Source organism: Dipodomys spectabilis, unplaced genomic scaffold (genome assembly GCF_019054845.1).
Source record: "Dipodomys spectabilis isolate Male_0828 unplaced genomic scaffold, ASM1905484v1 ptg000443l, whole genome shotgun sequence".
Lineage (NCBI taxonomy): Eukaryota > Metazoa > Chordata > Mammalia > Rodentia > Heteromyidae > Dipodomys > Dipodomys spectabilis.
In genome coordinates this window covers 597,718-669,806 of record NW_024871120.1, presented here as the reverse complement: position 1 = coordinate 669,806, position 72,089 = coordinate 597,718, and positions in this window count along the sequence as shown.

Genomic DNA, 72,089 nt, shown 5'->3' with positions numbered 1-72,089 from the left:
TCTCTTGTCCTTAGCTTTCTTTGGTATGTATAGCCTGGACATATAATCTGACGTAGAAGAATTATTCTTTGTTCAATTTGGAGGCCTAGCATAAAGGCCCTCCTCCCTGGGCAAGAAGTTAGACTGGAGGACCCCTGACACTCGCTGTGGTTTCTCTCTCACAGCTCACTGAGGAACTTAAGAGTTTGAGAAAGTGACTGCTAATTAAGAATCTCTTACTAATTATTGGTAGAATTTGAAAACATATTTTGGTAATAAATAGACCAGAAAAAAATGTTAAGTTTGCTATTTTTTATCACTACATTTCTTTTTGTCTAAGTATAAAAGCCAGACTTATCCTAACGGCCTAGAATAAACAAAATGGCTTATAGAGCTCAGATGATTTCTTTCCACAGAAGATGACAAAAGCAGAAGAAACTGTAACAAGTCCACAAATGACACAAGGAAGAGAGAATGTGATGTCTCCTTAAATTTAAGATTGAATACTCAATGCGAACCCTCGGGACTGATGACAGCTTAAGAACCTAACATTTCCTGTGTCGTTTCATCATAGGAAGCAGTCACCAGTCTCTCATCACACCATAGGTGCCATGGTGACATGACCTTGGCCGTGTCCTGAGAGGGCCCAGCAGGGCTCTGTCATGGTCACCGGAGAGTCATAAAAGAAGGTGGTAACAAAGCCCGAGTCAGGATTTTGTCAGATCTAGATGATTTGTAACAGGCACTACTGACTTCTGGCTAAGAATGTGGATATATTATTGGGCTCCTGCACACAAATTTATCACGTGTTAGTTTGCACCATTTCCTTATGAAATCCAACAAAAGGTCATTAATGCCCTCTGGACATATTCTCATCAATATTTAGTAGGTAAAAAGCTATATAAAATGAAGTTCATCATGAGGAAAAAACCCAGATGAAAACCAAATTTCAGGAGCATTTACAAACATGTTTTTCTGCACATATCTAATGTGACAAAATATTAAAAATTAATGAAGCTTGGAAAGTTAGATTGATTTCTTTTTTTTTTACTACGGTTGCAACTTTCTTTTACATTTCAATTACTTAACAAAAAGAAGGTAAGCCAAGCACCACCAGTGGCTCACATCTGTATCTCTAGCTATTTCGAAATCTGAGATCTGAGGAAAGTGAACTGAAGCTAGACCAGGTAGGAAAAACCTGTGAAACTTTGATCTTCACTTAACCATTCAAAATGAAGAAGTGGAAGTTTGGTTCAAGTCGTAGACGGTTACCCTTGAGTAAAAAAGCTAAAGGTCAGCTCCCTGAGTTCAAGCCCCAGTATTCAAACACACATACACACACACACACACACACACACACACACACACACACACACACACACACAACCCATCCTATCTCAAAACAACCAGTGAACAGGAAAAAGAAACAAGATGATATTTTTTTATTTTCTTTCATTTTTATTTTTAGAATTTATTTCTCGTTGAGAAGCTAAAGGGGTTCTAGAAAAGGAGGGACAAAGGTTGAACATGTGCAACAGTGGTATTCAATTGGTACTATATTTAAAATGACCTGTGCAACTTGTTCGTGGGGAAGGACTGGAAAACTGGAAGAGATGAAGGGAAAGGGTGACATTGTCCAAAAAGAAATGCACTCAGGGAAGTAGAGCTGTGGTTCAATATGAGTGCAATTCTTCAGCAAAAGAGCTCAGAGACAGTGTCCAGGCACTGGGTTCAAGCCTCATTACTGAGTAAAATAAAAACAAAGACAAAAGAAATGTAGTCATTACCACACAAATGTAACTAACTCCTCTACAGCACAACAACAATTAATAGTAATAATAATAATAACAATAAAAAAAGAAGGAGGAGGAGAAGGAGGAGGAGGAGGAGGAGGAGGAGGACGAGGAGGACGAGGAGGACGAGGAGGACGAGGAGGACGAAGAGGACGAGGAAGTTAATAAAACCAAACCAGTGAGAGAGAAAAATTAAGAGAGCAAGGGAAGGAGTGACATTTCAAAAAAGAAATGTATCCTGACCTGACTTATATGACTGTAACCTCTGTGTAACTCACCTTGATAATAATAATACAAAAGAAAAAACAGAAATATAGTGCTGGAGGCATAACCCAAATGGAAGATCAGACTAATATGTATGTGATACCAAGTTCAAACCCCATCATCAATTTCTCCTTCAAAAAATGGCTCTTCTCATCACTTGTGCTTTCCCTAGCTTATGAAACGGGGTGCAAACAGTTAAAGAGAGAGAAAGGTAATCTGTCAGGAACAGAACTGTACTTGCAATGAACAGTACTTGCTAGAACACATGTTGACTAGAACACATGATGACTCTATGTTTTCTGAAATAAACAGACCTAGTTGGGCTTGAAAACAGGCTCCACTGTATACTAGCTGGGGACTCAAAATTAACTAAACTCTCTGGATCTCAAATTCTTCACAGGTAAAGTGAGCATAACAATACTTATCTCACGGGAGTATGAGATCTGGGTGTCATCAAACATGGAGCGGGTTTTATTTTAGGTGTGTGTTCAACACTCAAACACTGCTGGAAGGAGTATAAACTGGCATGATGTTTACTATATTACTTAACAGTAATACAACAACTACTACAGACTCACTCCTGTAATCTTACTTACAAAAGGTTCTAAGTCTGGACAGGAAATTGGAGCAGACTCATCTCCAATGAGCTCTAAAAAAACTTGAGGTGGAGTTTGGTTCAAGTGGTAGAGTGATAGACTTGAGCATAAACCTCAGGAACAGTGCCCAGACAATTAGTTCAAGCCCTAGGACAAACACAAGCACACACACACACACACACACACACACACACACACTAAAATTTGTATGTTCCTATCATCCCACTTAATAATACTTTCCCTCTTCCAAGTTCACCAGTTGTTGTTTTTTTGTTTTAAAAGGGACTTGCTGTGTAGCTCAGGCTGCTATTAAGCATACAATCCTCCTGGGTGCTGAGATTACAGGCATGCCTACCATAATTGGCTTCACTCAGTATCTTTATTTATTATATTTTCTGCAAGAAATTCATTCATACTTATGAAGATATATGGCTTAAAGCTGTTCACAGTAATATTCTACTGGACAAAATATAAATAATATAGCTGGACATGGTACTATGCAACAACATAGTAATGCCAGCCAATACTCAGGAGAATAAGGAGTTGAGGAAAGCTTGGTCTACACTGCAGAACCTGGTCTCCAAATGAAAGAAATTCTATAAATATTAATCTACTATGAAGCACACAATATGTTAAATTTATGTAATGGAACAAATAGATCATTGTTAATGGAAATAAAATCCTGGCAGAAATTATAAATACATACATATGTATATATATTTAAATTTGGAGAAATAAAATTTCAAGTGGTATTATCTGCATCTTTCAGTCTACTTGTCACCTACCTATTTACCAACACATTGATTTCTGTTTAGTCTTCACAAAACACTGTTCTCTCACATTAGTACAAAAAATTGCAAAACAAAAAGTACAAAAATACATTATCATAAATACAAATGTAGTTTAATCCCTACCATAAGAATTTGGGGAAAACTTGCATTCAGTTAATGGCATTGAATACTGCTCAAGAAGGGGAGTCTAGTAGAATGTTGACTGTGTGTGTGTGTGTGTGTTCCATGAGTAAATAATAGAGTTAGAAGTCGACCTATCATTCTTGCTTAGTCTTTTTGCTCAAAGCTGATACTCTACCACTTGAGCCACATCTCCACTTCTCGATTTTGGTTTCTTTTTTTTTTTTTGGGTCCGGTTGTGGGGCCTGAACTCAGGGCCTGGGCGCTGTCCCTCAGCTCTTAAGCTCAAGGCTAACGCTCTACCACTTGAGCCACAGTGCCACTTCTGGTTTTTTTCTTTTTGCTTATGTGGTGCTGAGGAATCGAACCCAGGGCCTCAGGCATTCAAGGCAAGCGCTCTATCACTGAGCCACCTTCCCAGCCCCTCGATTTTGGTTTCTTAATTGGAGAAATATCTCAGATTTTTCTGCATGGGATGATTTAAACCTGAATCCTCACTTTTTGACCTCTAAAGTAGCTAGGTTTTAAAACATGAGCCACTGGTGGATAGCAACTTCATTAACATTTTTGCATGTTTGAATGAACTTTAAAGTAAAACATATATGTTACTTTTGAGAATGGCAGGAAATAGTAATAAATGTTTAACAGAATTTAAAACGTACAAAGCTGAGAATGGCAAGTAGCTGAGAATAGAATGGAATAAATCAAAATTTCCTATAACAGTTTTCAGTCTGTGCACAGAAATGATTGCACTGTTGGAGGCCAAGGCCATCAGATAGCTGAGTTCCAGCTGGCTGCTATGCTCATGAGGCCAGCTAGTGCTATTCATAAGAATGTGATGTTGTTGGATGGCAAAGATCAGCTTCAAGTTCGGAACCTGGAATGTTTCTATTAATCTAGAAGGGGAAATATACCAGGACCCAATGACTGGGAATGTGGTTAGTGGTAGAATGCTGGCCTAGCATGCATGATGCACTTGATTTGATTCCTCAGTATGATGTAAGCAGAAAAACTGGAAGTGGTGCTGTGGCTCAATTGGTAGTGTACTAGCCTAGAGCAAGAGAAGTTTAGGGAGAGTGCCCAGGCCCTGATTTCAAGCCCCCAGTGCTGGCAAAATTAAAAACAAAAACAAAAACAAACCAACCAAGCGCAAAATGCTGTTTGTTGAAATAAATATGTTGAATAATTCTTTATACTCACTAGAAAATTGTGCTGTTGGGCATTCATAATGAACTTTGTTATGAAAAATTTAAGTAAATTAATGAAATATTATCTGGCATTGGACAGGACATTGTGAGATCTAAAAATGATTGCTGCCTATGGTTACTTGACATAACAACATTAGAGACACACTTGCCAGATTGTGATTTTTTTTTAAGTATACAATTGTGGGATTTTTTCTTTTTCAAAATAACTTTACTGCCGGGTGCCAGTGGCTCACACCTGTAATCCTAGCTACTAAGGAGGCTGAGAATTGAGGTTCTCTGTTCAAAGCCAGCCCGGGCAGGAAAGTCTGTGAGACCCGTATCTCCAACTAAAGGTTCAGAAAATGTGAAGTGGCACTGTTGCTCAAGTAGTAGAGTGGTAGCCTTGAGCTGCAGAGCTGATGGACAGTGCCCAGACCCAGAGTTCAAGCCCTACAGCCGTCAAAAAATAATAGTAGTAATAATATTAATTTTATTGTTACTATTAAGGTTTTATATATAAAGGCTACCACTTCATAAGTTTGTTTCTTTGATAAAAGAAACGCATATCCATCTTAATTGCTAACAGTTGCTATATATTTATTCAAATACACACATACACACATACAAACACGTGTAGTATAAAGACCCAGTCAGTCTGCAAGGAAATATTTTAATAGGAATTCCATAAAATATTGTCTGCTGAGATCTGACTTGAATTTATAGTAATGTCTAGTTGCTTCCACCCATGGACAAGTCATCATCATTGGTGAAGGTGTTACCATTGGAATTTAGAATGCCCCAGAAAGACCTGTGTTAAAGAAAAATGATTTACCATTTCCTGAGAATACCTGAATATTTCCTCTGGAGATTAAGTTCTTCAGAGTGAAACCCATGAGAACATAGACTCTCATCTTCTTTCTTCTTTTATCTTTAATCATTCTAAATCAAAAACTTTTCTCTTTGACATACTCTCCACCTTCACATTGTCTTGTCACAGGCCACCAAAGCAATGAAACCAACTGAACATACCCTGAAACCTTCGAACTTGTAAATCTGAGTAAGCTGCTTAATAAATGGACAATATCACTTATTATGGTAGGTTATAAAGCTTACACAGAAGTCTAGTCTTTCTAACAATGAAGAATATATTAAAATGTGCTTCATTATAAAATATCTAACTCCATATTGTATTTTGTGTTTTTGTTTTTGTTAGTCCTAGGGCTTAAACTCAGGACCTGGATGGTGCTTTTGTGTTCTAGGCCAGAACTCGACATACAATCTGAACTGAACTCCATTTCCCCTGGTGGTTAGTTGGAGATGAGAATCTAATGAAGTTTCCTACTCAGGCTGGCTTTGAACTGTGATCTTCGGATCTCAATCTCTTAACTAGCTAAGATTACATCCTTGAACTACCAGTGCCTAACCATGTTGCATATTTTGTGTAATTCCAATTTCCAGCATTGTGTAGATGCTCTTACTACAATATATAAAAATGTAACCCTGTTTCCATTGTATTTGATGATGGTATAATTTGTCTGTGTGTGGGGGGAAAGGGAACAAACAAATTGTTTAAATAGGGATACAGATGGACCTATTGCAACAATGAGATGTACAAGATGTTATGTAGAAAAACGAACTTTACAACTTTGGCACGGGAGTGGGGAGCAGGGTAGGGGAGATAGGTAGGGATAGTAAGGGGAAACAAAGGAGGAGGCAACAATGTTTGATAAGAAATATACTCATTACCTTGCCCATGTAATTGTAACCCCTCTTTATGGTATTTTCACAGAAAAAAACTTAAAACATAATAAGGATATTTGTAAAGTTTATAATAAAGAAAGGATGTTCAGCCTTTACAAAATGTATGCAAAATCTATGCTAAACTATTGATATTTACTGTACCTTTCCTGCAATCAGTTTGATATAGTTTAATATTTGTCATGCCAAGTTTCTCTATATTCTACTGGAGATTTACTTTTTCATGTATGTATGTATATGTATATGTATATATCTATCTATCTATCTACTTATCTATCTATATCTATATATTCTGTATAGATTCTATATTCTCTCTCTCTAGATATATTCCAATGTGGATAATTAGACTTGAAACTTTGCTTTGTTATTCTGTTCGGAAGCTGAAACTGGTCAGCTCATTCTGTGACAATATCTGTGCTCATTCTCATCATTCCTTTATTTACCACACAATCTGCCTTCTAAAATCAGCTTCATTTCCTAGGTAAGGTTACCAATCAGTCCAACCAATATTCACCCAGAGGCTTTTAATAAAGCAAGCTTTAAGGAAGGAAGATAGCATGAAGTGACAACTACAGAATTTCTACAGAGACATGACATTGTTCACATTTCTGCCTTCCTTCTCTTCTCATACTTCAGAAAGCATTGACTAACCCTGTAAATATACTGCATTTATAACTTAAGGATCAGTGGTTTTTTCCAACCTGAAACCTTCTTTTCCATGATTTTTAACATAAACTTTTAGGACTTTTTTTCATTGTGATAGGATTCCATTGAAAACGAAGCCAAGTATATCAAGAAAGCCAGTGTTTTCAACTCAGAGTACTAAACAAAAGAGGGAGAAAATGGTTAGCTACATATGTTAAGCACAAATAGAGGCAATATCAAGATATTTTGAAATTGTATATTTTTACTGGATAAAGTGGCTCAAACCTGTAATATTATCTGCTTGGAAAACATAGATTAGAGAATTCCAGTTCCAGGCAAGCCCAGACAAAAAAAGAAGCTTCAGAAATTCTAACCATTTGCTGGGTGCAATGTGTTTTGCTTGTTCAAGCAGGCCCAGGCATAGTGATACTACCTCAAAATAAGCAATCAAATTACATTCTGCAGTTATGGCAGTAGTAGAGATGCTGTTTCACAAGTATAAAGTTTTGGGTTCAATCTTCCAGTACTGCTAGGCATTTAAGTGTGTGACAGGGCAAGAATTTGGCATGTCTAAGGTCAAGATTTCACACTCTTTTTACAAGCTCTAATAAAACCTTTACCTCTTTTGGTATTTTAAAAAAAATATACCATAACTTCCATTCCCAAACCAAATAATTTCCTATCAGAGCTTTTCTCCTATCCGTTAACTAATATGTTATGTGTTGGATACTGTCCCACTGAAATCACACTAAAGATAAAAAATCCATTGCCTTAGAAAGTGACTGCATTTGGAAACAGAATCTCAAAGGTAGCATTTAAGTTGAAGTCTCCTCCAAGAGAAGCAGAAGGCCTTGAATATTCCAAGGAAAGAGGACTCCGAAGAAGCCAACTCTGATCTTGGAGTTTTAGTTCCACCAACTCAGAGGCAATGTATTTACAGTGTTAATGCTACCTAATCTGTGGTAGTGTATTATTACAATTAATAACAAATGTGGAATCTATAAGACATGAAAAGTCATTGACTCTTGGGGTCCATGACTCATCTCTACAATGCTAGTTATTAAGAAGGATGAGACATGGGGGATAATGCTTTTCAGGCTAGTTGGAAAATTCATGAGTTACTATCCAATTAACTATAAAAATTTCTGGGCTGGAGACATGGTTCAAATGGTAGACTGATTATTGTTAACAAACAAACTGAGAACATGAGGTATGTTCAAGCCCAAATTGGGAGAAAGAAAAAGTCCTTAGAATACTATGAGAAACAGAGCTATGAATAGGAAAGCAGAAACAAAAGAAATAAACATTGATACAGACAGACCTTCCCAATGTCAAATATGGCACAAACTCTAATATTTAGGGTTTTCCTTCCTATACAGTAGAAATAAATGGTAGTTTGATTTGACAAAACTAAAGTGTAAAACTGTATGCAATAAACAATCACATTACTTTTATGTTTCCATAATTTAAATTTCCGACAAATTTATAGAATAGTGTAGCTTTGGAAAATCAATAAATGTTGCATTTTCATATAGGATTACATATCCTTTCAAGTGTTGTCTAAAACTGATCTACACTGAAACAATTGCCATTGTACCTTTCTCAAGATTCCAAATGTTTATATTTTCTGCTGACCTTCCACAAAATCATACCCCAAACATAACTTTTTAGTTTGTTCATGCAATCATAGAACCATAAACATATGGCACAAAATGTTAATTACCTTTATCTGCTGTCATTAATGTAGTATAACTAATACAATTAAGTATATACCTTGAGAGAAATAAGATTGTTCCTTCTAAATACAGATTTGCAAGCGTACATGCGCGCGCGTGCGCGTACACACACACATACATACACACATATTTACCACTCTGACTCAGGTTAGGTTCCTGACATTGAGTATCAGACAATGATCTAATAATCAAACTTTCCTGCCCAGATATAAAATACATTCATAATTCCACACATACAAAAATACCAGATCATTCAAAATAATGAGAATATTTAAAAGAACCATCCAGCTCTTGAGCCATTTACTCCCTGATTTCATTCATTCATGATGATACATTTTTCATATAATAATTAAAAATCTTTTAGAGTCTCTGATTAGCAGACAAAAATATGTTGTCATATAATACAAAATGTAGGTAAAATTACTTGTCCCTAGGTAATCTTTAATATATCTTATCAAAGACTTCTGTTTCCTTCTTGCAGAGTCTGTTTCCAGCATTTTGCCATCATGTCTAATATTAAATTAAAAAGGACATGCCATATTCCTCAGTTCATTTTTCCTAAAGGTTACACTATGGAGTTGAATCTGATTTGTTTGCGTATTCTAAATTAAATATTCTCAACAACTTGAATTATTGTTGATGTTACTCCTAAGCCATTTGAAACATCAAAAAGAACTGGAAATTCACTTGGCAATGATTTGTGACTGGCAGTAATGGTTGTGGGGGGATGAATTATCTAGAGTGCCTTAAAAATGGTACTGTTCTTTAAAGGGCTGATCGTTTAGTAACCTTTTTTTTTTTTTTAATTGTAAAGATACTATACAGAGGGTTACAGTTACATGAGTGAGGTAATGCGTACACTTCCTCTTAAACATTGTTACCCCCTCCATTGTTTTCCCCCTACCATCCCCTCCCTCCCTCCCTTCCCCGAGGTTCTTTTTTTTTTTTTTTTTGATTGTGATTAAATGATTACATAATTTCCGGAATTTCACAATATTGTGGAATAATGATGCTCATTTAAAGTCACAAGTTCATTCTAACTTTCCTGGAGCAAATTGTCTATCACAGTCTGTAATATATAACGGTGGTCACATGTTATCTACCATGCTGTGATCAGCAGCATGGGGATATTTAGTAGTGGTTCAACCAGATGAGTGGGAGTTCTTTGTTTCTTAAGTCCTGTTAGTTTTGTCATATCACCTAACATTTTGGATTTAGCATCCACTTATCAGGGAGACCATGTACCGTTTGTCTCTTCGTTCTTGGCTAACCTCGCTCAACATGATTCCTTCTAGCTCCATCCATTTCCCTGCAAATGCCAGTATTTTGTCATTTCTAATGGCTGCATAATATTCCATTGTGTATAGATACCACAATTTTTGGATCCATTCATCTGTGGTGGGGCACCTAGGTTGTTTCCATATCCTAGCTATTGCGAACAGTGCTGCAATAAACATGGAGGTGCACGTGTCCTTGTATATTGGTTCCTGTTGTTCAGGGTAGATGCCTAGAAGTGGTATGACTGGGTCGTAAGGGAGGTCAATCTTTAGCTTTCTAAGGACCCTCCAGACTGCTTTCCAAAGTGGTTGTATAAGTGTACATTCCCACCAGCAGTGTAATAGGGTTCCTCTTTCTCCACATCCCCTCCAGCATTTGTCGTTGGCTGATTTGTGGATGTGGGACATTCTGACTGGGGTAAGGTGGTATCTCAGGGTTGTCTTTATTTGCATTTCCTTCACCACCAGGGATGATGAACATTTCCTCATGTGTTTCTTTGCCATTTTTATTTCTTCATTTGAGAAGTCCCTCTTTAGTTCCCTTGCCCATTTAGTAATTGGTTTGTTAGGTTTGGGAGGGATTAGTTTCTTGAGCTCCCTGTATATACAGGATGTTAACCCCTTGTCTGATATATTGCTGGTTAATATTTTTTCCCAATTCATTGGTTGTCTTTCTAGCTTAGTTGCGATAGATTTAGCTGTGCAGAAGCTTTTTATTTTAAGGTAGTCCCATTTGAAGAGTCTCTCTCCAACTTGTTGTGACCCTGGGACTCTGTTCAGGAAGTTCCTTCCTGTGCCTATTAGTTCAAGTGTCTCTCCTACTCTGTCCTGCAGTAGTTTCAGAGATTCAGGTTTAATGTTAAGGTCTTTAATCCATTTTGAGTTGATGTTGGTGCATGGTGATAGGCTGGGTACACTTTTAGTTTTCTGCATGTGGCTGCCCAGTTTTCCCAGCACCAGCGGTTGAAGAGGCTGTGTTTCTTCCATTGTACGTCTTTGGCTCCTTTGTCGAATATCAGCTGGCTGTAGGCCTGTGGATTTATTTCTGGATCTTCCATTCTGTTCCATTGGTCTTCGGGTCTGTTTTTGTGCCAGTACCATGCTGTCTTTGTTATTATAGCTCTGTAGTAGAGTTTGAAGTTCGGCATGGATAGCCCTCCCATATTGTCTTTATCCCCTAGAATTGTTTTGGCTATTCTAGGTCTTTGGTTCCATATGAATTTTTGGACTGTTTTCTGTATTTTAGTGATGTACGTCATTGGGATTTTAATAGGAATTGCATTGAATTTGTATATTAGTTTTGGAAGTATTACCATCTTTACTATATTAAGTCGGCCTATCCAGGAGCATGGAAGGTCTCTCCATTTCCTAGTGTCTTCTGCAATTTCTTTCTTTAACATTTTATAGTTCTCATTAAATAGTTCTTTTACATCTTTGGTTAGGTTAATTCCTAAATATTTTATTTTTTGTGAGGTTATTGTGAATAGGGTTGCTCCCTTTATTTCCCTCTCTTCCTGTACATTATCAGTGTATAGGAAGGCAACTGATTTTTGTGGGTTTATTTTGTATCCTGCTATTTTGCCGAAGTGATTTATGATTTCTAAGAGTTTGGGGATGGAGTTTTTGGGATCGTGGAGCTATAGTATCATGTCGTTTGCAAAAAGGGATAGTTTAACTTCTTCTTTCCCTATGCGGATCCCTTTAATGTCTTTTTCTTGCCTTACTGCCCTGGCTAAGGGTTCTAGGACTATATTGAAGAGAAGTGGAGACAGTGGGCATCCTTGCTTTGTTCCTGATTTTAGGAGAATTGGTTGTAGCTTTTCCCCATTAAGTATAATAAATGGCTTTTATTGTTTTTAGAAATGTTCCTTCTATTCCTATTTTCTCCAGAGCTTTTAGCATGAATGAATGTTGAATTTTATCAAAGGCCTTTTCTGCATCTGTGGCGATAATCATGTGATTCTTGACCTTGGCTCTGTTGATACGTTGGATTACATTTATTGACTTACGTATGTTAAACCATCCCTGTGTCTCTGGGATGAAGCCTACCTGGTCATAGTGTATTATTTTTTTTATGTGTTTCTGGATTCTGTTAGCTAGAATCTTGTTAAGGATCTTTGCATCTGTGTTCATCAAGGAAATTGGCCTGTAATTCTCCTTTTTGGTTGAGTCTTTGCCTAGTTTGGGGATGAGTGTGATATTGGCTTCGTACAATGAGTTTGGTAGCTTTAGGTCCAATTTTTTCTTGTTTTTCTAGCTGTTTTAATTGCAACATGAGATTATTTACTTGGTCTGTCTCCATTCTCTTGAAGTGGGCACTGAGGGCAATAAATTTGCCCCTCAGGACTGCTTTTGCTGTGTCCCACAAGTTTCTTTGTGAGGTGTTTTCATTTTCATTGAGTTGTAGGAAATGTTTTATTTCTTCTCTGATCTCTTCTGCTACCCAGGCATTGTTAAGGAGTGTGCTGTTCAATTTCCATGTATTAGAGAAATTTCTGCGGTATGCTTTGTTATTGAGAGCTAGCTTGATTCCACTGTGGTCAGATAGGATTCAGGGGATTATGTCGATCCCTTTGTATTTGCTTAAGTTCCTTGCATGAACTATGATATGGTCTATTTTGGAGAAAGTTCCATGAGCTGCTGAGAAGAATGTGTACTGTGTTGTTTAGGGTGAAATACTCGGTAGATGTCAGTTAATTCCGCTTGAAGTATGGCCTCACTCAATTCGGTAGCTTCTTTGCCAATCCTCTGGTTGGTAGACCTGTCCTTTGGTGAGAGTGGCGTTTTAAAGTCTCCTAGTATTATCGTATTGGGATCTATTTTATTCTGTAAGTTTGAGATCATTTGTTTGACATATCTGGGTGCACCAATATTTGGGGCATATAAGTTGATGATGGTTATATCCTCCTCTTGGATTGTTCCCTTTATTAATATGTAGTGTCCGTCCTTGTCTTTCTGTACTGATTTTAATGAAAAGTTTATTTTTTCAGATATCAGGATAGCTACACCTGCTTTCTTACTGGGAGCATTTGATTGGTAGATCCTTTTCCACCCCTTCACTCTGAGTTTGTTTGTATGTTTGGCTGAGAGGTGGGTCTCCTGAAGGCAACAGATGGATGGGTTTTGTTTTCTGATCCAGTCCTCAGTTCGTTTTCTTTTAATTGGCGAATTCAGCCCATATATATTAAGAGAAAGTATAGAGAGATGCATTGTTGTCCCTGCCATTCCGTTTTCCTAAGTTTTTCTTCTTTCCTTTCCTCCTGTGCTTGCTCAGTTAGACTTTGAGTAACGCCTGTTTGGGGCAGGTCCAAGTTCCTGGTTGCTTTCTTCAGGTTGTGTCCCCCCTCTTAGAATTCTTTGTGATGCTGGCTTAATGTTTATGTATTCATTTAGTTTTTTTTTGCTATTAAAAGTTTTCAGTTCTCCATCGAATGTGAATGCTAGCTTTGCCGGGTATATTAGTCTGGGTTGGCAGTTATTGGCTCTCAGGGCTCGTATGGTGCTTTCCCAGGCTTTTCTTGAATTCATTGTTTGTGTGGAGAGATCTGCAGTGATTCTATTTTTTTTTTCCCATTGTAGTATAGCTCCTTCTTCCTTTTTGCTGCATGCAGGATTGTTTCCTTGTTATTCAAATCTATCATTTTTACTATAATGTGTCTAGAAGTGTTTCTCCTGGGATCTTGCTTGTTGGGTGTTCTATAAGCTTTTGTAATGTAGTTAAGATGGTCGTTTTTGAGGTGGGGAAAATTTTCATTGATTATCTTGTTGAATAGGTGTTGCATTCCCTTGCTCTGGAATTCCTCACCTTTTCCCTCCGATTATACGAAGGTTAAGTTTCTTGGCATTATCTGCTTGCTCTTGAATTTCCCTTTGGTTTAATTTGAGTGATTTTTCCATATCTGTCACTTTTTGGTCCAGTTGGTGTATTCTGTCTTCTGTATCTGACACTCTACCTTCCATTTCATTCAGACTGTTGACCGTGGCTTCTATTGTGGTTTGCATGGAGGAAATGGATCCCTTTATGGATTCAATGTTGGTTCTCAGAGTACTGATCTCACCTCTCAATGAGGTATGCATTACCTCTACTTTGGCGTTTATCTCACTTCTTACTGAGGTTTGTGCAGCTTCTATTTTTGCATCCAACTCTTGTTTGATATCCTGTATCTCTTTTGATAGTTCATCCTTGTGCTCTTCCAATTTCTGATCAATTTCTCGCTTTATTTCTTGAGTCATTGCCTCCAGCAACCCTTGGATGTAGCTTTTGTCTTCCATTCCTGCTTTGCTCCCACTGGGGCTCTCCCCTACGTGGCTGCTGGCTTTTGAGGTGAGCTTGCTATCCTGGGTGGTGGTAAACCTTGTGATTTTTCTCTGTGATTTTCGCATGGGGGTTCAGGAGACTGCTCTTCAATTTTGTTTTGATGTGTCTGTCTGTGCTTGGTTGCTGATTCTGTATTGGTAGAGAGTCTGTGCCTGATCTGGGTTCTGTTGGGAGCCTATTTCCAGCTGATATTCTTACTTAGGATTCTCAGCTCTCTGCTGTAGATTGCTGGCAATTCCCGCCTTTGGAAGGGTTGAGCAGCCTAGGCTGCTTGTGTTTGCTCCTATGGGTGCTCTTGGGAAGATCAGATGCTCTGGATGCACTCTCCCAAATACTGGAGTCTGCTATGGGCTCCTGATGTGTTTTTGTTTGTTTGTTTTGGGCTGGTTGTGGGCTTGAACTCTAGGTTTGGGTGCTGTCCCTCAGCTCTTCAGCTCAAGGCTGACACCCTACCATTTGAGCCACAGCATCACTTCTGAACCTTTTTGCTTTTGTGATGCTGAGGAATCAGATCCAGGGCCTCATACATCCAAGACTATCACTCTATTGCTGAGCCGCCTTATCAGCCTGAGCTCCTGCTTACTATCAGGTGCTGGCAGCCTGTGTTGCCCAATTCCCAGCCTAGGGTATATGGGTGGAGTTTTGGTGGGGTTTGGGCTTCTCTTGTCCTGAGCCTCCAGGTCTTTTGTTGTCACAAGTGTGCTTCCTGGCGAGTGTTGTTTCCTGATTTTCTCCCCTCTTTTGAGGCGTATGCTCAGCTTTTTACTTCAGTTGGGAGGAGTTGGTTGTGTTGTTCAGGCGCCAGATCCCCGGGCCTGGTTCCGGCCCCAGCCTGGAGCGCGCTTGTTAGGCCTGTGCTGATGTGTATACCACCTAGGTTATGTAGCCTGGAGGACACAGTTCAAATTTCTTCTACTGTTGGTAGTCTTGACCCAGAGGCACTGTTCCTGGCTTGGGCATTTAAGCTCCCTTCCAGGGGCACTCTTGCTCTGACCTGGCCAGCAGAGTGTGCTCCACGGGCTGGTGGAGCTCTCGAACAGTTCCCAGTTTTAGTGGGTCCTGTGGTCCGGGTGTTGGGGTAGGGAGTCTAGGTCAGGGTCTGGGGATTCCCTCCAGCTCTGGTCTCCCTTGAGGGATACACTGTCCCCTGTGGGGTACTCACCCTGGAGCTGGTTGTTTCTGTGTGGTGTAGGTCATCAGTTGTTGCTGCAATCCGAGTTCAGTTGGGGTGGTTGGGGGCTGGGCTGGGCGGTGGTGGCTCTGTGTGATTCTTTTCTGTCTCTGCCTCTATCAAAGCTGTCGGGTCAACAGTGTCCACGCTCAGGCGGCTTCTTTGCGGGTTGTAGAGATCCAGTGGGTCTGACACCGGTGCCTCAGGCTTCTGAGCGGGTGATCTGCAGGCAGCCCCGTGTCTCTGGGACGCGGGCGGCCCCGGCCAGGTCGTTGCGATCGCGATCGGGCGGGTGGTCTCCCGACAGGTCCCTTTGTTGCGCTGCTGGTGCCGGGCGGCTTTGGTGGGATGGAGCCTCTCTGCCCTGGTGGAGAGTGAGGGGTGTGTGTGGGATCCTCGTGGAGACTCCCGGCTGGTAGGTTTCTCTGTTCCTGGCGATCTGCTGTTCTGCAAACCAGTACCTGGTGATCTGCAATCGGCCCCCTGTGTCTCTGGGGCTCCGGCAGCCCCCACCGGGCCGGCTGGCCGGTGGCTTGGCGCACTGCCGCGCAGCCAGTAAAGGTTGGGGGAGGGGTCTTCACTCTTCTCTGTTCTGAAATTCTTCTTTTCCTCTCTTTCTTTTTTGTTATTTTCCACCTCTGGTTTTTCTCTGAGTGTTCGTCTTTTTGTTGTTGTCGGTCTCTTGGGGAGATTAAGCGTTGGAACTCAAACTCTCTTTTTGGTTGGAGAGACCTGTGGCGTTTCCCTACTGCCCCGTCGCCATCTTGGTCCCCCCTCCCCTTAGTAAGCTTTTCAAGTGTGGTTTTCTTATTTCATCTAACAAGATAAAAGAATGCTTTTCATCACATTCTTGCCTGCAAAGCAGTAGAATTATTTCCTTTGTACAGTTTATGGCCAGCTGCTACTGTAGTGAAACCCACAAAAAACTGCACAGCTGTGTTAGCTGATCTAGATTTTGAAATTTTCTTCCAGTAGTCCTTGTGATTTGACCCCAGATTCATGGGATAGTCACATAATCCACAATTACAAAGCACCACAGTATACAAAGACCACGTGCAAAATGAGGTTCAATTTTTTTCTTTGTTGTTTCCTTTTTGTCTTACTGTCTTTTAAGGAGCTAGGGGCTGTTTATTTCTCATTATTGTTGATGTGACTTAAATAAATTTACCACATTATTCAAATATAATAAATAGATATAAAAAGACATATTTAGTCACAAAATAAATCTAAACATTTGATTGACTTTTTTTATTCTAGTCCTGTTCTCATTTATCTTCAAATAACGTTGAGATGAGTCAAGCATATGTGTAAATTGACATATATCAAGCACACAGAACTCTGGAATCTTTGAGCTTTGATTTCTATATCAACTTCACCTAGAAAAGAAAATTATCACTTGCTTCATGTCTTAAGTAATCTACTTAAAACAAGTTTTATTAGTCTTTTTCTCTTAAAATACATTTTTTGCCAGTCCTGAGTTTTTAAAATTATTTATTATTTCTTTTTTTAATTGCGAAAATACCGTACAGAGGGGTTACAATTACATGGATAAGGTAATGGGTACATTTCTTATCAAGCATTGTTGCCTTCTCCTTTGTTTCCCCTTTCCATCCCTTTCCATCTCCCCATTGGTATAAGTTCTGGAGGGGAAGGGAAAAAAACCCACATTGTTTAAATAGCATATAGGTGGATCCATTGCAACAATGAGATGTACAAGATGTTATGTCGAAAAAACCAACTTTACAAGTTTTATTACTTTTATCAATAGATCTCATAATCTCTGGAATTGAGGCATTGCATAAGTATTTTATTTCTTATTTCCACTGAATTAATATTGTATAATATTTGATTTCTTATTTCCACTGACTTAATATTACATTTATTTTCCTTTTTTGCACATGAAATAATGACATTCATGAGGATAAAACATCACTGTTCTTCATTTTGGTTGCCAAAATGGAACTGTTAGACATTTTGAAATTTTAACATTAAATCTGAACATTCAAATTTCATTAGGACTTGAACTTCACGACATATTTAATGTAAAAACAAAAAGAATTATTAAATAGAAAGCAACATTATAAGTTATCACACCTTAATTCCTGAATTGATTTTATGATAAAAACAATTATATTTATATAACATGATATACATAGTCAAACTATGAGATATGGAAACAAAAGACTCCTTTTTTGTTTTTGTGTTTGTTGTTCGTTATAGCGTGTGATGATTCTGTCTTCTTTACCTATGCATGGTATATTCATTGTACGTCTTCAGGAAGGTGGGAGGTGGGCACAGAGCTTTAGGGAAAAGGGTGAAAATTGCAGTAGTGGAGTTCATTGAACATTGGTGATTTAACACATGGATGGGGACAGGAGGGAGGGATGAGGAACAAGTGAGGGAACTGAAGATATTCCATAAAAGGAAATGTACTCATTACATGACTTATTAATTGCAATCCCTCTATTAATCACCTTAATAATAACAGAGAAATTTTTTAAAACTCAAACAGAATGTTGTTTCTTAGAACTCTAGATTTTTTTTGTTCACTGGTTTGTGCTGCTTGAGTCTATTTCTAAAAATATCTACATTGACATTCATTGAGTGATTTTGTGAGCTACTAGTATATAAAAGTCAATTATGATTTCTTGTATTTTTTTTGAGACTCTGATTTATTTACTTCTTTAATCTAATTTGTATTATTTTTGTCTACTGGGTTTTGGTTAGGCCTGCTCCTGTTTTTCAAGGACCTAGTGTTGCATCATTAGTACTGATTCAAGATTGTTCTAATTTGTTTCCTTTGTGTGTGTCTGAAAATACTGTACAGAGGGGTTACAATTACCTGGGCAAGATAATGAGTACATTCCTTTTCAAGCATTGTAGCTTCTTCCTTAGTTTCCCCTTCCCATCCCTTCCCATTCTCCCCCCGGCCCTCCATCCAATCCTCCTTTGCCCCCACCAAACTTGTAAAGTTCGTTTTGACATAACGACTTGTACATCTCATTGCTGCAATGGGTCCACCTGAATCCCTGGTTAAACGATTTGTTTTTTCCCTTCCCCTTCAAAAATTATGCGAACATCAAATACAGTGAAGGCAGGGGTTATATCATGGGGGAGGAACGTACAAGGCAACGTAGAAATCATCTTATAAATGTGTTAGAAACAAATCGCATGAAAAAAAACATTTAAATATATACCTTAGGCTTCATTTCCTTAACATCAACTTATCTGATCTTTTCTGCTTGACTCAGACATATACTAGCTATTGCAAATAAGGGAAACCATGGGACCTATGTTTCTTTGGGGCTGGCTTACTTCACTTAATATAATTTTTTTCCAAGTCTTTCCATTTCCTAACAAATGGGGCAATCTCATTCTTTCTGATGGAGGAACAGAATTCCACTGTATATATACACCACATTTTCTTGATCCATTCATCTACTGAGGGGCATCTGGGTTGGCTCCATATCTTAACTATGGTAAATAATGCTGAAATAAACATAGTCGTGCTGGTAGCTTTAGTGTGGTCTTGTTTGTGAACATTTGGGTAAATGCCCAAAAGTGGGATTGCTGGATCATAGGGGAGCTCTATGTGGAGTTTTTTGAGGAACCTCCATACTACTTTCCAAAGTAGTTGAAAAACATTACACAACCACCAACAATGCAGTAGGGTTCCCTTCTGTCCCCATCTCCTCCAGCATCTGTTGTTATTAGAGTTCTTGATTATAGCCATTCTAACTGGGGTGAGGTGGTATCTCAATGTTGTTTTGACTTGCATTTCTTTTATGGCTAGGGAGGTTGAGCATTTCTTCATGTGTCTATTGGTCATCCTTCTTTCCTCTTCAAAGAAGTTTCTCTTTAAGTCTTTAGACCACTTATTTATTGGGCAGTTGTTTCTTTGAAGATTTGTTGTTGGGGGATTTAATTTTTTGAGTTCTAGGTATATTTTAGAAATGAGACCCTTATCCGTTGTATGGCTAGTGAAGATCTTCTCCCAATCTGTGGGCTTTCTATTCATCTTGCTAGCTATATCCTTTGCCATGCAGAAGCTCTCTAACTTCATGCAATCCCATTTGTCCAACCTTTCTTTGATTTGTTGTGTTTTTGGGTCTCTATTAAGAAAATTTCAGCCTGTGCCAAGGAGAACTAGGGTTTCTCCTATTCCATCCTGTAATGTTTTCAGAGTGTCTGCTTTGACTCCAAGGTCTTTGATCCATTTGGAGATGATTTTGGTGCAGGGTGATATATAAGGATCTTGCTTTAGTTTTCTACAAGTAGTTAACCAATTTTGCCAGCACCATTTACTGAAGAGGCTGTCTTTCTTCCATTCTATGTTTTTTGGCTCCCTTATTGAAGATTAGATGGCTATAGGTCTGTAGGTTCATTTCTGGGTTTTCAATTCTATTCCATTGGTCCTGAGGTCTGTTCTTGTGCTAGTACCAAGCTGTTTTGATTACTATGGCTTTAATGTAGAGTTTGAAATTTGGTATTGATATTCCTCCAGCAGTGTTCTTTCCGTTGAGGAGCGTTTTTGCTATTCGGGGTCTTTTATTGTTCCATATGAATTTTTGGATTGCCTCTTCTATTTCCTTGAAGAATGAGGTTGGAATATTCATAGGTATCACCTTGAATTTGTAGATAGCCTTGAGAAGTATTGCCATTTTCACGATGTTGATCTTTCCAATCCAGGAGCATGGGAGTTTTTTTTTTTTTTTTTTTTTTTTTTTGTTTTTTTTTTTTGCCACTTTCTAAGTTCTGTTTTGATTTCCTTTTTCAAGTTTTTAAATTTTCCATCATAGAGGTCCTTCACTTCTTTGGTTAAGTTAATTACTAGGTATTTTATTTTATGTGGGAATATTACGAATGGAGTTGCTTTCCTAATTTCAGCCACACTTTTCTCATTGTTGGCATACAGAAAAGCCATTGATATTTGAGGGTTAAATTTATACCCTGCTACTTTGCCAAAATTTTGAATCAGCTCGAGTAATTTTGAAGTGGATTCTGTGGGATTCTTTAAATACAAGATTATGTCATCTTCAAAGAGGGAGAGTTTTACTTCTTCTTTCCCTATTTGGATCCATTTTATGTTTGCATCTTGTCTTATTGCTGTAACTAAGCATTCTAATACTAGATTGAAGAGAAGTGGAGAGAATGAACATCCTTGTCTCATTCCTGAGTTAAGAGGAAATAGTTTTAGTTTTTCACCATTAAGTACAATGCTGGCTGTAGGTTTGTCACATACAGCCTTTATTGTATTGAGGAATGTTCCATGGATTCCTAATTTTTTGCAGAACCTTCATCATAAGGGAGTGTTGAATCTTGTCAAATGCCTTTTCTACATCTATTGAGATAACCGTGTGGTTCTTATCCTTGCTCCTGTTAATGTGCTGAATTATATTAATTGATTTGCTTATATTGACCCAGCTTTGCATCCCTGAAATGAATCCTGTTTGATTGTGGTGTATGATTTTTTGGATGAATTGTTGAATTCGATTGGCCAAAATTTTGTTGAGAAGTTTTTCATCTATGTTCATCAAAGAAATGAGTCTATAGTTCTCTTTCTTTGATGATTCCCTGCCAGGTTTTGCGATGAGGCTTATGATGTCTTCATAGAATGAGTTTGGTAGTGAACTTTCTCTTTCAGTTTCATTGAAGAGTTGAAGGAGTATTGGTGTGAGTTCTGCTTTGAAGGCTTTGTTGAATTCCGCTGTAAAGCCATCTGGTCCTGGGATTTTCTTAGCTGCTAGGTCTCTTATTGCTGTTTCTATTTCAATGCTTGATATTGGCTGTTAAGATAGTTTAACTCATCTTGGTTTAGTTTTGGTTTAGTTTTGACATGTCAGTATTTGCTAGGAAAAAGTCTATTTCTGCCAAGTTCTCAAACTTATTAGCATAAAGTTTTGAGATGTATTCCATTATAATGTTCTGAATCTTGGTTGTTTCTGTGGTGATGTTTCTATTCTCATCTCTGAGTTTATTTATTTGGGTCTCTTCTCTTCTTTTTCTGATAAGATTTGCCAAGGGTCTGTCAATTTTGTTAATTCTTTCGAAGAACCAACTCTTTGGTTGATTCTTCGTATGTTTTTGTTTTGCATTCTAATTCATTTAATTTTGATTTAGTTTTAATTATTTCTTTCCATCTACTGGATTGGGATTTATCTTCCTGCTCTTTTTCAAGGAGGCTCAGATGTCTCATTAAATTGTTGGTTTCAGATCTCTCCAATTTGTTGATGTAGGAACTCAGAGATTTAAACTTGCCTCTAAGTTCTGCCTTTGCTGTGTCCCAGATGAGCTGGTAATTTTTGTGTTCATTTTTCTTGAATATCATGAACATTTGAATTTCCTTTCTAATATCTTCCATGACCCACTCGTGATTCAGCTGTGTGTTTATAAGCCTCGATGTGTTACAGGATTTTCTTTGGTGGCTTTTGGTGCCGTGTTCTAATTTTGTTCCCTTGTGGTCTGAGAGAATTCACGGTATAACTTCAATGTTTCTGAATTTGGACAAGTTTGCTTTGTGGCCTAATAGTTGTCTATTTTGGAAAATGTTCCATGTGCTGCTGAGAAAATCGTGTATTCTGATGCTGTGGGGTGAAATATTCGGTAGATGTCTGTTAAATCTAGTTGATCTATGCAGTTGTTTAGGTCTGCGATTTCTCTGTTGAGTTTTTGCAGAGTTGATCTATCTAGTGGGGAAAGTGGTGTGTTAAAATCCCCAACAATTAACATCTTTGGATCTGTGTGGGATTTGAGTTATAGTAGTGTTTCTTGGTTAAATTTGGGTGCTCTGTTTTTTTGACAAATAGATATTTAGGATTGTAATATGCTCCTGAAGGAGAGATCCCTTAATTAGTATGTAGCGACCTTCATTATCTCCTCACTAATTTTAATTTGAAGTCTATTTTATCTGATATTAGGATTGCAACTCCCGCCTGTTTATGGGGGCCATTTGCTTGGTAGATTTTGTTCCAGCCTTTCACATTGAAAATGTGCTTGTTTTTATGGGCAAGAAATGATTCCTGAAGGCAGCAGATAGAAGGATCTTGCTTTTTAATCCAACTAGACAGTCTATGTCGCTTAATTGGAGACTTAAGTCGTTAATGTTGGGAGATAGGACTGAGATGTATTTGGGAGTTCCTGCTATTTTATCCACGTTCTTGATACCTGCAGCAACTGGGTTCTTCTTATGGTTCTTGGATTTTCAGTTTGGGTGAGGTTTCTTGGCCTTTATTGTGGTCTTGTTGGTTTTCTATGTGTAGGACATCTTTAAGAATCTTTTGTAGGGCTGGTTTGGTGGAGATATATTGTTTCAGTTTTTCTTTGCTATGGAAGGTTTTTATTTGACCTGAGGTTATGAAGGAGAGTTTAGCTGGATACAGAATTCTTGGTTGATAGTTGTTTGTCTTTAGGGCATGGCATACATCATTCCAGGCTCTTCTTGCTTTGATTGTCTCTGCTGAGAAATCTGAGGTGATTTTAACTGATTTCCCTTTATAGGTGATTGATACTTTGTCCTTGACAGCTTTAAGGATCTTTTCCTTGGTCTGAATTGATTCTGTGTGGATTATAATGGGGCAGTGGTATGTCCTATTCTGGTCTGGTCTATTTGGAGTTCTATAAGATTCTTGTATCTGAATAGGCCTATCTTTTTGCATGTTTGGGAAGTTCTCTGCTAGGATCCTGTTAAACAAATTTCCTAGACCATTAACTTCTGTCTCTAGGTGCTCCTCTACAACCATTATCCTCAGATTAAGCCTTCTGATGGTGTCTTCCAAGTGTTGAATAGATCTATCATATTTCTTGGATTAGTCTTGGATGGTTGTATGTTCTTTCTCTATAATAGCTAGGCTGTCTTCAATCCCTGAAATTCTATCTTCTGCATGGTCTAACCTATTATCAAGACTTTCTACATTGTTTTTTTAATTCTTTTCCTTCTACTTGGTCGGCTTTCATGGCTTCAAATTCTTTGTTTGAGCTTTGTTTTAAATCTTGTATGAACTTCTTTTCTTCCTTAATTTGGTGTTCAGTGTTTATTCTCAAATCACTTAGTTGATTGGTTATGATTTCCTTGGACTCCCATTCCTTCTTTTGGGTTCCATTCAGCATTCCCTTTGTGGTCTCCCTGACTTCCTTCAACTCTGTGTTTATGGATTCCATGAATCCCTTTAGTGATCTTTCTGTATTCTCATCCTGCTCTCTCAATTCCTGTATTACTCTCTGATTAGCTTCCTCACGTTCACGCAGTTCCTGTAGTTTTCTTTGGGTGTTCTCAACCTGCTCACGCCATTCCTGGCTTTCTCTTTGAGTGTTTTCAAGTTGCTCACGCAATTCCTGTATCAATCTCTGAGTAGCTTCCTCACACTCATGATATTCCTGCATTTAAAGTTTGTTTTGCCTTCTCTCTCTCCCTATCATGCTCATACAGAGTCCTTTGCAGGTTTCAATCTTTTCATTTACCATGTTTACCAGTAGTGTTTGTAGAGCTTTTTGGGAACTTTCCTCATGATTATTCATTATCTGTTCTGTCCCCTGATCATGAGTGGGAGTTGAGATACCCGGACTTGCCATTTTTCTTGTGTTTTTCCGGATTGATCTGCCCATTTGGGATGAAAGTAACACCAGTTTTGTGTTAGCACACTATTTTAAGGCAAGCATCAACCAAAGTCTGTAGTTGCACAGTCAAAAGTCTGCAGATACAATCTAGTTCAATAGATATATCTATTCAACATCAAACAACTATGTATTAATGGGCTACAAACTGCAAAGAAGAATTTGGCAAACAGAAATTATTAGGTTTAGGGAGATATGTAGGTGAAAATAGGCATAGAAGGATGCGGAAAGGCAGAGGGAGAGTTAACTAAATCCTAATCTCAAAGCGAAATAGGTTGGATAAAACGATAGTAGAGAGAGAGAAAAAGAGAAGAAAGAGAAAGAAAAAAGAAGAAAAATTGGAAAAACAAAAATTAAAAAGTGCAACACTTAAAAATTATGCAAAAATGAAAACGTAATATGCAGAGAAGAACGTTGATAAAATAAGAGAAGGGGAGGGATAGAAAGGAGATGTGAAAAACTTAAAAATAAAAATGCTTAAAATATTATATAGGCATAAAGAGGTAGTACTGCTATTAAGGAATTTAAGTCTAAGAGGTTTTAAATTGAGTAATAAATTTCTGGATTAAGTGTGTACACAATGGGGCTAAGGTCTAATAATCGACTACAGGTATACCTGAGGATGAGCAGAACAGCAATTAAGTCATGCAAAGAAGAATGAGAGAAAAGAAAAAGTGAAAAGAATGAGAAAGAAAGAAAAAAAGGATCAAATGGTCAGTAGAACTAAAGAAAAAAATCTAAAAAAGAGAAAAAAGGAAAAGGGAAAAAAAGTATATACACATATACCCCTAAAATAAAAATTATAAGAGGAAGACAAAAAAGTTAATAGAAAACAAAATTTTTTTTAAATTAAAAATTAAAAAAAAAGTTTTAGAAAAATTTTTTAATAAAAGGTACAAAAAAATAATTCTTTGATTTTTTTTGGTGGGGGGGGAGATGGGAAGATCCTGTATCTCCCTTGTGTCCATAACCAGTCTCTTGTTGGAGTCTCTGGTCTGCTTGTGGTGTTTGATTTTCCTGTGGCTTGGTTGGTTTCGTAAGTCAGTTTGTTTGAGCAGGCAGAAAAATGCTCTGCTTTACCCAGGATTTTGTGATCCTCCTCCCAAGATAGGTCAATGGTAGGGAGATCTGCTTTGAGCATCACAAAAGAGGAAGATGGCTGTTTCCTCTAGTTTGGAGATGCTGTGATGAGGCTAGGTTCTGGGTAGAGTTGAGGCCTTTCAGGAAACAGCTGCTTTTCCCTGAGGAGCTAGCTTCGGAGAAACTCACAGAGCCCAACCTGGAGCCATTCTCAGGGTTTATGTTTACTGAATTTCAATTGATTGTCAAGGCTGCTGTAGGGAGGGGCAGCCTCTGGCTCTGATTACCCAGTGAAGAAAGCCACTTCTGGGGCTGGTGGCTCGAGCTGGGTGACTTTTCCCTGGGTGGAGCTGAGCCTGGCAGGTAAGGTTAGGTTCCTGTGACCTGCTAAATGACTTTGTTTTCTTTCAAGGCCTGCTTTGGAGCTAGCTGCTCAGCTGGGCCTTTGTCAGTATCAAAGATGGAGATCTCTGGTATTGGGGGGGGAGGGGTAGCCTTCCCTCCTCTGCTCCCTGAGAAGGAGTGAGGATGTCAGGCTTCTACTCACACCGGAGTCTTAGTTCCTGGATCATCTCTGGTCTGCGAAGTGCAGGATGAAGATGTCTGCTCCTTGCTGTTTCTTGCTGGTGGTAAGTAGAATCCACTCACCTGCCACTTCTGACGCCTTTGTCCTGGACTCTCTGTGTTGCAGGTATGGCGGCTATGGCCACTGCCACCACAGCTGCGGCAGCTGGCAAATGCTCAGATCTGTCTTCTTGCCTGGATTTTCCCTCTCTGGCCTAACTCTCTGCACTGTGATGGCACACTTGGTGTGATTCTCTGGCTTTAGGACTGTTCACTGGAACACTAAAACTGCTTTCTACGCAAGAGCTTGTTTAGCCTCCAGCTTCTCCTCCGCCATCTTCCTGGAACTCCATCAAAATAGTCATTTTTGAAAATCACAAAATGACATCTCTTGAAGCTTCTTTATCTATTAAATAAAGTGTATTTGCATTCTAAATATGTCATTCATCTCTCCAACAATTGTATAACCAAACCAACTCCAAGGCAAATAGTTCCTCTGATTAATTCAAGTAAATATTTAGGAACAGAAGTTACCACAATTGTATGGAAATATTTACCCACCACTCTAGAAATTAAATCTGAAATCATAAAGGATTGGGATTAATAATTCGCTTTCACTATGTTGCCATGAAGAGGTGGTGAACATTTTCAAGTCGGCACAGTTGTAGAGATTTGGTCACTGAGAAATTGTGATCAAAGAGGACATTAAGATCAAAGTCCTTTCCTCCTCTTCCTTCTTTTTCTTCTGTCTCCTGTTTTTTCTTCTCCCTCTCACTCTTCCTCTCCCTCTCCCCATCCTCCTCTTTCTTCCTCTCCCACTCCTATTCCTCCTCTTTTTTACTTGCTGGCTTCTATGAACACATGCTCCATCTAATGTTCCTGACATGGGGTACAGTGCCACCACCAATCCAAAGCAATGAGGATAAGAAACATAAACTGAAATGTACAAAATCAGAAGCCAAGATTAATCTTTTCTTCTTTTAAGTTGATTTTATAAAGTACTTTGTCATATTAATAGGAGGCTGACACAGCATGCTGTCATTTATTATAAGGGATAAGATTTGCTGGAAAAAATGTGACTTTCTGAATTTCTCCAATGATATCCACTAGACTGACTGCTCAGAGTGTTTATGTACTAGATTCAAAGATGTTCTAACATTTGACACAGGATATGAACATTTTCAGATGCACCTGCAGGGTCTCTGATTCATTCTTCATTGGATCCGATCCCTTTAATAATGATTACTTGAAAGAACAATATAGAAGGAGAGACATATATCATACAGAGATTAAGAATTAGCCTAAGAGATTTAGAATGTTAAAGGCAATGATGAATAAGCCTAGTTGATAATTAGTTCTTCAATAACCAAAAATGGTTCCTTAGAACAGTTTCTGGTATACCTTAGTTACTAACATTTATTCCTTCCATCTAGAGTTATTCGTTCTCTTCTGTCACAACTGTTAATTAGCCTTTGCCTTTTTGGTGCCATGACTGACCAAAAAGATTTCCAAATCTCACTTAGACTACCCTTTTGATTGTGATTAGCAGTGTACACTCAAAGCCTGGAATCTTTGAATTTCCAGAACTAATCTTCACCTGACATCTAACCACATTCCTGGCATTAATTGCTGTGACCTAATGAACAAATCTTTTTTTTCAACAAAGTAATCTAATATAGGTAAAGTACATGAATTAGAGACTTTTGTCAGGTATCAATATAAAAGGAGCATTTATATATTCCAAGTATGGGTTATTTATTTTGCATTTACTAACTAAATGTTGTCTTTGTTTTATTTATTTATTTATTTATTTATTTATTTATTTTTGCCAGTCCTGGGGCTTAAACTAGTCCCTGGGGCTAGGGAATTATCCTGAGCATTTTTTTTTTTTGCTCAAGGCTAGCACTCTACCACTTGAGGCACAGCAGCACTTCCAGTGTTTCTTTTTCTGTTTATGTGGCATTGAAGAATTTAACCTAGAGTTTCATGCATGCTAGGCAATCACTGTACCATGAAGTCACATTCCCAGAGCCCTAAATGACTTTCTTAAGATGGCATTACATTTTCATTCCGTAACTATGTATCATAATTTTGGCCAGGTGCTAGGAAAGGACATAGAAATCAATGCTAAGTCCAGTAAGGCTGAAATTCCTATCCCATCACTAAGGAAGTACAGTGTTAAGACTTGCAGACTATTAGGACTCAGGGCTCCCAGAGCGTTAACTTTGAGCTGAATGGCTGAGGGACATTGACAGGCCCAGAATTCAGGCCCCACAACTGACCAAAAAAAATCGCCATAATATCATACCATTCTATGGATAAATGTCTAATAGCAGATAGTTTTAGAACTTATCCCTTTGATTTGAATATTGTTTTTGCTTCTACCTACAGTTAAAAAATAGATTATTTTTCTGCTCTATCTTCCTTATGGACTTTCTTACATATCTGAAAACAAAATAAATCATTCTGCCTACTAATAAGCTACATGTATCTACTTATATAGTTTGTTCTATATATGATTCTGTTACTAAGCATGTGACTTCAGCTCTCAAGTTTATTCAGCTTTAACATGACAGGACAGAGTCTGTGACATGCCAAGAACTCTAGTAGTTATTATTAAAGGGATAACTAAAGCTAGAATGTGCAGATGCAAGCACAAACCATCTATAATTGTGGTAGTAACACCTAGAACTAAGTGCATAGAGGTTCTTGGAAAATTTTTTCACCAAGCAAAGATGTCATCTTTTCAATTTCCAGCTAGAGAATGCCAATGCTTGTGTGCTCTGTTACTAGTTCTCTCCTATGTCAGATCGGGCAGATTGGTCTTTAATGGCACATAGTTAAGAGTTTCTGGTGATAAATAATAAAGCAAGCTAACAGATCATGCCTACAGACAATTATCCTGGGCCCATGATTCTTTATCTTCCATGGGGTCCTCGAAAGGGACTGTGTAGCTATAGACATGAGAACAAAATGAAGAACTTAAAAAAATTCCATCTGTCAAGCTGATGAAGGATGCTGTCCAAACCTGTGGAAAAAAACATGAAGTGCTAATTCTATGCACTGCTGATGCCTTTAATTATGCAAGTTTGCCAGTTGGAAAGATCGTTATTCTGTTTTTAAGAAGATCATGACACTGTACAGTTTGTGCCAAGGGTAATCAGTCACAGAAAAGAATCTACCACATGTATAGCTCTACCTTATTTATAGCTTACTAGATCCTAATTATATTTCATAAATGGACAGTTAAACAAGGAAAATAGAAAATATGCATGACTGTAAATTAGAATGTAGAAATTACATGTCAAAACAGGGAGCCTTTTTCTGTGCCTGTTCTAGGGCTTGAACTCAGGGCCTGGACTCTGCCCCTGAATTTTTTTACTCAAGTTTAGCATTTTAACACTTGAGTCACAGCTCCAGTTTTGGTGTTTTTGGTGGTTAATTGGAGATAAGAATCTCACAGTTTGCTTGTTCATGATGGATACGAACTGAAATCCTTAGACCTCAGCCTCCTGAGTAGCTAGGAATAGAACTCTGAGCCACCAAAACCTGCTTAGGCAGCCATTTTGAAATTACACAGTAATGTTCCAGCAGGCAACTCACAGCAAGAGCACACTGAAGATAATTTCATTGTTACAGGATTGCTGATCCCTGATGCCCCAAGGAGGATGTCTCCAAAATGGAGTCATCTGCCTGGCCCTTGCATACTGAGTTCCTGATTTGTCTCAGAAAATAATTTGAGGATACAAATTAAAGGCCAAGAAAGTTTATTAGTAAAGCAGAGTTAATGAAAGAAAGAAAGATAGTGCACAACCCAGCCATGGGTATGGGCATGTCTGACCATAAATTCTTCATGATCTTAAAACTTTCTGCATATCTGTGCTCAAATGGAGGTTGAGGGTTTGACTCATATTTATTAAGAGTGATAAATGTACCAAGTGTGTGAACAAAGATAAATACATAAGGTACACTTTCATCAATTAGGCTCAGAGACTTCTAGACTGACCTATTTGTTAAATTTTGGTCATAGATGTCTGCTAAGCCCTTAAAAGGATGAATTTTGCCACATGCTCCAAGACAGGTGTCCATTCGTGAGATAAAATAAAACTTTAATCACATTTTATCAAGAAAAGTTATTTTTCCCAAATGTCTGTTTTTTCCAGGATGTCTCTTTAAGATATCGTTGTTCAGTTTTCAGATCACACTTTATGTATTTTTTTTATTGTAAGAATACCGTACAAAGTTGTCATGTCGAAAATGAGCTTTACAACGTTGGTGCGGGGGGGGGGGGGAGGAGGGGGGGGAGGATTGTGGGGGAGGGGGGAGGCTGGGAAGGGATGTGAAGGGTAAACAAAGGAGGAGGCTGCAATGCTTGGTAAGAAATGTATGCATTATCCTGCCCATGTAATTGTAACCCCTCTGTACAATATGTTCACAAATAAAATAAAATTAAAAAAAAAAAAAGAATACCGTACAGAGGAGTTACAATTACATGGGCAAGATTATGGGTACGTTTCTTATCAAGCATTGTTGCCTCCTCTTTGTTTCCCCTTCCCATCTCTTCCCATACTCTCCCCACCTTCCCCCACCCGATCTTCCCCTCCCCCAAAGTTGTAAAGTTCGTTTTTTGACATAACGACTTGTACATCTCATTGTTGCAATGGGTCCACCTGTATCCCTGGTTAAACAATTTGTTTTTGCCCTTCCCCTCCACAAATTATACCAACATCAAATACAGTGAAGGCAGGGGTTATACTGTGGAGGAGGGACGTACAAGGCAACATAGAAATCATCTTATAAATATGTTAGAAACAATTGCATAAAAGAAAAAAATTGAATACTTATCTTGGGGTTCATTTCCCTAACATCAACTTATCTGACCTTTACTGCTTGGCTCAGACATATACTAGTTATTGCAAATAAGGGAAACCATGGGACCTATGTTTCTTTGGGCCTGGTTTACTTCACTTAATATAATTTTTTCCAAGTCTTTCCATTTCCTAACAAATGGGGCAATGTCATTCTTTCTGATGGAGGCATAGAATTCCATTGAGATCACACTTTATTTTGGACAAGCAGGCTAAGTCAGAGGAAGAGATCTACTCTTTTTCTTTATTCTTTTTCTTTTAACTAATACTGAAGCTTTTGATGGAATGTAGGTCTTAGAGATAATGCTTTTTTGCTTTTAATAGAATTATTAATACAGTTTCTCTGAATTCCGTGCTGCTGTTTCCTATGCCTCACTTTCCCTGTCTACTCCATCTCACCTTAAGAGGTAGTATTTCAAAGGTGTGAAACATTTTTTCTATAGCCTTAGTTTCATCAAGATCTTCAGAAAAACAGAATAATCCCTGTTTTCCTGAAGTTTGCCTATATTGGCTCATAGGGGCTTATCTGATTCTGGTGGTTTGCTCCTGTGCCTCCTGGTAGTTCCTTGAGGTACTTCTATTGGGATCTCACTTGCCCTGATACATTAGATTATTTCCTTTGGTGTTCATACATTGGGGCATGTCTTCTGCTCATCTCCTCAACTTTCTATTGTCGTCTTTTTTTTCTAGAGGGGAGACCAGTGTCTGGAAGCTCTGCAGATATATAATCTCAGGACAGTTAGTGAGTAGTTGGAAGTATCCTTTCTTTTTGGCTCCATGACTGCCACTCAGTCCATGCCTTCACCACCATGAAGTTATTTACATGTCCTCAGACATAGTTTCCTCACTCTTCTATTCCTGTAACTCTTGATTCAACCTGTACATTCTTGTCAGGTGGATCTTAAAACACAGTTCTTCATATAGTCTTCCTATTTAAGATCTTTTGTGAGACAACTTCATTTAAAAGTCTAGTCAACCTTTCTTTTCTTCTCCCTCTGCTAGCATTATATACCCTCCTCTAATCATCAAAGTCTATCATTTCCTAGTTTTTCTTTTCTCATCTTTTTGTTGTTCATCTCCATTTACCTGCCTTGAGAACTTTCCAAGCCATCTAAACTCTTTAAAACCAACTTCTTTTGCAATTGATGCAATCTAGGATTCAAAGAAGTGTGACTACTCCAAACTATTTACCTGCCATTCAGTTTTGAAACATGGCCATGTGTAATGTTATAAAAAATAGCAACTTAGAATACTGCAAATACTAAGTGAATATATTTGCTGAAGTTGTAACAGTTTAGATTTTGAGATTCTGAGAGTTAAATAAGGTATCATGAAGAACACAAAGATAAGTCTTGGGCATATTTCAGCTCTGGGCCCAACTGTTTTATGCCATTGGATATATTACCTAACTCTCGAAACCTTACTTCATGTATAAATTTTAGATGAATATTGTAAAACTAGTATCATGAATTAAAAGTTTACAGAAATTAAATCTATTAACATATTTTATTTACCTTCCTTTTTTAATGTTAAACAGAGTGACTGGTAAATAATAGGCATTTAATAAACTTTAATTCAATCAACTGACTATATACTCACTTACTCTAGCCAGATATTATTATCTAATATCTACATATATTTTACAATAAATCATTTGAATTTAACTAGGTTAAAATTAAGACAGGATTGCAGAACTTATTACTACAAAATCATTTAAACTTATGTTTTTCTTTAATAAAGTTGTCTCCGTTATGAACATGTATATTTCAGTTGAGTTTACTTTTACACAGGTTGGATGGTTGAAATGCCTTTTGACAACCCAATGAAGACAGTTGCAGAAACAATGTCCTGAATACAATAAAAACAGGTATCACCTGAATTTCAGCAGAACAGCTTATTGACACCAAAGAAATTTTTAGAGATAAAACAATAAGGAGAGAAGGAGCTTTTGATTTTAGGGAGGTTCGTAGAGGAGACAGTATGACTAGGTCTTTACTTTGAACACTTATTTGTAATTCAGGGGATTGGAATAAGTTACAATTTTATATACAAAACAGAGCATCTTTTAAAAAAATAAAACTAGCTAGATGAGGTTTCTCAGTAAAAATTCAAGCCTGATTCTTCCCTTCCTTTAATAAAGGATAGGTTATCACTGTTATGATAAAGTAGTCTAAAACTACAATTCCCTCCCTCATGTTGTATGATGTACCAAAAGAAATTTATGGGGAAATGATTCCTTCACTGGTTAGCTGTGATGCTTGCTCCTTCATTGCCAGATTCCTTTGGCCTCTTAAGATGAGTGCTGACCCTTCTAGGTACTGTCCATCAAGTTCTTTGTATCCAAAGGTGCTTAACGAGATCAACAAAGCACAAGTATCATATTTGAAAAGGTGTTGGTAAGAAGAAATTTCTATGAACTTGGAACAGATCTGAGTCACTTTAGAAATAAGGGAGATTTAGTCATTTCCTCAGGATCACAATCCTAGAGAGTGATGACATTTGATCTATTTTATCAAATGAAAACATACAAGCTAACAGGATTTCTGTAAAAAAAAAAAAAATAGGACCCATTGTGTGCAAAGTAATTAATACCTAATAGAATTTCAGAATTGGTAGGTTCTCTACTCCTCTGCATAAAGTTCCACCAAGTCCTCAAGACATAACAGTGAAAGGCAAAGCAAATGTATTTGGCTATTATTGGGTACCTGGTAAACAGAGATGCCTTAACTCTGACAAAGTGCATATCATAGTCGTTAATGTGACCTTTCTGAACAACTATATAGTCTATATGTTCCAGTGTGAGCCCATGGGCGGTACAATCATATCTGAGACTGAGAAACTTGTCATCAATGTAAAACACCTCCTCATCTTCCACCAACATCAAAGTATGAGCATGGAACTATTTGTGGAGTTCTCTGATGTCTTCAATAGGAGGATTCTGGGCTTAAAGAGGGAAGCATAAAAGATAATCATTTGTGAGAGGGAAGCATAAAAGATGATCATTTGTGTCCCTTTTCTCATATTTCAATGTTTCTGATGAATGAATCCTGAGAAATGTAACTTCACCAATGTCTTCAGAAAATGCCTCTAGTTGCAACAAATACTTACACTTCTTGTTTATAGCTCATCCATGATAATTTTGACATCATAGAGTGACTCATCATCATAATCCATTACACCCAGACCATAAATGCCCTTTCAGAAATTTTCACTTGTAACATGTGGAGTTGCAACATATCCAATGCTATTATCTGTAAATCTGACCTGTCATCACATTTGGTAGCTTTTTTCAGATGTCATCAAGAAGAATGGTGAACCAAACATCCAGAGCTCCACTAAAGGCTGTACTGAGAATCAGATTGTCTATTTCTTTAACAATGATATCCACTCTCCAACCTGGATCTGAGAACCAATATCACCCTTAATAATCAACCATTTGTCAAGCTAATTTCTTGCTGCAAAAAATTAATTTAACTGAAAAACCAGGATGGTAGTAGATATTTTGATTGACATGGCCTCAAAGGAGTAACCTTGTGACCCTACCCCCACTCCAATAACAGTGTTCAGATTTGGGGAATTTTACTTGGAAGGTGAACCCTTAAGCTGGCTCTTCTTCAGATGGTCTCTTCTTCTTGACAGTTTCCAGGTCAGGTCCTTGAAGAAGAGGAGGAACTTGGGGAACTTTACCTTATATAAGGTTAACAAACTTCACTCTATACAGAAACTGCTACTAAAACTTAGAAAAAAAGCCTACTAAGAAGAAAGAAAATTGGGCTAGGAATCAACACTAAAGTTCAAGTTGGAGTTAACTATTTACTGGTTATTGCACTTCACATTTGTACCTCCTCTTAGCTTCTTAAATACTGTTCCCCATTACATTTTTGTGCCCAACTATAAGGGAAAGATAACCTTATTCTCAAACTTAACTCTTTTGGACATTTGTGGGAATTTTTCTCAAAAATAGGTAATTTAGTTCTCTGGTACACATTGGTGAATTATCAGATTCATCCACTTAAGGGCTGAACCTTACAAGATTGCCCCCCCACCTTCATATGTCAATCATCATCCCTTCTTTGTTAGATCATTTGCTAGAATGGTTCACAGTCCTCAGAAATAGTTTACTCCTACATTAAGGATTATAAAAGGACATCACTCCGGAATTAGAATAGTCCATGTTCTCTCCAGATGTGCCAGTTTTCAGCCAACCAAGTGTTTACAACGTAGAAACTCACTGAACTTTGTGATTTAATTTTAATTTTAATTTTAATCTTTTAGTTGCACAAAGGAGTTGCCCTTTCAACAATGCAGTTTGTGAATATAATGCAAAGTCCAGAAGGCAAATCCCAGAATAAAAAAATAAACTGAATTTAAGAGTGCTAAAATGAAATAGCCAGTATACTCAGTTACTGGGGAACTTGGAAAACTACAGAATAGTAAAAAATGGGCACAGGAAATGAACCATACTTAGGTAAACTGTAGAGTAGGAAACTGACAATACTCAAAGTCTAAGTAAAATAGACTGTGGGCTGGTCTTGCGTTTGATTTCATGCTCTGGGCATTGTCCCAGAGCATTTTTTCTCAAGGCTACCACTTTAGCCACAACTCTGGTAGTGTCTTTTTGCAGGTTAATTGGAAATAAAAGTCTCATCTTTCCTGCCTGGGTTGGCTTCAAACATAGATCCTCAGAACTGAGCCAACTGAGCATCTAGGATAACACTCAGCTTCATCTCAGTTTTCAGGTAACTTGTTTGCCAGTATTCAATCCTTGTAAGTCTTTCTGTAGCATTGGCCTCCCATCACCACACAGATTCTCTTTCAAGTATATTTATTCTTTGTTTTAATATGTTTATTGTAAAAATACTGTTCAGAGGGGTTAGTTACATGAGCAAGGTAAAGAGCATACATTTCCTATCAAGCATTGTTACCTCCTCCTTTGATTTTCCTATACCATCCCTAACCTCCCAGCTCCACAACTACACTATACACTCCCCCTACTCCGGCATAAATTGTAAAGTTTGTTTTTCAACAGTGTCTTGTGCATCTCATTGTTACAATGGGTCAACCTGTATCCTTATTTAAGCATTTTGTTTTTTTTTTCCCCTTTCCCTCCCCAAATTAGAGAAGTGTATATGCAAGATGCAGGGCACCAACATCAAACACAGTGGAAACAGGTTATACCATGTGGGTGGATGGGAATACAAAGAAGCAAAAATCACATGGAATATTATAAATATGTTAGAAACAATAGCAAGAAAGAAAAAACCACTTGAGTCCGTATCTTGGGGTTCATTTTGTTTATCATCATCTTATCTGGTCAAGTATTATATTTATACGTAATTTTTCCCATTCAGTCCTACCAGTGGCTCCTAGTTACTTTTCCATGGTGGCATTTCCAATTAACAAACCCTGCTGATAAATGAAAGCACGTATTATGATCAATAGAATAAAACTAATTTGAGCTGCTGTTTCTCGTTTTTAGCTTTAAGCTCTTTGGGAAATTTTCAAGGGCCTTACATAGCATATTTGTAAACATGAAGTTGAATGACCCACTAACTATGAAGTCTCTCCTTACTTAATTTAAGGTGTTTGAGAAGGGTCAGGTGTGGGTTGGCCAATTGAACCAAAGCACAGATTCCACTTCAATTTGGCCAGTAACATCTCCAATACTGGTCTTCTGCAATACTACCAGACATTTCCCCTGGCTATGATTAGTACTTATTGCTCATCTCAAAGGGTTGGCCTTCACTACATACAGCTAAGTTTCTCAGAAATGTCAAATTTTCCCCAAGTATAGTTGACTTGGAAAGAATGGAACTGGTCAGTTTCAGGGGTTTTTGAGAGTCTTGCTTTTTAGAAGCAAGTTGTCTCGGATCACATTTTGCTGACCTATCATGAATTTCATGCCCATGGGGTCTGAGCTCCATGACAGCACAAATAGGACCTCTTGTGGCCTCCCTGCCACACAGTCATAGTAGTACTCAGTATGTGGACAGAATCACCACAGTATTTACCTCGCTTATCCAGTCTCAATTTCAATCTGGGTAGATTCAAAATTGAAAGTCATACAGAGTGTCTGCTCCAAGACTGAAGTTGCTATCATTTTGTAGGATTAACTAGAAGGTCCATTAAGACCATGGAACTAAGCATGGTCACATTAAGGGCATTAAGACTGTTTGGAGTTCCCCAATCAGGATGTTTTCACAGGTCAATACCTGACAAACATTAGACACTCATCTGGGCATTATAAAACTGAATCATGTTTTTGACCAATTTGATCATTAACACCCTCCTTACTAGAAGGCAATCTCTTCCCCCACTAGAAGGGAAACTTGCATTCCTGCTATTTAGAAACCCCCAAAACTCCCTCCCTCTTGGCAGAAAACCCTCCCTCCTTCTTGGTAGAAAACCCTTTAGGTGAAGCTTGCCTTTTTTTTTTTCTTTTTTTGGTCGGTGTTGGGACTCAACTCTGGGCTTGGGTGCTGTCTCTCAGCCCTTCAGCTCAAGGCTAATGCTCTAGCAATTGAGTCACAGTACCACTTCCAGTTTTCTGGCTTTCTGAGTGGTTTATTGGTGATAAGAGTCTCACAGACTTTACCTGCCAGGCCTAGCTTTGAACCGCCATCCTCAGATCTTAGCCTCCAGAATAGCTAGGATTACAGGTGTGAGCCCCCAGTGCCTGCTTTTTTCTTTTCTTTTCTTTTCTTCTCTTCTCTTTTCTTTTTTCTTTGTTTTGTTGGTTGTGAGGCCTGAAATATGGGCCTGTACACTGTCCCTCAGCTCTTCAGCTCAAGGATAGGTCTCTACCACTTGAGCCACAGTACCATTTCTGGCTTTTTCTGCTTATGTGGTGCTGAGGAATTGAACCCACAGCTCATGCATTCAAGGCAAGCACTCTACCGCTGAGCCACCTTCTCAGCCCTTCATCTGAGTTTTTAGTTAGCTCACTGACAATGTTCAATCCTTCTAAGGCCTTTATGCAACTTCGGCCTCCAGTCACCACACAAACTCTTCCCTTTTCAGATAATGTTTCTAGAACTAATTTGCCCATGCCATCCTACTAGAGCATTTCATTTATGGGTTTAAAAAAATCTTTTAGTATAATTAACAAACCTCTGTTCATCTTATTCTATTCTACATTTTATTTTTTGCCAGTCCTGGGGCTCCCTGAGCTTCTTTTGCTCAAGGCTAGCACTCTGCCAGTTGAACCACAGTGCCACTTCCAGCCTTTTCTATTTATGTTGTGCTGAGGAATAAAACCTAGGGCTTCATGCATGCTAGGCAAACCATTGACCACTAACCCATATTGCCACCCCCAAAACTATATTTTATTTATACTAATCATCAGAATAAAACTGATTCATAAGCTTCTATCTAGTTTCTGGCTTTGAACTTTTTGGAAATTTTTGGGGGAGTCCTGAAAAGCATCTATGTTAATAGGAAATACAAATGACCATCTAGGGAAGGGGTCTCTCCTAACTAGTATAAAATGCTTGAAAATGGACAGGTGGATGAAATGCTAGGGTAAAAGGGATGTCCAATTGAACCAAAGCACAGGTTCTACTCTAGTTGGCCAGGAAGGTCTCCAACACTGGTCCTCCACAATACCATTAGACATTCCCACTTGCTATGTTTAATGCTTACTGCTCATCTCTTCACAGGTTCGGTCTTCCCTGCATCTTGATAAGTGTCCCAGAAATGCCAATTGTTCCCCCCTACCTCGGGGAGATAGGGGTTTTGTCTTAGATCCTTATTCTTGGGAACAGCAACAGCAGGGTCTTACAAGTTTCCCCAGGCTGTGTTTGGCATTCCATGCCTTGGGGGAACTGAGGTTCATCACAGTGGGAAGTGGACCACTTGTTTTTCTGGTGTCTGTGTCACACAATCTTAACAGTAATGGCGGACAGAATATTTAATCCATTTCACCCAAGCATTAATTTTTGTTGGTCATAGGACTTGAACTCTGGGCCTGGGTGCTGTCCCTAAGCTCTTCAGCTCAAGATGAAAGCCCTACTACCTGAGCCACAGTGCCACTTTCAGATTACTGGTGGTTAATTGGAGATAAGAGTCTCAAGGACTTTTCTCCCTGGGCTGGCTTTGAACCCCAATCCTCAGATCCTGAGTAGCTAGGATTGCAGGTGCAAGCCACTGGCACCCGGCTTTGGACTTGAATTTTAAGTTTATCCAGAGAGTCTGCTTCTGAAACTGAGGTTCCAATGCCATACATCCTTGGATCAGCTAGGAGATAAATCCAGGCTTCAGAGTCAAAGTGGGCAGCTGAAGGAGTTTAGTGAATAGGACTGTTTTGAGTTCCCCTTGCAACATATAAGATTTAAAACACACACATGCAAGCCACATATGCATAACAAGTTTTTGTTTGGACTAGTGCACATTATGGAGCTCCATAATGAAAATTATCCATTATTTATGAGTGTTCTCAGACCTTTGTCAATATTCTCCCAGTGGATTATCAGAAGCAGGTCCTTGGATCATTTTTCTTGGGTTCCTTAGGCCTAGAATTCTTATTCCCCCTTTTATCAGGCCTCTGGTGATTTGTTTTTGGTGCACTCAATCCTCCCTATTGTAAGTTTCTTGTGCACCTCTCTCATTTTCAACTCTCCCCTTACTGGAGATTTCTCGAATATGGCTTCCTCCAGCTCCCACATTTTTTTTAAGAAGTCAACAATACATTTTATTCCACAGGAAGAAAAGTGGTGACTCTGACTTGAAAAATAGGTTTACAGAGTCGGAACACACTGGTGATCATCATAGTGTTATACAGTGAAGAACTAGGTAGTTTATTTTCAGTTCATCAAGCAGCGACTATGGATTTTTGAGGCACAGATAGATGACATTTGAAAACAAGGTGGCCCAGGATCCAGATCCCACATTTTTATCCTTGGGCCAGAGAATGAAAACGCACCTCAAGACTCAAGTTCTCTTTGTGCCTAAGACACATTCAGCCCATGATAATCCCCAACCAACAAGGTAATAAGCTCTAGTTCAATTTTTCCTCTCACGGCCAATGCATGAGGTTATTTTTTATTGGGGTGCTTCCTTGGGCCCTTTCCTGACAGTGCTGCTACACTTTCCATCATTAACCACAACGGATGATGTTTAACCCAACCTTGAGCTACCTCAACAAGGCAGGATGTGTCTCCTCTGAGGGTCTCCACACATCCCCCTTGTGTACCAAGGATCCTGGACTAGTCCCCAAATTGTTGGGAATACTCCCCTGTATAACCCAATATCCCAAGAAAGACCACCAAGTTGAAAGGTATTTAGCACGACAAATTTTAGTTCTGTTAAAGGGCTTGTTACTGACAGGAAGCCAATTAAACAACTACTCTGAGTAGGAAGATTGCCCAGGTTTTACCCATAATGAGTTACTACTTCGGGTATTGATCAGAAGTCGTGTTAACAATCTTACACAATTGGTTCTTTTGAAGCTCAGCTGGCTTCAAAAAGGGGGTTTAAGAGTTTCAGAGCAATCCACTAAACCAGGCCAGAAATTGTTAGAAAATTCTTACTCAGCTGGTACTCTATGAATTAAACTATGCCTCAAGTCCCTAGAACGATTTTAGTAACAGGATATACTTTAGTTAAAAGTTTTTTGTAAGATGATGCTATGCTTAGTCAGTGCTTTCCCTCAAGCAATCACTTTCAGTGAAAAAGATTCTAACTCCTACATAGTCCATTCCCAGACAGAATTTATTATCAGCAGCGACCCCTTTGGAATGGAGGCTTATGAGCTTCCAGGTGAAAACACCTTATTCACATATTGTCTTGGCTCCCTTAGGCAAACACCTCAACAAGTGGTTATGAAACCAACAGCTGTGTGTGGCTGATCCTTTATAAAAAAACAAACAAACAAACAAACAAACAAACTTGTCTTGTACTTCTGCTCCTGGCACAAGTCGAAAGAAGAAAGCCTCTCTGAGCACAGAGCACAGATTGGGCTGCAGCATTTTCAGCACCATAGATGAATCAGTCAGATCCCAGCTGCTTGGCTGACCACAGGGCACACTTCTAATGCCACATTTCTGAGGCAAAGCAGTTCTAAGCTGCCAAGATACTATGGTAGGAAGAGGCCTGATGGAGAATTCTTGGTGGGAAGGAGAAGGTGATAGTTTGGATTTAGGTTTTAGAAAATGCAAGCCATTTTCTGAATTGCTTGAGGCAGCGAGCAGAACATGTTGTCTAGCCCTCTAGATGCAGAGTATGAGAACACTTCCCACATCTTACACTCAATCGCTCCTGCCTGACAGTCTTCAATTCCCTCTTACAGGAGTTAAGCAGTTTTTAAGAAAGCAAAAGTTAGCGAACCTGATCTAGCTGGTGAAGAAATCATATCCTTTGGCTTTAGAATAGATCAATTTCTATCTCAGAACAAGAGGAAGGAAAGAAACCACATTCTACAGAATTTAACACCTTAAAGATGCTAGTTTGCTGCATTAAATTTTCATTGTTAGAGTCATACAAGAAAAAAAAAAGACAAGCTGAGAATTTCTTGAGCCTTTGCTAGCCTAGTACTGGGTTCTTGTTGTAGTTGTTGTTGTATTTTTCCTAATACTTTAGGGATTCTAATAAGAAGAACTGAGAAAATGCAGACATTAGCCTGAAACCTAATTAATCTGAAACCACAGCACCTAAGTTACCGAATTCTAAATCTAGTCTCAAAGCTGAAGGCCCAGGCTTCCCTGCCCCCAGCATCTTCAGAATAGCAGTATTGTCTCTGTCTCAGGTTTGTTTTCTTTAAAGAATTCGAGAGCAGAAAGGTTTTTAAAGCAGTTTTTCTTCAAAGCGAAAACAGAGCAGTGAAACAGATTCCTCAGCGAAAAGAGAAACCAAGAGCTGGTCAGAAGGGGCCCACATCCCTCAGGTATATGTAGAGCCCTTTGTCTCTGCCCCTTAGGGAATGTTCCTGGATTGATTGGTCAGTGGGTGGGCTTGTGCTACATGGGGTCTCGTAATTGCTTTCCCAATCTCAGAGTTTGAGATGGAATTTTCCTTACTGGATACTCCATCTCAGAGCACAAGCATGGAAAATACTTTTGCTTGGATGGAGTGTAGAGGGACACTTCCCAGACAATAGTCAGAAAAAGCACATGTGTTAGCACCTAAAGCTTGATGGGAACAAGGTGTGTATTTTTTTCTGCATCATTCATCCCCATGTTGGAACCAGTTCCAACCAGTTCCAACCATCACCTTTTATCCATAACTACCCAGCTGAAGTGGTTTAACTCCCTCTGCATGGCACATCTCCACTTGTTACTCACAGGACACTGTACATTGTGGTGTCCCATGAAACACTATGTTGACAGAGAGATTGGATATCTAAATTGCTGTTTTAAAGCAGCAAAGCCCTCTGACTTAAACTTGCACACTTACCTTGAATGCAAATTGATTTCTACTTATAGAGGCAAATTCAGTTCTGCTTTGAGCCAACAGTTCTGCTTTGAGCCAAGATACCTTTAGCAAATCTAGGGCAGAGAAATAACTGGACTGTATTTCTAAAGCACCATTCCCCGGGTGCTTGTGTTATCTTCATAGTCCTGTATTTTGTTGTGGGAAGTAATTTCTCCTGAAGGTACATTCTGAGCTGCATTTAGCCTGAAGATCATATTTGTGCATCCGAAAGTATACTTAGGAATCTAACTGCAGATGAAGCAAGTTCTTAGTAGCAGAACTATATGTTCAATATATAACTGGTAATGACGTTTTGATGAGCAAATGAAAGAAAATTGATAGAAACAGTGATATCGATCAAGCTGCATTGTATTTATTAACTGACTTGTTGAATGATGACCCTTTGTAAAACTACTTAAAGGATAATATATGTATATATTAAAAAGCAATACTATGTATTTTCTGTGAGTGCATATCAATCCACAGTGTAAGTATCTTAAGGACAGGAGAACTCAAATGATCATAACAATGTAAATAGTAATGGTTTAGTCTCTTATCTGTTGAAAGCCCAGAGGAAGACAGTACAGGCATGAAGATTCCAAGAAGATGGAGGCATACCCCAGCATTAGGATTTAGCCCTCAATGTCTTGGCCCAAGGTGACTCCTAAAATGCCAGTAATCACTTCCAAGATCCAGGAAGTGAGGTGAAAGAACAAAAAGAAGGAAATAAAGAAATACAGAACATGTGTGTACTGTCCTTTAAGACAATATCCTAGATGCTATCAGGTAACATTTTTATCTGTATTATTGAGAAATGTTATCATTATTTTACTTAACTTGGACTTCAGTTAAATCGAAAGGTGTCTCTATTGATTCAGAAAGGAAGGGTGGATATTATGGTAGGCACTTGAGATATTTTGCTATGTATATCATGTACCTCATGTATAATGTTTTACTATTTTTTTATGGGGAACAGATGATGCATTTTATGTTCAACTAGAAACTACTTTGAAGCATAAGAAAAAGAGGAAACATATCTCATATGCTACATATGCTATTATGTGTATGATAACATCCAAATTACAGCAAACTGACAATGTATTTTGTACAAAAGGGATGATTTCCCTGAGCGTACTATCATTACATTAAAAACAGTCTCAGTGCACTCAACGGAGGGAAGCCAGAAGGAGGAACATAATGAGTGGGAAATGGAACAACATACAACAAAGGGGCCCATCAGCTGCACTGGTCGTAAAAGGAAAAGAACTAAGCAACCCAAAGACAGTGATAGGAAAGGAGGAATAAGAGGGAAAGAGGGAATAGCAAAAAGCAAGAAATGTAAACATCACCTGATATGGAAGAAATAATTTGTGTTGTCAAAGCTCACAGAATTCACAAACTTTATACACCATGATAATGATAATTTTTCTTGGGAAGGTTCAAATGTGTTTGTGACTTTAAGTATCAGGATTCCACAATACTGTGAAATATGTGAAAATTATGTAATCACGTCTCTCAATTTTTTAACAAAGTGAGAGAAGGGTTGGGTTAGGAGGGATGGGTGATAATGTTGTCAGACACCTTGTATTAATATATTGTTTTGTAGAATGGGAACTTGTTTGTACAACTACTTAAAGATAATAATATAAAAGCATGTTTAAAAAGCAGCCTCACACACTTAAGTGAGATATAGTTTTGAACCCAGGTTTATTGCACACTGGCAATTTAAGTTGTTTTCCCAGCCTGTGATGGTTGTTTTTTTCTTTTTTTCAATAATTGCAGTCAAATGCATACAACTTAAAATTTGTTCTCTTTTTAAATTCTGTATTAGCATTACCTAGTTAAATAAGTGGATTTTATTTTGATATATCCACATAGGCATACAATGTACCTTGATTATACTTACCCCTTCATCATTCTCCTTTTCCTCTCCCAGGTTTTATTATCTGAATCATTTTAAGAATAGAGCATAGTAGTAGTATGTACATTTACAATATTCTACAAGCTCAATGTCCACACTCGTTTCGTCTTCCAAGATTCAAATTCTATATTCATTAAAACAATTTTCCACTCTCCTCTGCTTCAAGATATGCATCAAGTACAATTTTGCTTCCTATCTCTATCAATTTGACTGTTCTATGTAACTGACATAAGTAGAATCATGTAATATTTGATCTTTTGTGACTGGATTATTTCACTTAGCAAAGTGTCCCAAAGATTCATCCATAATATAGCATCTGTCACAACATAATTCTTTTTAAAGTTGAAATAATATACAACTATATGTAAAAAACACATTTGCTTTAGCTTATTCATTTGTTGATGGCCACTTGGATTGCCTCCATGTTTTGAGTATTGTACAAAATGAATATGAATGTACAAAGATCCCTTCCAGGCCTTGCTTTTAGATCTTAGAGTATATGCCCAGAAATGTAGTCATTGGATCATATGATAATTCTCTTTTCCTTATTTTTTGTCATGGGGCTTGAACCTGGGGACAGGTTACAGTCCCTGAACTTTTCCTCAAGGCTAGTGTTCTATCGATTTAAACCACAGGTCCACTTGCAGTTTTCTGCCCGGGCTGGCTTTGAACCTCAACGCTTGCATTTCAGCCTCCTGTCCTGAGTGGTTAACATTACAAGTAAGAATATTCCTGTTTTTAATTGTTTGAAAAGATGCCATACTGTTTCCCATAGAAAGGTTCCAATTTCACCACACTTTTGTCAATATTGTTACTTTATTTTTAGTAGTTATCCCACCTAATACATATGAAGTGGTAATTTCCTTCATTATTTTGACTTACACTTTCTGGGGATTAGTGATATTAAACACCTTTTTTGTGGGCTTGTTAACAGTTTGTCTTCTCTGGAGAAACATCTCAGTTCTTTGCACATTGTAAAATTGGTTTATGTATTGTTGTTGGGATGATGTTCTGTATATATTCTTTTTTTTTTTTTTAATTTTATTTTATTTTATTTGAGTCTGTATATATTCTTGATGTGAACCACTTATCAAATATATGCTTGCAATGACTTTATCCCATTCTGTGCTGCTTTTTTGGACACTGTTGATTGCATCCTTTGGTGCATCCTGATTTGTGTTTTCCCACAATGAATGACCATTCTCTGATGTCAGTTTCCAGTATGTCTACTGGTCCTGTAACTATGAACCATCATATTGATTTGCACTCCTGTTATGGTAACAGTGAACTAAAGCTACATAATTATGCTCTGGTAGCCTATCTACTTCCACTTTTGGATCTCTCTCCCTCAACTTTTAGTTAAGGTCCTGGGTCATATTCACAACTTCTTAGGTCCTTAAAAACCTATAGAAAGTTACAACCCTTAAATTTAGTTAGTTCTAATGGAAGTACATGATTTCCAATTTCTTTTTTCCCCTTTTTGTACGTTTTTGATTGTAAGAATACTTTACAGAAGGCTTACAGTTACATGAGCAAGGAAATGAGTACATTTGGTATCGAGCATTGTTGCCTCCTCTGGGTAAATTAGATGAAAATTAAGAGCTTTGTAATATAGAAGCACACTAAAACTCTAGGAATACATTTTTCTTCATATGAGTATTTAGAAATGTGTGAAGCTTGAGATTTAACCTACTTGCAAGTTAATAATGAATTTGTCACATTTTCATGGATGCTAGGTGATTTATAATGCTCTCCGGTCAGAGACAAAAAGGACTTAATTTTTATAGCAATAGTGAAAGCCAGTGAGATATGTGTGTGTATGTATGTGTGTATTTGTATATTTGAAGTGAATCTCTCAGCCCTCAGTGCCACTGAGTGAAGTAGTGATAGACATGTGAAACCTATACAAACAATGGGTTCTGACTTTGAGCAACTGCGATCTATATAATGAGAAATAGGCATGCTTGAACTTTACTCTGGAGGATGACAATAGCTTAGAAATAGCTTGCAAAAATATTCTTGCAAATATACTATAGAATATAGAGCAGCTAATGTTCACTTGAAGATAGGCAAATACTTGAGACTGCCGAAGAATTGTTCTTTTTCTTTTGTTTCTTGAAGGGTCCTAGCTTCCAAGACCAATACATATTTCTCCTAATAAATACATAGCTCTCCTTAAAAGTGAGGCATGACACTTTGTTGAGAATACTTATTCTTTTTCCAGCCCTAAGCCTTAAGATGAAATAGAGACTTCAATCCTATCTAGAGTACAATTCAACAAATGACATAGATGGAGTTCAAATTTTACACATCAAGAAGCTTTTCTCTTAGAGCCATTTCTTAATGCAAGTGTGGAAGAAATTAAGGAAAAATAGGTCCACAAATATTTTTATGAAGATAGCCTATGTATTTTAACAGTAATAAAGGATTATATTTCTGGTTTTTAGTGTGTGAATATTTACAGAGTATGGTACAAAGAACCAAAGTTTATTCCAGGGCCTATCATGGAATAGAATGTAGCAAATTTTCTATATATTGTTTGTATATTTAAAGAATTCACCTGTCTGACTTCTCCCCCATTTTGATAAACAGAGCACCTGTTTGACATATTGAAATACAAACATTATTTTTCTACCTACAGGATTCTACACACTTTGCTGTCTACTAAACACAGAAAAGATTCATGCACAACCCTCATCTTCAAGGAGCAATTCTCAGTATCCCAAGTAGCTTGTGTTTATCTCCCACTCCTTTCCTCCAAGCTGTCAATCTAGGTGAGTGATGACTGAATTCTATAAGACAGAAAAGCTCAGATAATTCACAGGCATGCAGGCATGGAACCTTCTTCATTTGGATTATATTTTATCACATCGTTGTGAGAACTTCAGTTTCCTTATTTGGTAACTGAGCTGTCCAGTTAACAGTGAATAGATGCATCTCATTATTTAAAATTTCATTTAACTGAAATTGGAAGAATTAATTCACATTTGAGGTTCAGTAGCCACATATAGCCAGTGGCTAGTCTATTAGACAATGCATATATAGAATATATCCATTATCACAGATGTTTCTGTTAGAACTGTTTTAGAGTGTGTTTCTGCTTAAGGGATGGTCCATGTTCATAAACATAGTTGGTACTCAGACTGAAGATCAGACCAGAAAGGCTAGACACCCATGAAGTTAAGATATAGATATAAATTGTTCTACATAGGCACATTTATTTGTAGGAAGAAAAGAATCAAACAGTCAACGTCAGCAGAACCAACCCTCTCAACTCTAGGAATGAATATGTGAAAATTTTAGCAATTCTTTGCAGCTTTGCTTCTGTGATTGAAATTGGCTGTGCTGTTCTCAATGGTGATTTTGTTGGAAAATATAAATGTGTAATTATCACATTAGCTCACAGAAGAATTAGGGTTTGTGCTTTGTAAATGTCATTTGGAATTTACATGTGACATTTCAAATTCTCCTGGTATCAATACACCACAAATATCTTTCTGAGTTGTTTCTTTTGTTAATTTTGATTGTTCTTACAGCAGGCATTTAAAAAATTAGTGGAAAACTTAGGACTTTCTTGTGTTTTATAATCCCATTAGTACTCAGTAAGCTTAATAAAGAATGAGAATCCAAGAACTATGTGAAGAAATTGTATCTCCAATCACCTGTTCCCTTTCATTAATTACTGGAGCAAAGAAAACTGGCTCCTCAGAATCTCACCTTCAGAATTCAAGAATGAGGTGGGAAGAAAACAAGGAAAGAGACATAGTAATTTGCACTGAAGTTGCTGTGCTGTCACAATGAACACCTGTTCTCATGCAATCTTTTTGCATCCTACAGTTAGCTTTTTTGTGGTTTTTATTAGTATGACAAAGATGACTAACTTTCCCAGATTTAGAGTTGGAAATGTGTGGGACACATTCCTTTATCTATGGAATCTTCCTTAAAATTGCATCACATTTACTTTGGCTCTCGGTGCCTTTTCTATCCTTGTCGCAAGTATGTATTTCTACAAATGGAGATGTTGGTTCATCATTTGCCTTTAAATGATTAAATTATGTGGATTTGGGAGATTGTGTGATTTGCTGTAGAAGCAAGGTACTATGGGTAGGACCCTTTGGTCCATGTTGACATTCCTTTGTGGAATTCTTTATTTTATTTTATTTGAGAACATACTGTACAGAGGGGTTACAATTACATGGGCAGGATAATGCATACATTTCTTACCAAGCATTGCAGCCTCCTCCTTTGTTTACCCTTCACCTCCCTTCCCAGCCTCCCCCCTCCCTCCCACCCAATCATACCCCCCCTCCCCCCCCACACCGACATTGTAAAGCTGGTTTTGACATGACATTTTGTACTTCTCATTGTTGCAACAGGTCCACCTGAATCCTTAAATGACTTGTTTGTCCCCATCTCCTCCACATGTTATACTGACATCAAATATAGTGAAAGCGGGGGTTACACTGTGGGGGAGGGACATACAAAGCAACAAAGAAATAATCTTATAAATGCGTTAGAAACACATGCATGAAAGAAACAAAAACATTAAAATACATATTTGAGGTTTCGTTTTCCTAACATCACATTATCTGACTTTTTCCGCTTGACTCATACCTATACTAGATATTGCAAATAAGGGAAACCATGGGACCTATGTTTCTTTGGGCCTGGCTTACTTCACTTAATATAATTTTTTCCAAGCCTTTCCATTTCCTAACAAATGGGGAAATGTCATTCTTTCTGATGGAGGCATAGAATTCCATTGTGTATATATACCACATCTTCTTGATCCATTCATCTACTGAGGGGCATCTGGGTTGGTTCCATGTCTTAGCTATGGTAAATAATGCTGCAATAAACATAGTTGTGCTGCTAGCTTTAGTGTGGCCTTGTTTGTGATCATTTGGGTAAATGCCCAAAAGTGGGATTGCTGGGTCATTGGGGAGCTCTATGTGGAGTCTTTTGAGGAACCTCCATACTGCTTTCCAAAGTGGTTGAACAAGTTTACATTCCCACCAACAATGAAGTAAGGTTCCTTTCTGTCCACATCCCCTCCAGCACCTGTTGTTAGAGTTCTTGATTTTTGCTGTTCTAACTGGAGTGAGGTGATATCTCAATGTTGTTTTGATTTGCATTTCTTTTATGGCTAGGGATGTTGAACATTTCTTCATGTGTCTATTGGCCATCCTTCTTTCTTCTTCAGAGAAGCTTCTCTTTAAGTCTTTCGCCCACTTACTTATTGGGCAGTTGTTTCTTTGAGGATTTGTTGTTGGGTGGTTTAATTTTTTGAGTTCCAAGTATATTTTAGATATGAGACCCTTGTCTGTTGTATGGCTAGTAAAGATCTTCTCCCAGTCCGTGGGCTTTCTATTGATCTTGCTAGCTATGTCATTTGCCCTGCAGAAGCTCTGCAACCTTATACAATCCCATTTGTCCAGCCTTTCTTTGATTTGTTGTGTTTCCGGGTCTCTATTCAGAAAATTTCGGCCTGAGCCAAGGAGACCCAGGGTTTCTCCTATTCCATCCTGTAATGTTTTCAGAGTGTCTGCTTTGAGTTCAAGGTCTTTGATCCATTTGGAGTTGATTCTGGTGCAGGGTGATATATAAGGATCTAGCTTTAGTTTTCTACATGTAGTTAACCAGTTTTGCCAGCACCATTTACTGAAGAGGCTGTCTGTCTTCCATTCTATTGTTTTAGCTCCCTTATCGAAGATTAGATGGCTGTAGGTCTGTAGGTTCATTTCTGGGTTTTCAATTCTATTCCATTGGTCCTGAGGTCTGTTCTTATGCCAATACCAAGCTGTTTTGATTACTATGGCTTTATAGTAGAGTTTGAAATTTGGTATTGATATTCCTCCAGCAGTGTTCTTTCTGTTGAGGAGCGTTTTTGCTATTCGGGGTCTTTTATTGTTCCATATGAATTTTTGGATTGCCTCTTCTATTTCCTTGAAGAATGAGGGTGGAATTTGGATAGGTATCCTTTGTGGAATTCTTATTGGGGTCCTTACTCATGGACTCGTGTAATTCTCTCCAAATTCCAGTACACTCCAGTAGAGTGTGGCCATGCATTAGAAATTTAAATAATGCCTATAATTCTTTTTAAAATATACTTTTAAATATAACATAAATAAAAGCTTTTGTTTTGTTTTTTATTTTTTTATTTTAATATTATTGTCAAGGTGATGTACAGAGGGGTTACAGTTACATAAGTAAGGTAGTGATAACATTTCCTAACTTGTTTCCCCTCCCTCATTTTTCTTCCTCTTTCCCTCGCTCTCTCAATCACCCCCCCCTCCAGTGTACAGATCATTTCCAATATATTGTCACTTTTGATTTCCTTTAAGTAAATGTTTGTGCTGTCCCCATTCTGGAGCTCCACAAGGTGAACACTGGAACACCACAGTTAGACCCTTCTGCCACGCATATATGCATATACATATTTTCCTTCACTTTGGTGTCATACGTTTGTTGAATTATTCATTTGTTTATTGCCAAAACTGGAGCTTGAATTCGGGGCCTACACATTGTTCTCTGCTTTTCTTTTTCCTCAACGCTAGCCACATCTCCATTTCTGGCATTTCGGTGGTTAAATAGATTTTCCTCCAGGGGCTGACTTTGAACCATGATCTTCAAATCTCACCCTTGTGAGTAGGTAGGATTACAGGTGTGAGCCTACTTTATAATTTGACTTTTCATCTCATTATATCATGCATATATTTCCTATCCAATAACATCCTTAGAAATTGCATACTGTTCTAAGAACATCACTTATAATGATTACATGGGAGTCCAGTGCTTATAAATTCCATAATTAATTGAACTGTCTCAATCACTGAAACTCTTTGTTGTCTCCATAATATTAAATGCATCATCAAATGATCCATCTTAACTTGGCTCATCTAAAATAGTAAGTTATTCCTCCCTGTGAAGTTAATCTTTTTCCCAGCATGAAGTTCCAGTTTTGTAACTTTTACACGCCTTACCCACTATAATGCCTTTGTCCAAAATCCCTCTTGCTATCATCATTTTTGTGAAACCCTTTTCTGTGGCATTCCATTAATAGGAAGGCATATTTAACTAATACCAACTTAATGTCTTCATTTTCATGGGTATTGCATTTTAGCCTGGATCAGAATTTGATTCTAACAAGATTTTATTTTAATGGAAGAATCAGAACACCAATTGGAAGGCTGAGAGTACTCTTATGAACAATTTTTATCATTCATTGCTTGCTTTTGTTTTGGAATTTGAAGGCTAAAGATGGCCAGCTCATATATCCTCTGTTGTCACTGTATTTCATTCCGGTTCCCTGCATCTTGTATATATATTTTTTTTCTAATTTGGGGAGGGGAAGAGAAATAACAAAATGCTGAAGCAAGGATAAAGGTTGACCAATTGTAACGATGAGATGTACAATACACTATGTTGAAAACGAACTTCACAATTTCAAGATAGGGGGAAGGAGGAGTTGGGGAAGTAAGGAGGGAAGGGAATGTAGGGGGAAAACAAAGAAGGGGGTAAAATGCTTAAGAGGAAATGTATTCATTACCTTACTCATGTAACTGTAACCCCTCTATACAGTATCTTTACAATAAATTTTTTTTTAAAAAAGATTACCAGCTCATACTCCCATGGTTAACTTGCTGTACACCTTAAATGAGTTATATGGCTCAAAATGGGAAACCAAAAAGAAAGCAACTTTCAATATAAATTGTCTATTGTTGTAACACTGAGATGCCAAATGCAGTGCCAATGCACAGGAATCCAGAGTATAGTCATTAACCTCTAGAATTCTGAGTTGTTTTCTTTGGCTGGAAATCTCTTAATTGTAGTATACACAATATGCAGAAATGTCCTGAAAAAAATATTCTTGGAAAAAAACAGTTCTATAAAATCAGGAAAATTTGTACCAAGTCAAAAAAAGGAAAATAAGACAAGAAAAATTCTATTCCTGTTTATATAAAAGCTACAATAGAACATGGGTCTACCAATAGTCTGAAGAAGAGAAACAATTATTTAAGTGCGTTGTTATTCTAAATGTATTAATATAATGATATGCATGTAAAATAGAACCTGATGATGAGCTATGAACTTTGCCTGGAGAGTTCAACCAAATCCTTCTTGCACAGTGTCATGATACATAGGAAAGAGAAAATAAATATTCTGTAAAATTATGAAAAGCTTATGAAGTTCAATAATCTCCAAATATTATGCTCAGGGAATGTAAAGTATCAGGAACAATGTAGCAGTGAATTGGAGAGTGAAATTGGAGCTATTGAAATGGTCATATAGCTTGGAGTTATGGCACTTTCTTAATATGCACAGGGTCCTGGGTTCAATTCCCAGCACTAAAAAGGAAGGAAGGAGAGAGACCAAGAAAGATTTGTGAGGTGGGCCTAACACCATCATAGAAAATTTATTCTCTAGCCCAGGATTTCATACTGTTAATTACACATTTTTACTGTACGGGAGGTTTTAAAAGTACAGTTGCCCAAGTCTCAGCCATTTTTATTTGAGTGGGTGCAGATGTATCAACTTCAGCTGATATGACTTGGGGGCACCATTAAAGCACCCAGGATAGAGATACCATGGTAGAACATATGTCTAGAACTTGAAAAAAGGTCTGTGAGACTTTTATTTCTGTAGAAAAATAAATGCCCATGGTATGTTAGCCTAAGTATGGATATAGAGTAGTCTGAGTTTAAATGTACCAATATACCAGTTTTTGCAACCTGGAGTAAATTACCTACCTCTCTTTAAGCCTTTGTTTCTTATTTTGGACATGGGAGCCAATGAGACTACAGTGCGAGTGTTCATAAAGTGTTTTCAGGCTATGCATTTTTAAAATTTGTCATAACTACTGTTAGTTGACTTGTTTATATAGTGTAAATTTGCTCCAGGTGCTGATGAGCAAAGCAGAAGATAATGAAGTGTCCTGTATTCAGTCTCTTAGGTACTTGATGTCATTCTTTACACTCCAAAATTTGTGAAGTCAGAGTTGAACAACAGGGCAGTTTTAAAATTTTTCTGTATGGAGTCTTAGCATTTTTCAATATCAAAGGGCCTCTGGAAAGATGGAAAAAGAAAATAGAGAAACCAGGGCTGGGAAGGTGGCTCAGTGGTAGAGTGCTTGCCTTGCATGCATGAGACCCTTAGTTTGATTCCTCAGCACCACAAAGCAGAAAAAGCCAGACGTAGGGCTGAGGCTCAATTGGAAGAGCTCTAGCCTTGAGCTGAAGAGCTGAGGGACAGCTCCCAGGCCCAGAGTTTAGGCCCCATGACCGACAAAAAAAAAAGAAGAAGAAAGAAACCACAACTGTTCTTTTCAGATGGCTTAATGTTAGTCCTTTTGACCTATGATGACAAATTACCAGACACTGAATTGGTTATAAACAACAGATTTATTTCTACATTCTGGAGCCTGGAGGCCCAAGATTGCAATGCCAGCATAGTCAGGATTTTTGTTTTTCAGATTGATGCACTGTATTAAAGATCAGGATTGAAATCTATTCGGTTTTGTTTATTTAAATACCATTAATGAAGGCTTGCCTCCACGACTTAATTACCATCCACATATCCACATACACACACAAAGGACAACTTCTATAACATTATATTTGAGATAGAATTTCAATATGTGAAGTTGGATGAAGATTGTAAATAAATGTATTGTAATTATACATTCTTTTTCTTTTCCCATAAGATTGTGGATCTAAGAACAGTAAGATCCAGACACTGAATTGATCTCAGAGCTGACCTCTGAGCCATTCTATGATTCTGGAGTATTATATTTATCTGGCTTAATCAATTCTCTGTGTTCACTACAAGATTATTTGGAGAATATATAAGATAATTACACTGAGAAGTTATTTAGAGAATTAATTCATATTGTTTACTTTTAATTTTTTGAGGTAAGTACTTGGATTCAAATTCAGAGCCTTGCATTTGCCCGGCAGGCACCTGACCACTTGAATCATGCCACATCCAGCAATTTTTGCTTTGATTGTTTGTTTGTTTGTTTGTTTGTTTTTTGGGTCCAGTTGTGGGGCCTGAACTCTGGGCCTGGGCGCTGTTCCTCAGCTCTTCAGCTCAAGGCTAGCGCTCTACCACTTGAGACACAGTGCCACTTCTGGCTTTTTTCTTTTTGCTTATGTAGTGCTGAGGAATTGAACCCAGTGCCTCAGGCATGCAAGGCAAGTGCTCTACCACTGAGCCACCTTCCTAACCCCTGCTTTGATTTTTTTTGAGATAGAATCTTGTATTTGTTTATTCCTAGGATACCTGGATAGTGAACTTCCTAGTTTTATGTTCAACATAGGTAGGATGACAGCCATACATTGGCACACCCAGCTTTTATTGATTGAGATGGAGGTCTCTTGTATGTTTTCCAGCTTGAACTTGAACTGCAACTATCGACATTTCCATTTTCAGATCAGCTACGATTATAGGTATAAACCACCTCATTTGACTTCTATTATATATGTTTATGAAAATTCTGAAAGTATGAGAAAATCCTCTAGAGTTACTAACCATACCCAGATTCTAGGTGATACATTAATGCTTATTCTGTCAAAAATGTGTTTTGTGACAATTTTTTAAAAAATTTTTATTGGCAAAATACCATACAGAGGGGTTACAATTACATGGGCAAGGTAATGAGTACATTTCTTATCAAGCATTGTTGCCTCCTCCATTGTTTCCCCTTTCCATCCCTTCCCATCTCCTCCCCTACCCCCCGCCCCAACTCCCTATCCCCAGCGAAAGTTGTAAAGTTCGTTATTCGACATAATGACTTGTATAGCTCATCGTTGCAATGGGTCCAATGTATCCCTATTTAAAGGTTTGTTTTTTCCCTTTCCCTCCACAAATTATACCAATATCAAATATAATGAAAGCAGGGGTTATACCGTGGGGGAGGGACATACAAAGCAACAAAGAAATCATCTTATAAATATGTTAGAAACAATTTCAAGAAAAAAAAACAAACATTTGAATACTTATCTTGTGGTTCATTTCACCTAACATGAACTTATCTTACCTTTTCTGCTTGTCTCAGACATATACTAGCTATTGCAAATAAGGGAAACCATGGGACCTATGTTTCTTTGGGCGTGGCTTACTTCACTTAATTTTTTCCAAGTCTTTCCATTTCCTAACAAATGGGGCAATGTCATTCTTTCTGATGGAGGCATAGAATTCCATTGTGTATATATACCACATTTTCTTGATCCATTCATCTAATGGACATCTGGGTTGGTTTCATATGTTACCTATGGTAAATAATGTTGCAATAAACATAGTTGTGCTTGTAGCTTTAGTGTGGTCTTGTTGGTGATCATTTGAGTAAATGCACAAAAAATGGGATTGCTGGGTCATAGGGGAGCTTTACGTGGAGTCTTTTGAGGAAACTCCATACTGCTTTCCAAAGTGGTTGAACAACTTTACACAACCACCAACAATGCGGTAAGGTCCCATTCTGTCCCCATCTCCTCCAGCATCTGTTGTTATTAGAGTTCTTGACTCTAGCCATTCTAACTGGGCTGAGGTGGTATCTCAATGTTGTGCTGATTTGCATTTCTTTTATAGCTAGAGAAGTTGAGCATTTCTTCATATGTCTATCAGCCATCCTTCTTTCCTCTTCAGAGAAGTTTCTCTTTAAGTCTTTAGCCCACTTACTTATTGGGCAGTTGTTTCTTTGAGGATTTGTTGTCGGGGGATTTAATTTTTTGAGTTCCAGGTATATTTTAGATATGAGACCCTTGTCCATTGTATGGCTAATGAAGATCTTCTCCCAATCCGTGGGCTTCCTATTTATCTTGCTAGCTATGTCCTTTGCCTTGCAGAAGCTCTGCAATTTCATGCAATCCCATTTGTCCAACCTTTCTTTGATTTGTTATGTTTCTGGGTCTCTATTAATAAAATTTCAGCCTGTTCTAAGTATACCTAGGGTTTCTCCTATTGCATCCTGTAATGTTTACAGAGTGTCTGCTTTGACTCCAAGGTCTTTGATCCATTTGGAGTTGATTCTTGTGTGGGGTGATATATAAGGATCTAGCTTTGGTTTTTTACAAGGTATTAACCAATTTTGCCAGCACCATTTACTTAAAAGGCTGTCTTTCTTCCACTCTAATTTTTTAGCTTCCTTATTGAAGATTAGATTGCTATATATCTGTAGGTTCAATTCTATTCCATTGGTCTTGAAGTGTGTTCTTGTGCCAGTACTGTTTTGAATATTATGGCATTATAGTAGAGTTTGAAATTTGGTATTGATATTCCTCCAGCACTGTTCTTTCTGTTAAGGATCTTTTTTGCTATTCAGGGTCTTTTATTGTTCCATATGAATTTTTGGATTGTCTCTTCTATTCCTTGAAGAATGAGTTTGGGATATTGATAGGTATTGCATTGAATTTGTAGATAGCCTTGGGAGGTATTGCCATTTTCATGATGTTGCTCCTTCCAATCCAGAAGCATGGGAGTTTTTGCCACTTTCTAAGTTCTGTTTTGATTTCCTTTTTCATGGTTTTAAAGTTTTCATCATAGAGGTCCTTCATTTCTTTGGTTAAGTTAATTCCTAGGTATTTTATTTTTTGTGGAGCTATTACAAATGGAGTTGCTTTCCTGATTTCAGCCACCCTTTTCTCATTGTTGACATACAGAAAAGCCATTGGTCTTTGAAGGTTAAATTTATACCCTGCTACTTTGCCCAAGTTTTGCATAAGCTTGAATAATTTGGGAGTGGAGTCCGTGGGATTCTTTAAATACAAGATCATATCATCTGCAAAGAGGGAGAGTTTTACTTCATCTTTCCTTATTTAGATCCATTTTATGTTTGCATCTTGTCTTATTGCTGTAGCTAGGCATTCTAATACTGGATTGAAGAGAAGTGGTGAGAATGGACAGCTTTGTCTCGTTCCTGATTTAAGAGGAAATGACTAGTTTTTCACCATTAAGTATAATGCTGGCTGTAAGTTTGTTATATACAGTCTTTATTTTATTGAGAAATGTTCCCTGGATTTCTAATTTTTCCAGAGCCTTCATCATCAATGGGTGTTGAATCTTGTCAAATGCCTTTTCTGCATCTATTGAGATAACCAGTGGTTCTTATCCTTGCTCCTGTTAATGTGATGAATTATATTAATTGATTTGCATATATTGACCCAGCTTTGCATCCCTGAAATGAATCCTGTTTGATTGTAGTGTATGATTTTTTGGATGAATTGTTGAAGTCAATTGGCCAAAATTTTGTTGAGAAGTTTTGCATCAATGTTCATCAAAGAAACGGGTCTATAGTTCTCTTTCTTTGATGAGTCCCTGCCTGGTTTTGGGATGAGGGTTATGATGTCTTCATAGAATGAGTTCGGTAGTGAACTTTCTCTTTGAGTTTCATTGAAGGGCTATTGGTGTGAGCTCTGCTTTGAAGGCCTTGTAGAATTCTGCTGTAAATCTGTGTGGTCCTGGGCTTTTCTTAGATGGGACTTCTCTTATTGCTGTTTCTATCTCAATGCTTGATATGGGCCTGTTAAAATGGTTTAACTCATCTTGGTTTAGTTTTGGCATGTTGATATTTGCTAGGAAAAGGTCCATTTCTGCCAAGTTCTCAAACTTATTAGCATAGTTTTGAGAAGTATTCCCTTATAATGTTCTGAATCTTGGTTGTTTCTCTGGTGGTTTCCATTCTCATCTCTGAGTTTATTTATTTGGGTGTGTTCTCATCTTTTTCTGATAAGATTTGCTAAGGCTCTGTCAATTTTGTTAATTTTTTCAAAGAACCAACTCATTGTTTTGTTGAATCTTTCTATGTTTTATTTGGATTCTAATTCATTTAATTCTGATTTAAATTTAATTATTTCTTTCCATCTACTGGATTGGGGTTTATATTGCTGCTCTTTTTCAAGGAGGTTCAGATGTCTCATTAAATTGTTGGTTTCAGATCTCTCCAACTTGCTTCTGAGTACTGCCTTTTCTGTGTCCCAGGGGAGCTGGTAATTTGTGTGTTCGTTTTTGTTGAAAATCATGAACATTTGAATTTCCTTTCTAATCTCTTACGTGACTTACTGGTGATTCAACAGTGTGTTGTTCAGCATCCAATTGTTACAGGACTTTCTTTGGTAGCTTTTGGTGTTGAATTCTAATTTTATTTCCTTGTGGTCTGAGAGAATTCAAGGTATAACTTCAATATTTCTGAAAATGGAGGTTTGCTTTGTGACCTAAAATGTTGCTATTTTGCAAAATGTTCTTTGTGCTGCTGAGAAAAACGTGTCTTCTGATGCTGCTGGGTGAAATATTCGGTAGATGTCTGTTAAATCTAGTTGATCCTTGCAGTTGGTTAGATCTGCAATTTCTCTATTGAGTTTTTGCCGAGTTGATCTATCTAGTGGGGATAGTTGTGTTTTAAAGTCCCCAACAGTTAATGTCTTTGGATCTATGTGGGATTTGAGGGAAAGTAGTGTTTCTTGGAGAAATTTGGGTGCTCTGTTGTTTGGCAAATAGATATTTAGAATTGTAATATTCTCCTGAAGGTCGATCCCTTAATTAGTATGTACCAACCTTCTTTTTCTCTTCTAACTAATTTTAATTTGAAGTCTATTTTATCTGATATTAGGATTGCAACTCCCGCCTGTTTATGGGAGTCATTTGCTTGGTAGATTTTATTCCAGTCTTTCACTTTGAAAATGTGTTTGTTTTTATGGGCAAGGTGTGGTCCTGAAGGCAGCAGATAGAAGGATCTTGCTTTGTAATCCAACTAGACAATCTATGTCGCTTAATTGGTGAGTTAAGTCCGGTAATGTTGAGAGATAGGACTGAGAGGTATTTATTTTTATTGTGGAAATACCGTACAGATGGATTACGATTACATGAGCAATATAATGAGTACATTTCTTATCAAGCATTGTTGCTTCCTCTTTTGTTTCTTCTTTCCACCCCTTCTCAGACCCCTCCTTAACCGATCCCCATCCCCCCACCAAAGTTGTAAAGTTCATTTTTCAACATAATGACTGGTACATCTCATTGTTGCAATGATTTCACCTGTATTCCTATTTAAACGATTTGTTTTTTTCCCTTCACCTCCACAAATTATACCAGCATCAAATACAGTGAAAGCTGGGGTTATTTTTGTTATGTTGAAAAACGAACTTTACAACTTTGGCCAGGGGATGTGGGAGGGAGGAAGTGGGGATCAGTGTGGGGGGATATGGAAGGGATGTGTAGGGGAAACAAAGGAGGAGGCAACAATGGTTGAAAAGAAGTATACTCATTACCTTGCCCATGTAATTGTAACGCCTCTGTACGGAATTTTCACAATAATAAAACTTCCAAAAATGTTTATCACTTATTATAATTCAAATACCAAACAAGAGTAATTTTATATAATCATTAAAAGTATCATTTTATTACTATCATAAAATAGAATAAAAGACCAGTCCCAATTATTACCTATCATTATTCTTAATTCCTAATCATTACCTAAATATCTTAAACAATCTAAATAGTCATTTCTTTAACATAGACATAAATCTTCTATCTTTTTTACTTAACATTTTCCAGGGGCATATATTCATGTTTCTAAAAGATTTTTCACAGCAGTTAAAAGATGCGTTTGTGAAATTAATGTGATACATGTTGTTGTTGTTGTTGTTTTCAAAGCCTGGGCATTGTCCCTAAGCCTTTTTGTGCTCAAGGCCAGTACTGCGCAACTTGAAGCACAGGGCTAATTTCTGTTTTTGAGTGGTTAATTGGAGATAAGGATCTAACAAGTACTTTTCTGTCTGGGGTAGATGTGAAAACAATTGTTAGATCTCAGCCACCAGACTAGCTAGAATTATAGACGTGAGTTACTGGCACTTAGTTTGATAATTTTTTTAATTATGTTTTAAGATGTTTGTTTCACTATAGTGCACATAATTCTATACATAAATTTATATATATATATATATATATATATATATGCTGATGACAAATTCCCTCTAAAAATGTATGTCTTTCTACACATAACATTTATACACACACACACACACACACACACACACACACACACACATATTTTTGAAGACAGACTCCCTTTAAAACTTTTCTTTGGGTCCAGTTGTGGGGCCTGAACTCTGGGCCTGGGCGCTGTCCCTCAGCTCTTCAGCTCAAGGCTAGCACTCTACCACTTGAGCCACAGTGCCACTTCCAGCTTTTTTCTTTTTTGCTTATGTGGTGCTGAGGAATCAAAACCAGGGCCTCATGCACACAAGGCAAGCATTATACCACTGAGCCATCTTCCCAGCCCATCCCTATAAAACTTTTATGCTACTATTTTTTACCGTTTTCATTTCAAAGATATACAATCTATTTTTCCAAAAGTTTCCTAGAGTAAAATGACTAATATTTCACTAGAATGTAGAGTATATTATTTTCAATGTAATTTTAGATATACACATAATGTTGTAGTAACATTTATAGTATAATACTTGAAAAAATTCTGTTCAAACCCTTAAATATTTGTGTGGAATGACAGGGAGAGAGGAAGTTAATTCATACTGGTTAGGAATGTGCAATGCTTCAAAAATCTGTCCAATAATTTGTTATAATCACATAGTCAAGCTACCTGTTATGCTTTAGTTTTTTTTGTTTCTTTATTTATTCAAAAATTTAACATGGATGCATGCACAGTGGTAATATTAAAATTATTAATAAAAATACAAATAATACAAAATCATAGACACATATCAGACTTTCAATAATTAGAACTTATGATGCTAATAATAATTTTGTTGAAGATGATGATGACTACAGTGTACCCTGATAATGACAATGATATGATTTAAAAGGAAAACTTTTTAGACATCTTTGAAGCTAGATTTCCCACATTGAATACATAGTAATAAACAGCATTGGATTACATACAATAAGAATAACAAGGGACTGGGAAGGTGGCTCAGTGGTAGAGCGCCTGCCTTGCATGCCTGAGGCCCTGGGTTCGATTCCTCAGCACCACATAAGCAAAAAAGCTGGAAGTGGAGCTGTGGCTCAAGTGGTAGAATGCTAGCCTTGAGCTGAAGAGCTGAGGGACAGCGCCTAGGCCGAGTTCAAGCCCCACGACTGGACCAAAAAAAATAAAATAAAGAATAACAAGAGGAGAGTTTCAATATCAAGAAATACAATCACATAATAAGGTGAGACAGTAAAAACCCTAATGTTATTCTTGAAGTCTCTCTAATGTATACTCACTTTTTTGGTGGAATTGTTTGCTTGTAAATAAAATCGTTTATTTCCATATGTTGATTATCCCACATAGATAAAATATAATAAGCTGAGTGCTTTGTTATCAAATGATCTTGTTTGTTCTAGCCTTGGGAATTTAGGAGAAAGCCTTTCACCACCTACATAGCCAGTGGCTTGTTTATATATTCCTAGAAGGTAACAACACATGCCTCAAGCATGCTTCACTCATTAGGCAGAAATCCTTGGTCAGTTTTGGTTTCTATCCAGTTCACTGGAGAAAATCTATGTATAAATTGATGAAGAACACTTGGCAACAGGTAAAGCAGTAAGAAAAATTTTGATGGACTACAATTAGTTTTCAACTTAGTGTGATTAGTTCAAGTAACATTCTTATATAGATACTATTCAACAACCAATGTTTTCCAATGGTATGTTGAGTATGTTCTTCAATACAGCATTAGACACATGACCCAATTTACATAATACCACTTACATATCTGTAGGTGCCTTAAAAGGACACAGGCCTTAGAGCCAGGAGGTAAAATTTATTTTTACTTCTGGATGAAACAATTTGTGACTTTATACCAACAAACTGAATTTGATTCTTTCCTTATTTGTAAGCTAAGGTGGAAAATGTAAGGACTCTTCACTTTTCTTTTTTCTTGCTCTAGGAGTAAGCAAATGTATTCCTCAATATTTCTGGTAGATTACATCCATTTACAGATGAGAAATGTAAGGCCCAACAGTCAATGTAGTGAGTAAATAATGATACTAGAATTTGTCTGAGCTCTTCCCTCTGCATGCTTACAAGGAGCAGTAATTTGGTGATGGAGAGGATCAATATGAAAAGACTATGTAAAAAGTTGTTTAAGACTAGGAGACCAGTGATGAGTACATGAAACAGACTTGTGTCAGGGGCATAAAAAGGAGTACATAGAAATCATATTAGTGCTGGGTGCCAGTGGCTCATTCCTGTAATCCTATCTACTCAGGAGGCTGAGATCTGAGGATCACGGTTCAAAGCCAACCCAGGCAGAAAAGTCCATGAAACGCTGATCTCCAATAAATACCACTAGAAAACCCAAAGTGGTGCTGTGGCTCAAGAGGTAGAGTGCTCGCCTTGAGCTGAAGAGCACAGGGACAGTACCCAGGCCCAGAGTTCAAGCCCCACGACCAACAAAAACAAAAACAAACAAAGAAAACAAGAAATCATATTAGTGACAGAAACTGAAAAAATCTTGATCATTCATCGTATCTAATGGGTGGGAGTAGAAGGATAAGAAGAAATCTAAAGGGTTCTACATCTATGACCAGGCAAATGTGTTAGTGATATTCTTGGTGATAAGGATTACAGGTGAAAATGATGGATTTAGGGGGAAAAACTCTCTGATAGTTCTAAAGTTTATATTAAACAGATGCAAAGATATATCTTTTTATTTATTTTTATTTTTATTTTTGGTTCCGGTCGTGGGGCCAGAACTCTGGGCCTGGGCGCTGTCCCTCAGCTCTTCAGCTCAAGGCTAGTGCTCTGCCATTTGAGCCACAGTGTCACTTCCAGCTTTTTTTCTTTTTGCTTATGTGGTGCTGGGGAATCGAACCCAGGGCCTCATGCATGCAAGTCAAGCTCTCTACCACTGAGCTACCAATAGATCTTTTTAGACATCATCAAAATATCCTCAACCATGAATATGAAAAAGAATGATAAAATTGGGGGCATTATTAAAGGGAAGAGGAAAAGAAAAGTTATGACATAAGTGTAAGCAATTTGAGCACCAGTGTGGACAAGATTGGAAGAAAGAGATAAATAAGGAAACAAGAAAGTAATAAAACAGATTTACAGAAGTAAAGAAAGGAAAGAATTTGCAGGAAGAAAAGGTCAAAACTTACAGAGGTATTGAAGGAAATATGCTATTTGGATTTGAAAACTAAAAGGATATAGACAAGTTCAATAAGAACATTGTTTTGGTGAACTGGTAGAGATGTAAGTCATATTGATGAAATTTTGAGTTATGAAATAAAACTCTAGATCCATGAATTCAACAGATCCTGTTGATTTTAAATGTTAGGAACAAATGCTCTTATCCTGACCTTAGAAGTATTATACAGATGTAACTGTCATGACCTTTACTTAGAGATATTCTGTGGATATTTTTGAACACTGGCCAGGAGATTATGGATTGAACTACAGCAAAGACAAGCCTAATTTGCCCTACAGTTCCAATGAGTGACCGATGTATCTACATCAGTTTGGGATTTTATAGAAATATCATTAGATATGTTTGGACATCTTATCAGCCTATTCATTATAAATGTAGAACAAGTAACATCAAGTACTAGGTTGAACTTACAGTTTTACTGATGTTATTGAAGACTCCTCAAATTGATTCTTCTTTAGAATAGAAAATGCCTCAATATCCATTGAGACGTCATAACTGCCATATGCTCTATTTAAATCTAATTCTTGTTAGGGATATCTCCATGCTGAAATAACCCTGCCAATCAACCTGCCACAAATTCTTGTATGTAGGAAATGCTCTTATAAACTTCAAGCTTTTATTGAATGGAAGAGTTCAGACATTACCCTCCCCACAAGGATTAAATGCCTAAAAAATAAGACATTTTGCTTTAATGCCTTTCTTTCATTTTCTGATACACATATGCAAGTAGGGAAGGATTCTGATGTAACAATAATACAATGGTGACTTGTAATAACACAATGTCTAGGATCTAGTGTTAATTCAGTTACTTACTAATTAGTTCCAAAGTGTGTGAATATTTATATTTCTCCTGGGTAAACTAATGAGCTCCAAGAAAATATCCCTAAGGAGCCTTCTAATTCAAATATCAATGTTTGTCTCAAAATGCTTTAAATTCTACACCCTTTAATGTGGTCATAGAGTTATACTCTGGAACTTTTCTCCTCAGAGAGTGAGTACTACCCTATTGGTTAACATGGACAAAGTACCTTCATACATAGAATGGGTGTGTGCAAACAAGAAGTGGTAGATTGTCAACGTCTAGTGCGTTGGGGTCCCTGGGTAAGGGTCACGAAATCACCAGGACACAGGGGATGCAGCATGCAAACAGCCATTGCCACTGCATGCTGTGTTTTATTGTTAGTGGGTATTTAAAGACAAGCAAGCATAATCTTTGCCAAGATTTGGTTAGAAAACATTCACACAAAAAATTTCCACAGATACATTTTACTTAACCTAAGAGACAATGTCTAGGTATATTATTATCTAAACTATTTTAGAGCAAGCTCAAACCACTTCTCCAATCTCAGGAAAATGCTTGACAATCTGTTCACCTATGCTTAAGCAAGCAGAAAAGCTACTTCCTCAGCTCTCAGGAGTCTGTGACATGTGTCTGGAGATAGGGAGAGAGAGAAGGTTTTCCCTCTCTAGCCTGGCATTCCAAGAGCTTTTCTAATCCCAAACACAGTCCTCAGACAATCCTAAGGCTGGAGCCTGCATCATTCTGCCCCCTCAACATAGACCCTGAGTCTTCACAATCTCCTTCTTTTTTCTTTTGTTTTAAAAGTAAAGCTTTCCACAGGGTTATCATAGAAGCTTGCATTGGCTTCATAAAAATCAAATATAACAGCACAAGCGCAAACAGAATAATAACAATAATAATTTCCATACCACTAGCAGTATGTGAAATGCTTTGTAGTATTCCATTCAGATCCAACCCTTCCAACTGTTTAATAAAAGTATCAGCAATATTAGAAGCATCATCATTTGGAAATTGTTTACCAAAAATATCATGTACATTAAATTGCAACTGAGCAATCAATTGAGCAGCAGTAGAATTTTTAGATAAATACTGTTGTATTATATTCCAATCATGTAAAGATTTATTATATTTTACATTAGTAAATTAGTAAATTAGTAGTCGAATTTTAATCACATTTTAACAATAACTGTTTTTCCACAACCAATAACTTTTTTCCTAACCATCCCACTGTCTGTTTAACAACATTAATCTGTGTTTGTAATCAAGCATCAATTTCTACCTGTGAGACCCACAATTCATGTGAATCCTGGTGCCATTCTTCCACAAAGTGTTCAATTTGTAAGGAAGTGTGCAGGGCAATTCCAGACACCACAGCAACAGTGGTAATAGCAATTAAGCTTAAAATCACAGCCACAATGGCTCCAATCATACGTTTTGTATGTTTTAGCAGTTTGGTAAAAAATTCAATAACAACACTATCCAAAGGATTTTGGGACCATTCTCTTCCTAATTTAACAGGTAGCCAAATATAAGTTCTTTGTTGTAAAATCATAATACTATCACTGTCATTAAAATTAGGAGAGGAATTAACACAAGAATACATGCCACAATTGAAACAAGAAATAGTAGGAGAAAATGTAAAGTTTCCCACCAAAAATACATAAGGCAGGGATACACAAGCAGTTACATTATAAGATTTATACAAAGTAAAATTATAAGTGGACGCAGAGTTCGCCATCCCCGAAAAACGATCCATTTGATAGCATCAGGGGTTTTAGCGCCGCTGCGACCTTCCAAAGATGAGTCTGAACAGCAGTGGGTGCAGCCATGAAAGCCCATCGGGTATGGTAATGCCTCCATCTCCCCAGGCCATCAATCGAGTTCCAGTAAGCGATCCATTAATGGCATCCGGCATCCTAGTAACATTTGATAAATCACATCAGGTAATATTTCATTCTAAACATGTGTTAATAAACTGTCCAAAAGGTCCCCAATTAATGAAATTATTGAACATTTTTCCAAATGTTCCTCTGCACTCTTGCCACACAAAAGGCTTATATTTTAAATCAATATAAGTGAAATCAGGGCACATAGGTAAGGATAACTCACCATCAAAGGTGACACTTTCCCAGCTACTATTAATGGACCAAGTAGTTAATCGCTGTAGCTGTGTTCTACAATTGAAAGTGCGTTTCCCAGGTAAAACCCAATGTTGCCAATTCATAACTAAACAAGGAGGAGGCCCCAAACAAACAGGCAAGGAATGAGTATAGTAAGTAAAATTAAAAAAGCTACCATCATCCTTATTATAAAATGTCAAATTATTCCAAGGAGGAGATAAAATAGCAGGAACAGTATAGATGGTTACATCCATGTCTCTCCAAACAACAGGTTCCAGTAAAGGAGGGTTAGGAACAAAGGCCCAATAACTTACGTAAGCATTAGCATGGACAGAGTTTACAGTAAGCAGGGCACACATGGCCAGGAACAAGTTCTCAGCCGTGACAGGTTTACCAGTGTGACAGATTTACCAGTGCGTTGTAACATCTTTTGTCCTTCTCCAGTCAACTTTTTAACCTGCCCCCAGGTGGGCAGCAGGGCTTTCTTCTTTCTCAACTGGTGGCTGATTCCTTGCAGGATACCGTGCTATCCTCACTGGGCCGTGTCTGTATCCATCTTGCAGGAAGCCAACATTGTTTGCCATCCTGTGTAGACACAAAACCCTATCCTCGCCCCTTAGGTAATAATGTTCCTAGTTGCCATTTTGTGTTCAATGTAATCTTAATCCTTATGGGAGCATTTAAATAAGGTTTTTCTGATATTTGTTCAAAATGGCGCTCAGCTCTAGTTAAAATATCTCCTGTGGTAAGTTAAAAAAAATTAAGAACAAAAAGAGCTTGATGTAAAATTGTTTTAGGATTTTGCATGGAAAACCACAAAATACCCATACCTTTATCCAACCTTTTCTTCCTTTTTAATTTTTTAATTTGTTATTTTAGTGTGCCATGAACTAGTTTAATAATGGCTTGTCCTTGGGGGTTATATTCTATTCCTGTAATATGTACCACATCATAAAGTTCACAAAATCTTTTAAATTTAATACTTTTATTGGCTGGTCCATTATCAGTCTTTATTTTGGCAGGCACTCCCATAATGGCAAAAGCTTCCAATAAGTGTTCTATTACATGGTTAACAGTTTCTCCCATAAGGGCAGAAGCCCAAACAAATTTAGAATAAGTATTTATTGTAACATGTACAAAGGAAAAACGGCCAAAGGCTTTCACATGGGTTATATCCATTTGCCAGAGCTCATTAGGTTGTAATCCTCGAGGATTTACTCCAGCAGGTACAACTCTTAAATGCATTGATCTGCAAATAGGACACCTTTTTATAATTTGTTTAGCTTGAGAATAAGGTATTTTATAATGCATATGTAAATGGACAGCATTTGTATGTAAATGAGCATGATCCTGTTCAGCAGAAGCAAAACTAACTAAGTTATCGACCTGATTATTGCCATATACAAGGTAACCAGGTAACAAAGAGTGAGCCCTAATGTGAGTTACAAACACTTTGGCATTACGTTGTTGTAGCAATGCTTGTAATTGTTTAAATAATTGGTTTAGCTGGGGTTTAGATGAATAAGTAACAGCAGTGACTGTTTTAGTCACAACTCCTACAGCATAGGCAGAATCAGTAACAATATTAATATCTCCCACAAAATCTTGTAACACTTTAATAATAGCAAAAAGTTCATTTTGTTGAAATGATGTTAAAGTAGTTGTTTGTACCCAATATTTATTTTTTGTCCAATAAGCACTTTTTGTTTTGGAGCCATCTGTAAAAACGGTAAGAGCAGTCGGAATAGGGGCCTTGGTAATTATATCATTAATGACAAATTGTTGTTTACGCAAGCAATCCCACAATCTACCTTTGGGAAAATGATAGGAAAATTGTCCAGTAAAATTTACTAATGCTATTTGTAGCATTCCAGACATGTCTAACAAATATTCTATTTGGTCTTTTGGCAAAGGAAAAATAATTTTAAATCATACCCCGATAGGGTAAATACCCGTTGCCTGGCCTATTGAATAATAATTGCCAACTGTTGTTTATAAGGCATATTATTTTTTGTAAATCTATGCCGTGTATAAATCCATTCTAATGGTAGCTCATTTTGTCCTAAAATTCCTGTTGGGTATTTCTATGTATCTAAAATATATAAATTTATGGGTTGATTTAGCGTTACTAGATGTAAAAACATTTCTTTTATTCTCTGTTCTATAAATTGTAATTTTTTTTAGCTTCCTTAGTTAAAGTTTTTTTGCTATGTAAATCAGGATCCCCTTGTAACAAAGAAAACAAATTATGTAACTGATAAGTAGAAATTTTTAAGGCCGGTCGCATCCAATTAATATCTCCTAATAGCTTTTGAAAATTATTTAACATGTGTAATTGATCACGTCATAAAGATATTTTTTTTGAGGTGTCACCGTTTGTCTAGAAACCACATATCCTAAACATTTTACCACCGTATCTTTTTGTATTATTTTAGGTGCTATTATTAATCCAAAATCTTTAAATATAAAGGGAAAGCATCTTTTAAAGGAATTTTTTTATTGTTTATTTTTGATCTATACAACTTTGCCCGGTGCTCCCCTTTTTTACATTTAGGGCAAAATTTTGGTCTTCTCTTGTTAACTCCAGTAGCTTTTTTACAACATTTTTTTATATGTCCCATTTGACCACATCCAAAAGACTTTAGATTAGAGGGTTTTGTTTGCAAAGCATGCCAGGTAGTGGCCATAGTTTCAGCAAACACCTGCATACGCCTGGATTCAGATGTAATGTCTCTGCAGGCCCTTAAATATGTATTCACATCCCCAGATTCTTTAATAGGCAATAGGGCCCGTCTACAGTCCTCATTAGCATTCTCATAAGCCAACATGCGCAGCAGTTGTTGACTTGCAGCCTCTCCCACAACAGTACGTTCCAAGGTCAATTTCAATCGCGATAAAAATTTAACATAGGGTTCATTAGGTTTTTGAATTACTTTAGTCCAAGAGCCATAATGCTCTCCTACCGGTTGAATCCTTTCCCATGCCTCAATACCTATGTCTCTTAACTGCTCATGGATCTCTTCAGGAGAGTTCACTTGCATATGAGCATCTGCATGTAGTTCTATTCCACTCAACATGGGAAAGGTTATGACCTGTAGGCATGGGTTACTGCTCTGTGCATTTTGTCTAGCCCTTTCTGTACATAACTCAGTAAACCACATTTGCCATTGTAGGTATTCAGGTTCCTTAAGCAAGGCTCTACAAAGCATCTTCCAATCTTCAGGAGCAAAATTATTGTAATGTTGAGCAAGCCCATTAAGCAATTCCTTAACATAATGAGACGATGACCATACAACGTCACTGCCTTCTTGAGTTTACCAATATCATCAACAGCAACACTTTCATATCTGGCTGGTTGAGCTATACCATTCATAGGGGGTGGTCGAATTACAGGATAAGAAAAAATAGGCATTTCATCATCAAACTCACTGTCTGAGCCCTCTGTTTTGTGAGGGAGTGACACTGTAAAAATTGCATCGGCCAGGGGAAGAGCCGAAGGCTGCTTTACTTTCACTTTCTCAGGTTCTCCTTTCACTCTGCTAATTTCCAACTCCATATGTTGTAATTTTGATAAAAATCAATTCCATTTGCTCAGACATTTTATTTACCCTTTCAGTTTGTTCCTTTTCAGCCTTTTTTACCTCTTGTTTTTTCTCTGTTAATTGCAATGCATCCTTATCTATTGCGTCCTTAACCTCAGAGTCCAATTGTAAATCTACAATAGAAGGGGTGGCCTCTTTCTTTAAGTCCGCTATTAATCTTTCCTCATTCAAGGCTTTAAAAAGGGTATGTACAATAGCCCAAATGGACCAAAATCTAATAGGAATCTTTTCCCCTTCTCAAACAGCTCTTTCTACAATATTTTTTACTCGTTTCCAATTATCAACATATAATGTTCCTTCATCGGGGAACCAAGGATTCCATTCCCTAACTACATTAATACACATTTCTATGTCAGAAGAAGAAATATTTACACCATAAGCAGCAAGTAAATGTTTAAGCATATGTAAGTACGGAGTAGATCTAACTTGTCCCATCACCCTGTAATTAAAAGTACTTATCTGAATATCCCTTCCTGAATTCAACAATGCAGGGTCTCTGTTCGGGCGCCAATTGTTAACGTCTAGTGCGTTGGGGTCCCTGGGTAAGGGTCACGAAATCACCAGGACACAGGGGATGCAGCATGCAAACAGCAATTGCCACTGCATGCTGTGTTTTATTGTTAGTGGGTATTTAAAGACAAGCAAGCATAATCTTTGCCAAGATTTGGTTGGAAAACATTCACACAATAACCTATGAGACAATGTCTAGGTATATTATTATCTAAACTATTTTAGAGCAAGCTCAAACCACTTCTTCAATCTCAGGAAAATGCTTGTCCAGCTGTTCATCTATGCTTAAGCAAGCAGAAGAGCCACTTCCTCAGCTCTCAGGAGTCTGTGACATGTGTCTGGAGATAGGGAGAGAGAAGGTTTTCCCTCTCTAGCCTGGTGTTCCAAGAGCTTTCCTAATCCCAAACACAGTCCTCAGACAATCCTAAGGCTGGAGCCTACATCATTCTGCCCCCTCAACATAGACCCTGAGTCTTCACAGTAGATGAACAATGTTCTTAGCAGTTTGTACAGATGAAATGGAAATAGAGCAACTGTGAAATCAAAAGGAACATGCAAAAAAGACAAAGGCACAAAGTAGAATGTGCCAAAGAAATGCTGATGTACAATTTCAAATAATGTGCTTAGGTGTGAGGGTGTGTTCAAAGTACAGCGTCAGACAATGTGCTTGGATACCTTGAGAAAAAACGGCATTAAAACATTCTGGGACTATGATACAAGCAGAAGCCCGTTACGCTGACTCTAATCATCCACAACATCATCAATTTAGGGAGTATTTTCCAAGAGCATACTGAGAAAAAGAGGGCTCATCACAATTAGTGTTCAGGTTGAAGTAATGACAATCATATAGCTTTTCTTATAAGTCTTCATTTATTTTGGAGCATTAAAGTGGGAAAAGCCAAGTAAATATTTTGCATGTATCTAAATTAAGTGGGATGTATTATATTGGTCTTTCTTTAACGTGGAAGTTATAGGTTATGTCTTTTTATACTGTAAGTTGGGACAATTATCTGCTTTCTGTTATTTTCTTCTCCTCCCCTTCTTTTGCCCTTCCACTTAAAGAGACATATTTGAACTTGCAATTCTAAATCCTTCAAAATTATCTGAATTTCTTCATACTTCTGGCAGCCTCCTATATCTTTCTCAAGGGAATATCTTCTCACTACCATTTTTATCCCATATGATATTGGATATCTTCCTGCCTAATTCAGTGCAAGATTAGACTCATCCAGATATCTCAACAATTGTACCACCATAAAATCCTATCTTACTTAGAAATCATGATTTTAGTATGTCTGGTGGCATCTGTCATTTTTGAATGACCCTAATTGATACTTACATGCAAGCATGTTTTAAACCAATATGCCTCTCAGTAGATGAACGAATCGGCAAAATGTGGTATATATATATATATGGTGGAATTATATGCTTCCAATTCATAAGAAAATGGAAAGACTTGGAAAAATCCTAAGTAAAATAAGCAAGACACAAAGAAACAGATTTCATTGTTTCCCTCATGTAATAAGTAAGAAATGTCTAAGATAGTCCTAACAGATGAGCAGAATGGCTCAATAGCTATGTATATATGATCATATAAGATCATGCTGAGCAAAATGAACTCCTCGATATGGAAACAGAGGTTTTTCTTTGTGGTTGTTGTTTTTAATGTACAATGTGATTTCTTTTTTTCACTTGTGTTTTTCCCCTATGTTTTATTCCCTGCTGTATTTGATTTCAGGACCCTGTGTATTGTATATACATTTATCTTAATTTGGCAAAGGAAGAGGAACAACAAAGTGATGAGACAAAGGGCAAACCAATGCAAT